Source organism: Calliopsis andreniformis, unplaced genomic scaffold (genome assembly GCF_051401765.1).
Source record: "Calliopsis andreniformis isolate RMS-2024a unplaced genomic scaffold, iyCalAndr_principal scaffold0007, whole genome shotgun sequence".
In the NCBI taxonomy this organism is placed as follows: domain Eukaryota; kingdom Metazoa; phylum Arthropoda; class Insecta; order Hymenoptera; family Andrenidae; genus Calliopsis; species Calliopsis andreniformis.
Genome location: NW_027480425.1, coordinates 8,843,441 through 8,915,529, shown reverse-complemented (window position 1 = coordinate 8,915,529; position 72,089 = coordinate 8,843,441).

Genomic DNA, 72,089 nt, shown 5'->3' with positions numbered 1-72,089 from the left:
GTCCTTAGAAGTAAACGCCAGAAGCATAAAATACGATATAAATACAACAGCGTTTCCATCGTATAAAACGATTAATTGCAACCAGTGTGAAAATTATGTTCATTTCTACATTCCGAGCAACCTAGGATCCACTCTAGGGCGTAGCTCCACCAGATCGAATAGTTAGGTCCTTAGAAGTAAACGCCAGAGGCATAAAATACGATATAAATACAACAGCGCTTGCATCGTATAAAACGAATAATTGCAACCAGTGTGAAAGTTATGGTCATTTCTACATTCCGAGCAACCTAGGATTCACTCTAGACCATTGCTCCACAAGATCGAATAGTTAGGTCCTTAGAAGTAAACGCCAGAAGCATAAAATACGATATAAATACAACAGCTTTTCCATCGTATAAAAGGAATAATTGCAAACAGTGTGAATGTAATGGTCATTTCTACGTTCCGGGCAAGCTAGGCTTCACCCTAGGCCGTTGTTCCACCAGATCGAATAGTTAGGGCCTAAGAAGTGAACGCCAGAAGCATAAAATGCAATAAAAATACAACAGTTTTTCCAATGTATAGCAGGATTAATAGCAACCAGTTTGAAAGTGATGGTCATTTCTCCTTTCCGGGCAACCTAGGCTTCACTCTAGGGCGTTGCTCCACTAGATCGAATAGCTAGGGCCTTAGAAGTCAACGCCAGAAGCATAAAATACAATATAAATACAAAAGTTTTTCCATCGTATAAAACGAATAATTGCAACCAGCGTGAAACTGATGGTCATTTCTACTTTTCGAGCAACCTAGGCTTCACCCTAGGGCGTTGCTCCAACAGATTGAATAGTTGGGGCCTTAGAAGTCAACGCCCGAAGCATAAAATGCAATAAAAATACAACAGTGTTTCCATCGTATAAAACGAATAATTGAAACCAGTATGAAACTTATGGTCATTTCTACTTTCCGAGCAAGCTAGGCTTCACCCTAGGGCGTTGCTCCAACAGATTGAATAGTTAGGACCTTAGAAGTGATCGCCCAAACCATAAAATGCAATAAAAATACAACAGTATTTCCATCATATAACAGGAATAATTGCAACCAGTTTGAAAGTGTTGACCAATTCTACGTTCCGGGCAACCTAGGCTTCACTCTAGGGCGTTGCTCCACCAGATCGTATAGTTAGTGCCTTAGAAGTCAACGCCAGAAGCATAAAATACAATATAAATACAACAGTTTTACCATCGCATAAAACGAATAATTGCTACCAGTATGAAACTGATGGTCATTTCTACTTTTCGAGCAACCTAGGCTTCATCCTAGGGCGTTGCTCCAACAGATTGAATAGTTGGGGCCTTAGAAGTCAACGCCCGAAGCATAAAATGCAATAAAAATACAACAGTGTTTCCATCGTATAAAACGAATAATTGAAACCAGTATGAAACTTATGGTCATTTCTACTTTCCGAGCAAGCTAGGCTTCACCCTAGGGCGTTGCTCCAACAGATTGAACAGTTAGGACCTTAGAAGTGATCGCCCAAACCATAAAATGCAATAAAAGTACAACAGTGTTTCCATCATATAACAGGAATAATTTCGACCAGTTTGAAAGTGCTGGCCAATTCTACGTTCCGGGCAACCTAGGTTTCACTCCAGGGCGTTGCTCCACCAGACCGAATAGTTACGGCCTAAGAAGTCAACGCCAGAAGCATAAAATACGATATAAATACAACACCTTTTCCATCGTATATCACGAATAATTGCAACCAGTGTGAAAGTAATGGTCATTTCTACGTTTCGAGCACCCTAGGCGTCTCTCTAGGGCGTTGCTCCACCATATCTAATAGCTACGGCCTTAGAAGCCAACGCCAGAGGCATAAAATACAATATAAATACAACAGCTTTTCCATCGTATAAAACGAATAATTCCAACCAGTATGAAACTTATGGTCATTTCTACTTTCCGAGCAACCTAGGCTTCACCCTAGGTTGTTGCTCCAACGGATTGAATAGTTACGGCCTTAGAAGTCAACGCCCGAAGCATAAAATGCAATAAAAATACAACAGTGTTTCCATCATATAACAGGAATAATTGCAACCAGTTTGAAAGTGATGACCAATTCTACGTCCCGCGCAACCTAGGCTTCACTCTAGGGCGTTGCTCCACCAGATCGAATAGTTAGTGCCTTAGAAGTCAACGCCAGTAGCATAAAATACAATATAAATACAACAGTTTTTCCATCGTATACAACGAATAATTGCAACCAGTTTGAAAGTGATGGCCAATTCTACCTTCCGGGCAACCTAGGCTTCACTCTAGGGCGTTGCTCCACCAGATCGAATAGTTAGGTCCTTGGAAGTAAACGCCAGAAGCATAAAATACGACATAAATACAACAGCTTTTCCATCGTATAAAAGGAATAATTGCAAACAGTGTGAAAGTAATGGTCATTTCTACGTTCCGAGCACCCTAGGCGTCACTCTAGTGCGTTGCTCCACCACATCTAATAGCTACGGCCTTAGAAATCAACGCCAGAGGCATAAAGTACAATATAAATACAACAGCGTTTCCATCGTATAAAACGAATAATTGCAACCAGTGTGAAAGTTATGGTCATTTCTACATTCCGAGCAACCTAGGATCCACTCTAGGGCGTTGCTCCACCAGATCGAATGGTTAGGTCCTTAGAAGTAAACGCCAGAAGCATAAAATACGATATAAATACAACAGCGTTTGCATCGTAAAAAACGAATAATAGCAACCAGTGTGAAAGTTATGGCCATTTCTACATTCCGAGCAACCTAGGATTCACACTAGGGCGTTGCTCCACCAGATCGAATAGTTAGGTCCTTGGAAGTAAACGCCAGAAGCATAAAATACGACATAAATACAACAGCTTTTCCATCGTATAAAAGGAATAATTGCAAACAGTGTGAAGGTAATGGTCATTTCTACGTTCCGGGCAAGCTAGGTTTCACCCTAGGCCGTTATTCCACCAGATCGAATAGTTAGGGCCTAAGAAGTGAACGCCAGAAGCATAAAATGCAATAAAAATACAACAGTTTTTCCAATGTATAACAGGATTAATTGCAACCAGTTTGAAAGTGATGGTCATTTCTCCTTTCCGGTCAACCTAGGCTTCACTCTAGGGCATTGCTCCACTGGATCGAATAGCTAGGGCCTTAGAAGTCAACACCAGGAGCATAAAATACGATATAAATAGAACAGTTTTTCCATCGTATAAAACGAATAATTGCAACCAGTATGAAACTGATGGTCATTTCTACTTTCCGAGCAACCTAGGCTTCACCCTAGGGCGTTGCTCCAACAGATTGAATAGTTAGGGCCTTAGAAGTCAACGCCCGAAGCATAAAATGCACTAAAAATACAACAGTGTTTCCATCGTATAAGACGAATAATTGCAACCAGTATGAAACTTATGGTCATTTCTTCTTTCCGAGCAAGCTAGGCTTCACCCTAGGGCGTTATTCCAACAGATTCAATGGTTAGGACCTTAGAAGTGAACGCCCGAAACATAAAATGCAAAAAAAATACAACAGTGTTTCCATCATATAACAGGAATAATTGCAACCAGTTTGAAAGTGATAGCCTATTCTACGTTCCGGGCAACCTAGGCTTCTCTCTAGGGCGTTGCACCACCAGATCGAATAGATAGTGCCTTAGAAGTCAACGCCAGGAGCATAAAATACAATTTAAATACAACAGTTTTTCCATCGTATATGACGAATAATTGCAACCAGTATGTAACTTATGGTCATTTCTACTTTCCAAGCAACCTACGCTTCACCCTAGGGCCTTGCTCCAACAGATTGAATAGTTAGGGCCTTAGAAGTCAACGCCCGAAGCATAAAGTACACAATAAATAGAATAGATTTTCCATTGTATAAAACGAATAATAGCAACCAGTGTGAAAGTTATGGTCATTTCTACGTCCCGGGCAACCTAGGCTTCACTGTAGGGCGTTGCACCACCAGATCGAATAGTTAGGGCCTTAGAAGTCAACGCCAGAAGCATAAACGGCAATATAAATACAACAACTTTTCCATCGTATAACAGGAATAATAGCAACCAGTGTGAAAGATATGATCACTTCTATGTTCCGGGCAACCTAGGGTTCACTCTAGGACGTTGGTCCACCAGCTCCAATAGATAGGGTGTAAGCAGTCAACGCCAGAAGCACCAATTACAAAATAAATATAACGGGTTTTCCATCGTATAAAACGAATAATTGCAACCAGTGTGAAAGTAATGGTCATTTCTACGTTCCGGGCAACCTAGTCTTCACTCTAGGGCGTTGCCCCACCACATCGAATAGCTACAGCCTTAGAAGTCAACGCCAGAAGCATAAAATACAATATAAATGCAACCGTTTTTCCATTGTATAAAACGAATAATTGCAACCAGTGTGAAAGTTATGGTCATTTCTACGTTCCGCGCAACATAGGCTTCACTCTTGGACGATGCCCCACCAGATCGAATAGCTAGGAGCTTAGAAGTCGAAGCCAGAAGCGGAAAATACAATAAAAATGCAACAGTTTTTCCAACGTATAAAACGAATAATTGTAACCAGTGTGAATGTTATGGTCATTAATACGTTCCGGGCAACCTAGGCTTCACTCTAGGGCGTTGATTCACCAGATCCAATAGCTAGGGCCTAACAATTCAACGCCAGAAGCATAAAGTACAATGAAAATACAACAGTTTTTTCATCGTATAAAACGGATAATTGCAACATGCGTGAAGGTAATGGTCAGTTCTACGTTCCGGGCAATCTAGGATTCACTCTAGGGCGTTGCTGCACCAGATCGTATAGTTAGGGCCTAAGAAGTCAACGCCTGAACCATAAAATACAATATAAATACAACAGCTTTTCCATCGTATAAAACGAATAATTGCGACCAGTGTGAAAGTTATGGTCACTTCTACGTTCCGGTCAACCTTGGCTTCACTCTAGGGCGTTGCTCCGCCAGCTCGAATAGTTAGGGCCTTAGAATTCAACGCCAGAAGCATAAGATACAATATAAATACAACAGCATTTCCATCGTATAAAATGAATAATTGCAAACAGTGTGAAAGTAATGGTCATTTCTACGTTCCGGGCAACCTAGGCTTCACTGTAGGGCGTTGCACCACCAGATCGAATAGTTAGGGCCTTAGAAGTCAACGCCAGAAGCATAAAAGACAATATAAATACAACAGTTTTTCCATTGTGTAAAACGAATAATTGCAACCAGTGTGAAAGTTATGGTCATTTCTACGTTCCGGGCAACATAGGCTTCACTCTTGGACGATGCCCCACCAGATCGAATAGCTAGGACCTTAGAAGTCGAAGCCAGAAGCGGAAAATACAATAAAAATGCAACAGTTTTTCCAACGTATAAAACGAATAATTGTAACCAGTGTGAAAGTAATGGTCATTTCTACGTTCCGAGCACCCTAGGCGTCACTCTAGTGCGTTGCTCCACCACATCTAATAGCTACGGCCTTAGAAGTCAACGCCAGAGGCATAAAGTACAATATAAATACAACAGCGTTTCCATCGTATAAAACGAATAATTGCAACCAGTGTGAAAGTTATGGTCATTTCTACATTCCGAGCAACCTAGGATCCACTCTAGGGCGTTGCTCCACCAGATCGGATAGTTAGGTCCTTAGAAGTAAACGCCAGAAGCATAAAATACGATATAAATACAACTGCGTTTGCATCGTAAAAAACGAATAATAGCAACCAGTGTGAAAGTTATGGCCATTTCTACATTCCGAGCAACCTAGGATTCACACTAGGGCGTTGCTCCACCAGATCGAATAGTTAGGTCCTTGGAAGTAAACGCCAGAAGCATAAAATACGATATAAATACAACAGCTTTTCCATCGTATAAAAGGAATAATTGCAAACAGTGTGAAGGTAATGGTCATTTCTACGTTCCCTGCAAGCTAGGCTTCACCCTAGGCCGTTGTTCCACCAGATCGAATAGTTAGGGCCTAAGAAGTGAACGCCAGAAGCATAAAATGCAATAAAAATACAACAGTTTTTCCATCGTATAACAGGATTAATTGCAACCAGTTTAAAAGTGATGGTCATTTCTCCTTTCCGGGCAACCTAGGCTTCACTCTAGGGCGTTGGTCCACTAGACCGAATTGCTAGGGCCTTAGAAGTCAACGCCAGAAGCATAAAATGCAATATATATTCAACAGTTTTTCCATCGTATAAAACGAATAATTGCAACCAGTATGAAACTGACGGTCATTTCTACTTTCCGAGCAACCTAGGCTTCACCCTAGGGCGTTGCTCCAACAGATTGAATAGTTAGGGCCTTAGAAGCCAACGCCCGAAGCATAAAATGCAATAAAAATACAACAGTGTTTCCATCGTATAAAACGAATAATTGCAACCAGTACGAAACTTATGGTCATTTCTACTTTCCGAGCAAGCTAGGCTTCACCCTAGGGCGTTGCTCCAACAGATTGAATAGTTAGGACCTTAGAAGTGAACGCCCGAACCATAAGATGCAAAAAAAATACAACAGTGTTTCCATCATATAACAGGAATAATTGCAACCAGTTTGAAAGTGATGGTCAATTCTACGTTCCGGGCAACCTAGGCTTCTCTCTAGGGCGTTGCTCCACCAGATCGAATAGATAGTGCCTTAGAAGTCAACGGCAGACGCATAAAATACAATATAAATACAACAGCGTTTCCATCGTATAAAACGAATAATTGCAACCAGTGTGAAAGTTATGGTCATTTCCACATTCCGTGTAACCTAGGCTTCACTCTAGGCCGTTGCTCCACCAGATTGAATAGTTAGGACCTTAGAAGTGAACGCCCGAACCATAAAATGCAAGAAAAATACAACAGTGTTTCCATCATATAACAGGAATAATTGCAACCAGTTTGAAAGTGATGGTCAATTCTACGTTCTGGGCAACCTAGGCTTCTCTCTAGGGCGTTGCTCCACCAGATCGAATAGATAGTGCCTTAGAAGTCAACGCCAGACGCATAAAATACAATATAAATACAACAGCGTTTCCATCGTATAAAACGAATAATTGCAACCAGTGTGAAAGTTATGGTCATTTCCACATTCCGTGTAACCTAGGCTTCACTCTAGGGCGTTGCTCCACCAGATCGAATAGTTAGGTCCTTAGAAGTAAACGCCAGAAGCATAAAATACAATATAGATACAACAGCTTTTCCATCGTATAAAAGGATTAATTGCAACCAGTTTGAACGTGATGGTCATTTCTCCCTTCCGTGCAACCTAGGCATCACTCTACGCCGTTGCGCCACCAGATCGAACAGCTAGGGCCTTAGAAGTCAACGCCAGAAGCATAAAATACAATATAAATACAACAGTTTTTCCATCGTATAAAACGAATAATTGCAACCAGTTTGAACGTGATGGTCACTTCTCCCTTCCGGGCAACCTAGGCTTCACTCTAGGGCGTTGCTCCACTAGATCGAACAGCTAGGGCCTTAGAAGTCAACGCCAGAAGCATAAAATACAATATAAATACAACAGTTTTTCCATCGCATAAAACGTATAATTGTAACCAGTGTGAAAGTAATGGTCATTTCTAGGTTCCGTGCAAGCTGGGCTTCACCCTAGGCCGTTGTTCCACCAGATCGAATAGTTAGGGCCTAAGAAGTGAACGCCAGAAGCATAAAATACGATATAAATACAACAGCTATTCCATCGTATAAAACGAATTATTGTAACCAGTGTGAAAGTAATGGTCATTTCTACGTTCCGGGCAACCTAGTCTTCACTCTAGGGCGTTGCTCCACCAGATCGAATAGTTAGTGCCTTAGAAGTCAACGCCAGAAGCATAAAATACGATATAAATACAACAGCTTTTCCATCGTATAAAACGAATAATTGCAACCAGTATGAAACTTATGGTCATTTCTACTTTCCGAGCAACCTAGGCTTCACCCTAGGGCGTTGCTCCAACAGATTGAATAGTTAGGGCCTTAGAAGTCTACGCCCGAACCATAAAATGCAAAAAAAGTACAACAGTGTTTCCATCATATAACAGGAATTATTTCGACCAGTTTGAAAGTGCTGGCCAATTCTACGTTCCGGGCAACCTAGGATTCACTCCAGGGCGTTGCTCCACCAGACCGAATAGTCACGGCCTAAGAAGTCAACGCCAGAAGCATAAAATACGATATAAATACAACAGCTTTTCCATCGTATAAAACGAATAATTGCAACCAGTGTGAAAGTAATGGTCATTTCTACGTTCCGAGCACCCTAGGCGTCACTCTAGTGCGTTGCTCCACCACATCTAATAGCTACGGCCTTAGAAGTCAACGCCAGAGGCATAAAGTACAATATAAATACAACAGCGTTTCCATCGTATAAAACGAATAATTGCAACCAGTGTGAAAGTTATGGTCATTTCTACATTCCGAGCAACCTAGGATCCACTCTAGGGCGTTGCTCCACCAGATCGAATAGTTAGTGCCTTAGAAGTGAACGCGAGAAGCATGAAATACAATATGAATACAACAGTTTTTCCATCGCATAAAACGTATAATTGTAACCAGTGTGAAAGTAATGGTCATTTCTAGGTTCCGTGCAAGCTGGGCTTCACCCTAGGCCGTTGTTCCACCAGACCGAATAGTTAGGGCCTAAGAAGTGAACGCCAGAAGCATAAAATATGATATAAATACAACAGCTATTCCATCGTATAAAACGAATAATTGTAACCAGTGTGAAAGTAATGGTCATTTCTACGTTCCGGGCAAGCTAGGCATCACCCTAGGCCGTTGTTCCACCAGATCGAATAGTTAGGGCCTAAGAAGTGAACGCCAGAAGCATAAAATGCAATAAAAATACAACAGTTTTTCCATCGTATAACAGGATTAATTGCAACCAGTTTGAAAGTGATGGTCATTTCTCCTTTCCGGGCAACCTAGGCTTCACTCTAGGGCGTTGCTCCACTAGACCGAATTGCTAGGGCCTTAGAAGTCAACGCCAGAAGCATAAAATACAATATAGATACAACAGCTTTTCCATCGTATAAAAGGATTAATTGCAACCAGTTTGAACGTGATGGTCATTTCTCCCTTCCGGGCAACCTAGGCTTCACTCTAGGGCGTTGCTCCACTAGATCGAACAGCTAGGGCCTTAGAAGTCAACGCCAGAAGCATAAAATACAATATGAATACAACAGTTTTTCCATCGTATAAAACTAATAATTGCAACCAGTATAAAACTTATGGTCATTTCTACTTTCCGAGCAACCTAAGCCTCACCCTAGGGCGTTGCTCCAACAGATTGAATAGTTAGGGCCTTAGAAGCCAACGCCCGAAGCATAAAATGCAATAAAAATACAACAGTTTTTCCATCGTATAACAGGATTAATTGCAACCAGTATGAAAGTGATGGTCATTTCTCCTTTCCGGGCAACCTAGGCTTCACTCTAGGGCGTTGCTCCACTAGACCGAATTGCTAGGGCCTTAGAAGTCAACGCCAGAAGCATAAAATACAATATAAATTCAACAGTTTTTCCATCGTATAAAACGAATAATTGCAACCAGTATGAAACTGATGGTCATTTCTACTTTCCGAGCATCCTAGGCTTCACCCTAGGGCGTTGCTCCAACAGATTGAATAGTTAGGGCCTTAGAAGCCAACGCCCGAAGCATAAAATGCAATAAAAATACAACAGTGTTTCCATCGTATAAAACGAATAATTGCAACCAGTATGATACTTATGGTCATTTCTACTTTCCGAGCAACCTAGGCTTCACCCTAGGTTGTTGCTCCAACGGATTGAATAGTTACGGCCTTAGAAGTCAACGCCCGAAGCATAAAATGCAATAAAAATACAACAGTGTTTCCATCATATAACAGGAATAATTGTAACCAGTTTGAAAGTGATGACCAATTCTACGTCCCGCGCAACCTAGGCTTCACTCTAGGGCGTTGCTCCACCAGATCGAATAGTTAGTGCCTTAGAAGTCAACGCCAGTAGCATAAAATACAATATAAATACAACAGTTTTTCCATCGTATACAACGAATAATTGCAACCAGTTTGAAAGTGATGGCCAATTCTACCTTCCGGGCAACCTAGGCTTCACTCTAGGGCGTTGCTCCACCAGATCGAATAGTTAGTGCCTTAGAAGTGAACGCCACAAGCATAAAATACAATATGAATACAACAGCTTTTCCATCGTATAAAACGAATAATTGCAACCAGTATGAAACTTATGGTCATTTCTACTTTCCGAGCAACCTAGGCTTCACCCTAGGGCGTTGCTCCAACGGATTGAATGGTTAGGGCCTTAGAAGTCAACGCCCGAAATATAAAATGCAAAAAAAATACAACAGTGTTTCCATCATATAACAGGAATAATTGCAACCAGTTTGAAAGTGATGGCCAATTCTACGTTCCGGGAAACCTAGATTTCACTCCAGGGCGTTGCTCCACCAGACCGAATAATTACGGCCTAAGAAGTCAACGCCAGAAGCATAAAATACGATATAAATGCAACAGCTTTTCCATCGTATAAAGCGAATAATTGCAACCAGTGTGAAAGTAATGGTCATTTCTACGTACCGAGCACCCTAGGCGTCACTCTAGGGCGTTGGTGCACCACATCTAATAGTTAGGTCCTTAGAAGTAAACGCCAGATGCATAAAATACAATATAAATACAACAGTTTTTCCATCGTATAAAACGAATAATTGCAACCAATTTGAAAGTGATGGCCAATTCTACCTTCCGGGCAACCTAGGCTTCACTCTAGGGCGTTGCTCCACCAGATCGAATAGTTAGTGCCTTAGAAGTGAACGCGAGAAGCATGAAATACAATATGAATACAACAGTTTTTCCAACGCATAAAAAGAATAACTTTAACCAGTATGAAAGTAATGGTAATTTCTACATTCCGTGCAAGCTGGGCTTCACCCTAGGCCGTTGTTCCTCCAGATCGAATAGTTAGGTCCTTAGAAGTAAACGCCAGAAGCATAAAATACAATATAGATACAACAGCTTTTCCATCGTATAAAAGGATTAATTGCAACCAGTTTGAACGTGATGGTCATTTCTCCCTTCCGTGCAACCTAGGCATCACTCTAGGGCGTTGCTCCACTAGGTCGAACAGCTAGGGCCTTAGAAGTCAACGCCAGAAGCATAAAATACAATATAAATACAGCAGTTTTTCCATCGTATAAAACGAATAATTGCAACCAGTTTGAACGTGATGGTCATTTCTCCCTTCCGGGCAACCTAGGCTTCACTCTAGGGCGTTGCTCCACTAGATCGAACAGCTAGGGCCTTAGAAGTCAACGCCAGAAGCATAAAATACAATATAAATACAACAGTTTTTCCATCGCATAAAACGAATAATTGTAACCAGTGTGAATGTAATTGTAATTTCTACATTCCGTGCAAGCTGGGCTTCACCCTAGGCCGTTGTTCCACCAGATCGAATAGTTAGGGCCTAAGAAGTGAACGCCAGAAGCATAAAATACGATATAAATACAACAGCTATTCCATCGTATAAAACGAATAATTGTAACCAGTGTGAAAGTAATGGTCATTTCTACGTTCGGGGCAAGCTAGGCTTCACCCTAGGCCGTTGTTCCACCAGATCGAATAGTTAGGGCCTAAGAAGTGAACGCCAGAAGCATAAAATGCAATAAAAATACAACAGTTTTTCCATCGTATAACAGGATTAATTGCAACCAGTTTGAAAGTGATGGTCATTTCTCCTTTCCGGGCAACCTAGGCTTCACTCTAGGGCGTTGCTCCACTAGACCGAATTGCTAGGGCCTTAGAAGTCAACGCCAGAAGCATAAAATACAATATAAATTCAACAGTTTTTCCATCGTATAAAACGAATAATTGCAACCAGTATGAAACTGATGGTCATTCCTACTTTCCGAGCAACCTAGGCTTCACCCTAGGGCGCTGCTCCAACAGATTGAATAGTTAGGGCCTTAGAAGCCAACGCCCGAAGTATAAAATGCAATAAAAATACAACAGTGTTTCCATCGTATAAAACGAATAATTGCAACCAGTATGAAACTTATGGTCGTTTCTACTTTCCGAGCAAGCTAGGCTTCACCCTAGGGCGTGGCTCCAACAGATTGAATAGTTAGGACCTTAGAAGTGAACGCCCGAACCATAAAATGCAAAAAAAATACAACAGTGTTTCCATCATATAACAGGAATAATTGCAACCAGTTTGATAGTGATGGCCAATTCTACGTTCCGGGCAACCTAGGCTTCTCTCTAGGGCGTTGCTCCACCAGATCGAATAGATAGTGCCTTAGAAGTCACCGCCAGACGCATAAAATACAATATAAATACAACAGCGTTTCCATCGTATAAAACGAATAATTGCAACCAGTGTGAAAGTTATGGTCATTTCCACATTCCGTGTAACATAGGCTTCACTCTAGGGCGTTGCTCCACCAGATCGAATAGTTAGGTCCTTAGAAGTAAACGCCAGAAGCATAAAATACAATATAGATACAACAGCTTTTCCATCGTATAAAAGGATTAATTGCAACCAGTTTGAACGTGATGGTCATTTCTCCCTTCCGGGCAACCTAGGCTTCACTCTAGGGCGTTGCTCCACCAGCTCGAATAGTTAGTGCCTTAGAAGTCGACGCCAGAAGCATAAAATACAATATAAATACAACAGTTTTTCCATCGTATAAAACGAATAATTGCAACCAGTAAGAAACTTATGGTCATTTCTACTTTCCGAACAACCTAGGCTTCACCCTAGGGCGGTGCTCCAACGGATTGAACAGTTAGGGCCTTAGAAGTCAACGCCCCAACCATAAAATGCAAAAAAAATACAACAGTGTTTCCATCATATAGCAGCAATAATTGCAACCAGTTTGAAAGTGATGGCCAATTCTACGTTCCGGGCAACCTAGGTTTCACTCCAGGGCGTTGCTCCACCAGACCGAATAGTTACGGCCTAAGAAGTCAACGCCAGAAGCATAAAATACGATATAAATACAACAGCTTTTCCATCGTATATAACGAATAATTACAACCAGTGTGAAAGTGATGGCCAATTCTACCTTCCGGGCAACCTAGGCTTCACTCTAGGGCGTTGCTCCACCAGATCGAATAGTTAGTGCCTTAGAAGTCAACGCCAGAAGCAGAAAATACAATATAAATACAACAGTTTTTCCATCGTATAAAACGAATAATTGCAACCAGTATGAAACTTATGGTCATTTCTACTTTCCGAACAACCTAGGCTTCACCCTAGGGCGTTGCTCCAACGGATTGAATACTTAGGGCCTTAGAAGTCAACGCCCGAAGCATAAAATGCAAAAAAAATACAACAGTGTTTCCATCATATATCAGGAATAACTGCAACCAGTTTGAAAGTGATGACCAATTCTACGTTCCGGGCAACCTAGGCTTCACTCTAGGGCGTTGCTCTACCAGATCGAATAGTTAGTGCCTTAGAAGTCAACGCCAGAAGCATAAAATACAATATAAATACAACAGTTTTTCCATCGTATAAAACGAATAATTGCAACCAGTTTGAAAGTGATGGCCAATTCTACCTTCCGGGCAGCCTAGGCTTCACTCTAGGGCGTTGCTCCACCTGATCGAATAGTTAGTGCCTTAGAAGTCAACGCCAGAAGCATAAAATACAATATAAATACAACAGTTTTTCCATCGTATAGAACGAATAATTGCAACCAGTATGAAACCTATGGTCATTTCTACATTCCGAACAACCTAGGCTTCACCCTAGGGCGTTGCTCCAACGGATTGAATAGTTAGGGCCTTAGAAGCCAACGCCCGAACCATAAAATGCAAAAAAAATACAACAGTGTTTACATCATATAACAGCAATAATTGCAACCAGTTTGAAAGTGATGGCCAATTCTACGTTCCGGGCAACCTAGGTTTCACTCCAGGGCGTTGCTCCACCAAACCGAATAGTTACGGCCTAAGAAGTCAACGCCAGAAGCATAAAATACGATATAAATACAACAGCTTTTCCATCGTATATAACGAATAATTGCAACCAGTGTGAAAGTAATGGTCATTTCTACGTTCCGAGCACCCTAGGCGTCTCTCTAGGGCGTTGCTCCACCACATCTAATAGCTACGGCCTTAGAAGTCAACGCCAGAGGCATAAAATACAATATAAATACAACAGCTTTTCCATCGTATAAAACGAATAATTCCAACCAGTATGAAACTTATGGTCATTTCTACATTCCGAGCAACCTAGGCTTCATCCTATGGCGTTGCTCCAACGGATTGAATAGTTAGGGCCTTAGAAGTCAACGCCCGAACCATAAAATGCAAAAAAAATACAACAGTGTTTCCATCATATAACAGGTATAATTGCAACCAGTTTGAAATTGATGGCCAATTCTACGTTCCGGGCAACCTAGGCGTCACTCTATTGCGTTGCTCCACCAGATCGAATAGTTAGTGCCTTAGAAGTCAACGCCAGAAGCATATAATACAATATAAATACAACAGCTTTTCCATCGTATAAAACGAATAATTGCAACCAGTATGAAACTTATGGTCATTTCTACTTTCCGAGCAACCTAGGCTTCACCCTAGGGCGTTCCTCCCACAGACTGAATAGTTAGGGCCTTAGAAGTCTACGCGAGAACCATAAAATGCAAAAAAAATACAACAGTGTTTCCATCATATAACAGGAATAATTGCGTCCAGTTTGAAAGTGTTGGACAATTCTACGTTCCGGGCAACCTAGGCTTCTCTCTAGGGCGTTGCTCCACCAGATCGAATAGATAGTGCCTTAGAAGTCAACGCCAGAGGCATAAAATACAATATAAATACAACAGCGTTTCCATCGTATAAAACGAATAATTGCAACCAGTGTGAAAGTTATGGTCATTTCCACATTCCGTGTAACCTAGGCTTCACTCTAGGGCGTTGCTCCACCAGATCGAATAGTTAGGTCCTTAGAAGTAAACGCCAGAAGCAAAAAATACAATATAGATACAACAGCTTTTCCATCGTGTAAAAGGATTAATTGCAACCAGTTTGAACGTGATGGTCATTTCTGCCTTCCGGGCAACCTAGGCTTCACTGTAGGGCGTTGCTCCACTAGATCGAACAGCTAGGGCCTTAGAAGTCAATGCCAGAAGCATAAAATACAATATAAATACAACAGTTTTTCCATCGTATAAAACGAATAATTGCAACCAGTATGAAACTTATGGTCATTTCTACTTTCCGAGCAACCTAGGCTTCACCCTAGGGCGTTGCTCCAACAGATTGAATAGTTAGGGCCTTAGAAGACAACGCCAGAGGCATAAAATACAATATAAATACAACAGCGTTTCCATCGTATAAAACGAATAATTGCAACCAGTATGAAACTTATGGTTATTTCTACTTTCCGAGCAACCTAGGCTTCACCCTAGGGCGTTGCTCCAACGGATTGAATAGTTAGGGCCTTAGAAGTCAACGCCCGAACCATAAATTGCAAAAAAAATACAACAGTGTTTCCATCTTATAACAGGAATAATTGCAACCAGCTTGAAAGTGATGGCCAATTCTACGTTCCGGGCAACCTAGGTTTCACTCCAGGTCGTTGCTCCACCAGAACGAATAGATACGGCCTAAGAAGTCAACGCCAGAAGCATAACATACGATATAAATACAACAGCTTTTCCATCGTATAAAACGAATAATTGCAACCTGTGTGAAAGTAATGGTCATTTCTACGTTCCGAGCACCCCAGGCTTCACTCTAGGGCGTTGCTCCCCCAGATCGAATAGTTAGGTCCTTAGAAGTAAACGCCAGAAGCATAAAATACGATATAAATACAACAGCTTTTCCATCGTATAAAAGGAATAATTGCAAACAGTGTGAAGGTAATGGTCATTTCTACGTTCCGCGCGAGCTAGGCTTCACCCTAGGCCGTTGTTCCACCAGATCGAATAGTTAGGGCCTAAGAAGTGAACGCCAGAACCATAAAGTGCAAAAAAAATGCAACAGTGTTTCCATCATATAACAGGAATAATTGCGACCAGTTTGAAAGTGATGGCCAATTCTACGTTCCGGGCGACCTAGGCTTCACTCTAGGGCGTTGCTCCGCCAGATAGGATAGTTAGTGCTGTAGAAGTCAACGCCAGAAGCATAAAATACAATATAAATACAACAGTTTTACATCGTATGAAACAAATAATTGCAACCAGTATGAAACTCATAGTCATTTCTACTTTCCGAGCAACCTAGGCTTCACCCTAGGGCGTTGCTCCAGTAGATCGAATAGCTAGGACCTTAGAAGTCAACGCCAGAAGCATAAAATACAATATAAATACAACAGTTTTTCCATCGTATAAAACGAATAATTGCAACCAGTATGAAACTGATGGTCATTTCTACTTTTCGAGCAACCTAGGCTTCACCCTAGGGCGTTGCTCCAACAGATTGAATAGTTGGGGCCTTAGAAGTCAACGCCCGAAGCATAAAATGCAATAAAAATACAACAGTGTTTCCATCGTATAAAACGAATAATTGAAACGAGTATGAAACTTATGGTCATTTCTACTTTCCGAGCAAGCTAGGCTTCACCCTAGGGCGTTGCTCCAACGGATTGAATAGTTAGGGCCTTAGAAGTCAACGCCCGAACCATAAAGTGCAAAAAAAATACAACAGTGTTTCCATCGTATAACAGGATTAATTGCAACCAGTTTGAAAGTGATGGTCATTTCTCCTTTCCGGGCAACCTAGACTTCACTCTAGGGCGCTGCTTCACTAGACCGAATTGCTAGGGCCTTAGAAGTCAACGCCAGAGGCATAAAATACAATATAAATTCAACAGTTTTTCCATCGTATAAAACGAATAATTGCAACCAGTATGAAACTGACGGTCATGTCTACTTTCCGAGCAACCTAGGCATCACCCTAGGGCGTTGCTCCAACAGATTGAATAGTTAGGACCCTTGAAGTGAACGCCCGAACCATAAAATCCAAAAAAAATACAACAGTGTTTCCATCATATAACAGGAATAATTGCAACCAGTTTGAATATGATGGCCAATTCTACGTTCCGGGCAACCTAGGCTTCTCTCTAGGGCGTTGCTCCACCTGATCGAATAGATAGTGCCTTAGAAGTCAACGCCAGAAGCATAAAATACAATATAGATACAACAGCTTTTCCATCGTATAAAAGGATTAATTGCAACCAGTTTGAACGTGATGGTCATTTCTCCCTTCCGGGCAACCTAGGCTTCACTCTAGGGCGTTGCTCCACCAGATCGAATAGTTAGTGCCTTAGAAGTCAACGCCAGAAGCATAAAATACAATATAAATACAACAGTTTTTCCATCGTATAAAACGAATAATTGCAACCAGTATGAAACTTATGGTCAGTTCTACTTTTCGAGCAACCTAGGCTTCACCCTAGGGCGTTGCTCCAACAGATTGAATAGTTAGGGCCTTAGAAGACAACGCCAGAGGCATAAAATACAATATAAATACAACAGCTTTTCCATCGTATAAAACGAATAATTGCAACCAGTGTGAAAGTGATGGCCAATTCTACGTTCCGGGCAACCTAGGCTTCACTCTCGGGCGTTGCTCCACCAGATCGAATAGTTAGTGCCTTAGAAGTCAACGCCAGAAGCATAAAATACGATATAAATACAACAGCTTTTCCATCGTTTAAAAGGATTAATTGCAACCAGTTTAAACGTGATAGCCAATTCTACGTCCCGGGCAACCTAGGCTTCACTCTAGGGCGTTGCTCCACCAGATCGTATTGTTATTGCCTTAGAAGTCAACGCCAGAAGCATAAAATACAATATAAATACAACAGTTTTTCCATCGTATGAAACAAATAATTGCAACCAGTATGAAACGTATGGTCATCATCTACTTTCGGAGCAACCTAGGCTTCACCCTAGGGCGTTGCTCCAACAGATTGAATAGTTAGGGCCTTAGATGTCTACGCCCGAACCATAAAATGCAAAAAAAAATACAACAGTGTTTCCATCATATAACAGGAATAATTGCAACCAGTTTGAAAGTGATGGCCAATTCTACGTTCCGGGCAACCTAGGTTTCACTCCAGGGCGTTGCTCCACCAGACCGAATAGTTACGGCCTAAGAAGTCAGCGCCAGGAGCATAAAATACGATATAAATACAACAGCTTTTCCATCGTTTAAAAGGATTAATTGCAACCAGTTTAAACGTGATAGCCAATTCTACGTCCCGGGCAACCTAGGCTTCACTCTAGGGCGTTGCTCCACCAGATCGTATTGTTATTGCCTTAGAAGTCAACGCCAGAAGCATAAAATACAATATAAATACAACAGCTTTTCCATCGTATAAAACGAATAATTGCAACCAGTGTGAAAGTAATGGTCATTTCTACGTTCCGAGCACCCTAGGCGTCACTCTAGGGCGTTGCTCCACCACATCTATTAGCTATGGCCTTAGAAGTCAACGCCAGAGGCATAAAGTACAATATAAATACAACAGCGTTTCCATCGTATAAAACGAATAATTGCAACCAGTGTGTAAGTTATGGTCATTTCTACGTTCCGAGCAACCTAGGATCCTCTCTAGGGCGTTGCTCCACCAGATCGAATAGTTAGGTCCTTAGAAGTAAACGCCAGAAGCATAAAATACGATATAAATACAACAGCGTTTGCATCGTATAAAACGAATAATTGCATCCAGTTTGAAAGTGATGCCCAATTCTACGTTCCGGGCAACCTAGGCTTCACTCTAGGGCGTTGCTCCACCAGATCGAATAGTTAGTGCCTTAGAAGTCAACGCCAGCAGCATAAAACACAAAATAAATACAACAGTTTTTCCATCGTATAAAACAAATAATTGCAAACAGTGTGAAAGTAATGGTCATTTCTACGTTCCGGGCAACCTAGGCTTCACTCTACGGCGTTGTTCCACCAGATCGTTTAGTTAGGGCCTAAGAAGTGAACGCCAGAAGCATAAAACACTATATAAATATAACAGTTTTTCCATCCTATAACAGGAATAATTGCAACCCGTGTGAAAGTGATGGTCATTTCTACTTTCCGAGGAACCTAGGCTTCACCCTAGGGCGTTGCTCCAACAGGTTGAATAGTTAGGGCCTTAGAAGTCAACGCCCGAAGCATAAAATACAATAAAAATACAACAGTGTTTCCATCGTATAAAACGAATAATTGCAACCAGTATGATACTTATGGTCATTTCTACTTTCCGAGCAAGCTAGGCTTCACCCTAGGGCGTTGCTCCAGCAGATTCAATAGTTAGGACCTTAGAAGTGAACGCCCGAACCATAAAATGCAAAAAAAATACAACAGTGTTTCCATCATATAACAGGAATAATTGCAAGCAGTCTGAAAGTGATGGCCAATTCTACGTTCCGGGCAACCTAGGCTTCCCTCTAGGGCGTTGCTCCACCAGATCGAATAGTTAGAGCCTTAGAAGTCAACGCCAGAAGCATAAAATACGATATAAATACAACAGCTTTTCCATCGTATAAAACGAATAATTGCAACCAGTGTGAAAGTTATGGTCATTTCTACATTCCGAGCAACCTAGGCTTCAGTGTAGGGCGTTACTCCACCAGGTCGAATAGTTAGGTCCTTAGAAGTAAACGCAAGAAGCATAAAATACGATATAAATACAACAGCTTTTCCATCGTATAAAAGGAATAATTGCAAACAGTGTGAAAGTAATGGTCATTTCTACGTTCCGAGCAACCTAGGCTTCACTCTACGGCGTTGTTCCACCAGATCGAATAGTTAGGGCCTAAGAAGTGAACGCCAGAAGCATAAAACACTATATAAATATAACAGTCTTTCCATCCTATAACAGGAATAATTGCAACCCGTGTGAAAGTGATGGTCATTTCTACGTTCCAGGCAACCTATGCTTCACTCTAGGGCGTTGTTCCACCAGATTGAATAGTTAGGGCCTAAGAAGTCAACGCCAGAAGCATAAAATACAATATAAGTACAACAGTTTTTCCATCGTATAAAACGAATAATTGCAACCAGTATGAAACTTATGGTTATTTCTACTTTCCGAGCAACCTAGGCTTCACCCTAGGGCGTTGCTCCAACGGATTGAATAGTTAGGGCCTTAGAAGTCAAAGCCCGAACCATAAAATGCAAAAAAAATACAACAGTGTTTCCATGTTATAACAGGAATAATTGCAACCAGCTTGAAAGTGATGGCCAATTCTACGTTCCGGGCAACCTAGGTTTCACTCCAGGGCGTTGCTCCACCAGAACGAATAGTTACGGCCTAAGAAGTCAACGCCAGAAGCATAACATACGATATAAATACAACAGCTTTTCCATCGTATAAAACGAATAATTGCAACCAGTGTGAAAGTAATGGTCATTTCTACGTTCCGAGCACCCCAGGCTTCACTCTAGGGCGTTGCTCCCCCAGATCGAATAGTTAGGTCCTTAGAAGTAAACGCCAGAAGCATAAAATACGATATAAATACAACAGCTTTTCCATCGTATAAAAGGAATAATTGCAACCAGTGTGAAAGTTATGGTCATTTCTACATTCCGAGCAACCTGGGATTCACTCCAGGGCGTTGCTCCACCAGATCGAATAGTTAGGTCCTTAGAAGTAAACGCCAGAAGCATAAAATACGATATAAATACAACAGCTTTTCCATCGTATAAGAGGAATAATTGCAAACAGTGTGAAGGTAATGGTCATTTCTGCGTTCCGGGCAAGCTAGGCTTCACCCTAGGCCGTTGTTCCACCAGATCGAATAGTTAGGGCCTAAGAAGTGAACGCCAGAACCATAAAGTGCAAAAAAAATGCAACAGTGTTTCCATCATATAACAGGAATAATTGCGACCAGTTAGAAAGTGATGGCCAATTCTACGTTCCGGGCGACCTAGGCTTCACTCTAGGGCGTTGCTCCGCCAGATCGGATAGTTAGTGCTGTAGAAGTCAACGCCAGAAGCATAAAATACAATATAAATACAACAGTTTTACATCGTATGAAACAAATAATTGCAACCAGTATGAAACTTTTGGTCATTTCTACATTCCGAGCAACCTAGGATTCACTCTAGGGCGTTGCTCCACCAGATCGAATAGTTAGGTCCTTAGAAGTAAACGCCAGAAGCATAAAATACGATATAAATACAACAGCCTTTCCACCGTATAAAACGAATAATTGCAACCAGTGTGAAAGTAATGGTCATTTCTACGTTCCGAGCACCCTAGGCGTCACTCTAGGGCGTTGCTCCACCACATCTATTAGCTACGGCCTTAGAAGTCAACGCCAGAGGCATAAAGTACAATATAAATACAACAGCGTTTCCATCGTATAAAACGAATAATTGCAACCAGTGTGAAAGTTATGGTCATTTCTACGTTCCGAGCAACCTAGGATCCTCTCTAGGGCGTTGCTCCACCAGATCGAATAGTTAGGTCCTTAGAAGTAAACGCCAGAAGCATAAAACACGATATAAATACAACAGCGTTTGCATCGTATAAAACGAATAATTGCAACCAGTGTGAAAGTTATGGGCATTTCTACATTCCGAGCAACCTGGGATTCACTCCAGGGCGTTGCTCCACCAGATCGAATAGTTAGGTCCTTAGAAGTAAACGCCAGAAGCATAAAGTACGATATAAATACAACAGCTTTTCCATCGTATAAGAGGAATAATTGCAAACAGTGTGAAGGTAATGGTCATTTCTACGTTCCGGGCAAGCTAGGCTTCACCCTAGGCCGTTGTTCCACCAGATCGAATAGTTAGGGCCTAAGAAGTGAACGCCAGAACCATAAAGTGCAAAAAAAATGCAACAGTGTTTCCATCATACAACAGGAATAATTGCGACCAGTTTGAAAGTGATGGCCAATTCTACGCTCCGGGCGACCTAGGCTTCACTCTAGGGCGTTGCTCCGCCAGATAGGATAGTTAGTGCTGTAGAAGTCAACGCCAGAAGCATAAAATACAATATAAATACAACAGTTTTACATCGTATGAAACAAATAATTGCAACCAGTATGAAACTTATGGTCATTTCTACTTTCCGAGCAACCTAGGCTTCACCCTAGGGCGTTGCTCCAACGGATTGAATAGTTAGGGCCTTAGAAGTCAACGCCCGAACCATAAAATGCAAAAAAAATACAACAGTGTTTCCATCATATAACAGGAATAATTGCGACCAGTTTGAAAGTGATGGCCAATTCTACGTTCCGGGCAACCTAGGTTTCACTCCAGGGCGTTGCTCCACCAGACCGAATAGTTACTGCCCAAGAAGTCAACGCCAGAAGCATAAAATACGATATAAATACAACAGCTTTTCCGTCGTATAAAACGAATAATTGCAACCAGTGTGAAAGTAATGGTCATTTCTACGTTCCGTGCACCCTAGGCGTCACTCTAGGGCGTTGCTCCACCAACATCTAATAGCTACGGCCTTAGAAGTCAACGCCAGATGCATAAAGTACAATATAAATACAACAGCTTTTCCATCGTATAAAACGAATAATTGCAACCAGTGTGAAAATTATGGTCATTTCTACATTCCGAGCAACATAGGATCCACTCTAGGGCGTTGCTCCACCAGATCGAATAGTTAGGGCCTTAGAAGTCAACGTCAGAAGCATAAAATACAATAAAACTACAACAGTTATTCCATCGTATAACAGGAATAACTGCAACCAGTGTGAAAGTAATGGTCATTTCTACGTTCCGAGCATCCTAGGCTTCACTCCAGGGCGTTCTCCAACCAGATCGAATAGTTAGGGCCGAAGGAATCAAGGCCAGAAGCATAATATAGAATATAAATATAACAGTTTTTCCATCGTATAGAACGAATAATAGCAACCAGTGTGAAAGTTATGGTCATTTCTACGTTCCGGGCAACGTAGGCTTTACTCTACGGCGTCGTTCCACCAGATCGAATAGTTAGGGCCTAAGAAGTCAACGCCAGACGCATTAAATATAATATAAATATAACAGTTTTTGCATCGTATAAAAGGAATAATAGCAACCAGTGTGAAAGTTATGGTCATTTCTACGTCCCGGGCAACCTAGGCCTCGCTCTAGGGCGTTGCTCCACCAGATTGAACAGTTAGGGCCTTAGAAGTCAACGCCAGAAGCATAAAATACAATAAAAATACAACAGTTTTTCCATCGTATAACAGGAATAATTGCAACCAGTGTGAATGATGTGGTCATTTCTACGTTCCGGGCAACCTTGGCTTCACTGTAGGGCGTTGCACCACCACATTGAATAGCTACAGCCTTAGAAGCCAACGCCAGAAGCATAAAATACAATATAAATACAACCGTTTTTCCAATGTATAAAACGAATAATCGCAACCAGTGTGAAAGTTATGGTCATTTCTACGTCCCGGGCAACCTAGGCCTCACTCTAGGGCGTTGCTCCACCAGATTGAATAGTTAGGGCCTTAGAAGTCAACGCTAAAAGCATAAAATACAATAAAGATGCAACAGTTTTTCCATCGTATAACAGGAGTAATTGCAACCAGTATGAAGGTAACGGTCTGTCATACGTTCCGGGCAACCTAGGCTTCACTCCAGGGCGTTGCTAAACCAGATCGAATAGATAGGACCTTAGAAGTCAACGCCCGAAGCATAAAGTACACAATAAATAGAACAGATTTTCCATTGTATAAAACGAATAATAGCGACCAGTGTGAAAGTTATGGTCATTTCTACGTTCCGTGCAACCTAGGCGTTACTCTAGGGCGTTGCTCCACAACATCGAAAAGCTACGGCCTTAGAAGTCAACGCCAGAAGCATAAAATACAATATAATTGCAACAGCATTTCCATCGTATAAAATGAATAATTGCAAACAGTGTGAAAGTAATGGTCATTTCTACGTTCCGGGCAACCTACGCTTCACTCTAGGGCGTTGCTCCACCAGATCGAATAGTTAGGGACTAAGTAGTGAACGCCCGTAGCATGAAATGCGCTAAATATACAAGAGTTTTTCCATCGTATAACAGGAATAATTGCAACCAGTGTGAAAGTGATGGTCATTTCTACGTTCCGGGCGACCTAGTCTTCAGTCTGGGGCGTCGTTCCACCAGATCGAATAGTTAGGGCCTAAGAAGACAACGCCAGAAGCATACAATACAATAAAAATACAACAGCTTTTCCATCGTATAAAACGAATAATTGCAACCAGTGTGAAGGTTATGGACATTTCCACCATCCGAGCAACCTAGGCTTCACTCTAGGGCGTTGCTCCACCACATCGAATAGCTACGGCCTTAGAAGTCGACGCCAGAAGCATAAAATACAATATAAATACAACAGCATTTCCATCGTATATAATGAATAATTGCAAACAGTGTGAAATTAATGGTCATTTCTACGTTCCGGGCAACATAGGCTTCACTGTAGGGCGTTGCACCACCAGATCGAATAGTTAGGGCCTTAGAAGTCAACGCCAGAAGCATAAAAGACAATATAAATACAACAACTTATCCATCGTATAACAGGAATAATAGCAACCAGTGTGAAAGTTAAGGTCATTTCTACGTTCCAGGCAACCTAGGCTTCACTCTAGGGCGTTGCTCCACCAGATCGAATAGTTAGGGCCTTAGAAGTCAACGCCCGAAGCATAAAATGCAATAAAACTACAACAGTTTTTCCATCGCATAACAGGAATAATTCCAACCAGTTTGAAAGTGATGGTCATTTCTACGTTCCGGGCAACCTAGGCTTCACTCTAGGGCGTTGTTACACCAGATCGAATAGTTAGGGCCTTAGAAGTCAACGCCCGAAGCATAAAATGCAATAAAACTACAACAGTTTTTCCATCGCATAACAGGAACAATTCCAACCAGTTTGAAAGTGATGGTCATTTCTACGTTCCGGGCAACCAAGGCTTCACTCTAGGGCGTTGTTACACCAGATCGAATAGTTAGGGCCTAAGAAGTCAACGCCAGAAGGATAAATTACAATATAAGTACAACAGTTTTTTCATCGTATAAAATGAATAATTGCAAACTTTGTGAAGGTACTGGTCATTTCTACGTTCCGGGCAACCTAGGCTTCACTCTAGGGCGGTGCTCCACCAGATCCAATAGTTAGGGCCTAAGAAGTCAACGACAGAAGCATAAAATGCAATATAAATACAACAGCTTTTCCATCGGATATAATGTATATTTGCAGTGTGAATGTAATTGTCATTTCTACGTCCCGGGCAACCTAGGCCTCACTCTAGGGCGTTGCTCCAACAGATTGAATAGTTGAGGCCTTAGAAGTCAACGCCCGAATCATAAAATGCAATAAAAATACAACAGCTTTTCCATTGTATAAAACGAATAATTGCAACCTGTGTGAAGGTTATGGACATTTCTACCATCCGAGCAACCTAGGCTTTACTCTAGGGCGTTGCTCCACCAGATCGAAAAGCTAGGGACTTAGAACTCAACGCCAGAAACATTAAATACAATAAAAATACAACAGTTTTTCCATCGTATAACAGGAATGATTGCAACCAGTGTGAATGTAATGGTCATTTCTACGTTCCGGGCAACCTACGTTTCACTCTATGGCGTTGCTCCACCAGATCGAATAGTTAGGGCCTAAGAATTCAACGCCAGGAGCATAAAATACGATATGAATACAACAGCTTTTCCATCGTATAAAACGAGTAATTGCAACCAGTGTGAAAGTTGTGGTTATTTCTGCGTTTCGGGCAACCTAGGCTTCACTCGAGGGCGTCGTTCCACCAGATCGAATAGTTAGGGCCTAAGAAGTCAACGCCAGACGCATAAAATATAATATAAATATAACAGTTTTTGCATCGTATAAAACGAATAATAGCAACCAGTGTGAAAGTTATGGTCATTTCTACCTCCCGGGCAACCTAGGCCTCACTCTAGGGCGTTGCTCCACCAGATTGAATAGTTAGGGCCTAAGAAGCGAACGCCAGAAGCATAAAATACAATATATATACAGCAGTTTTTCCATCGTATAAAACGAATAATTGCAACCAGTGTGAAAGTTATGGTCATTTCTACGTTCCGGGCAACCTAGGCTTCACTCTAGGGCGTTGCTCCACCAGATCGAATAGCTAGGGCCTTAGAAGTCGACGCCAGAAGCATAAAATACAATATAAATACCACAGTATTTCCATCGTATAAAATGAATAATTGCAAACAGTGTGAAAGTAATGGTCATTTCTACGTTCCGGGCAACCTAGGCTTCACTGTAGGGCGTTGCACCACCAGATCGAATAGTTAGGGCCTTAGAAGTCAACGCCAGAAGCATAAAAGACAATATAAATACAACAACTTTTCCATCGTATAACAGGAATAATAGCAACCAGTGTGAAAGTGATGGTCATTTCTACGTTCCGGGCAACCTAGGCTTCACTCTAGGGCGTTGTTACACCAGATCGAATAGTTAGGGCCTTAGAAGTCAACGCCCGAAGCATAAAATGCAATAAAACTACAACAGTTTTTCCATCGCATAACAGGAATAATTCCAACCAGTTTGAAAGTGATGGTCATTTCTACGTTCCGGGCTACCAAGGCTTCACTCTAGGGCGTTGTCACACCAGATCGAATAGCTACGACCTTAGAAGTCAAAGCCAGAAGCAGAAAATACAATAAAAATGCAACAGTTTTTCCACCGTATAGCATGGCTAATTGCAACCAGTGCGAAAGTAATGATCATTTCGACGTTTCGGGCAACCTAGGCTTCACTCTAGGGCGCTGCTCCACCAGATCGAATAGCTAGGGACTTAGAATTCAACGCTAAAAGCATAAAGTACAATAAAGATGCAACAGCTTTTCCATGGTATAACAGGAATAATTGCAACCAGTGTGAAGGTAACGGTCTGTCCTACGTTCCGGGCAACCTAGGCTTCACTCCAGGGCGTTGCTAAACCAGATCGAATAGATAGGACCTTAGAAGTCAACGCCCGAAGCATAAAGTACACAATAACTAGAACAGATTTTCCATTATATAAAACGAATAATAGCGACCAGTGTGAAAGTTATGGTCATTTCTACGTTCCGGGCAACCTACGCTTCACTCTAGGGCGTTGCTCCACCAGATCGAATAGTTAGGGACTAAGAAGTGAACGCCCGTAGCATGAAATGCGCTAAATATACAAGAGTTTTTCCATCGTATAACAGGAATAATTGCAACCAGTGTGAAAGTGATGGTCATTTCTATGTTCCGTGCAACCTAGGCGTTACTCTAGGGCGTTGCTCCACAACATCGAAAAGCTACGGCCTTAGAAGTCAACGCCAGAAGCATAAAATACAATATAATTGCAACAGCATTTCCATCGTATAAAATGAATAATTGCAAACAGTGTGAAAGTAATGATCATTTCTACCTTCCGGGAAACCTGGCCTTCACCCTAGGGCGTGCTTCCACCAGGTCGAATAGTTACGGCCTTAGAACTCAACGCCAGAAGCATAAAATACAATATAAATATAACAACTCTTCCGTCGTATAGAACGAATAATAGCAACCAGTGTGAAAGTTATGGTCATTTCTACGTTCCGGGCAACCTACGCTTCACTCTAGGGCGTTGCTCCACCAGATCGAATAGTTAGGGACTAAGAAGTGAACGCCCGTAGCATGAAATGCGCTAAATATACAAGAGTTTTTCCATCGTATAACAGGAATAATTGCAACCAGTGTGAAAGTGATGGTCATTTCTACGTTCCGGGCGACCTAGTCTTCAGTCTGGGGCGTTGTTCCACCAGATCGAATAGTTACGGCCTAAGAAGACAACGCCAGAAGCATACAATACAATATAAATATAACAGTTTTTCCATCGTATAAAACGAATAATAGCAACCAGTGTGAAAGTGATGGTCATTTCTACGTTCCGGGCGACCTAGTCTTCAGTCTGGGGCGTTGTTCCACCAGATCGAATAGTTACGGCCTAAGAAGACAACGCCAGAAGCATACAATACAATATAAATATAACAGTTTTTCCATCGTATAAAACGAATAATAGCAACCAGTGAGACAGTTATGGTCATTTCTACGTTCCGGGCAACCTAGGTGTCACTCTAGGGCGTTGCTCCACCACATCGAATAGCTACGGCCTTAGAAGTCGACGCCAGAAGCATAAAATACAATATAAATACAACAGCATTTCCATCGTATAAAATGAATAATTGCAAGCAGTGTGAAAGTTATGGTCATTTCTACGTTCTGGGCAACCTAGGCTTCACCATAGGGCGTTGCTCTACCAGATCGAATAGTCAGGGCCTTAGAAGTTAACGCCCGAAGCATAAAGTACAAAATTAATAGAACAGTTTTTCCATTGTATATAACGAATAATTGCTACCAGTGTGAAAGTTATGGTCATTTTTACTTTCCTGGCAGCCTAGATTTCACCCTAGGGTGTTGCTCCAACAGATTGAATAGTTAAGGCCTTAGAAGTCAACGCCCGAATCATAAAATGCAATAAAAATACAACAGCTTTTCCATCGTATAAAACGAATAATTGCAACCAGTGTGAAGGTTATGGACATTTCTACCATCCGAGCAACCTAGGCTTCACCCTAGGGCGTTGCTACACCAGATCGAAGAGCTAGGGACTTAGAACTCAACGCCAGAAACATTAAATACAATAAAAATACAACAGTTTTTCCATCGTATAACAGGAATGATTGAAACCAGTGTGAATGTAATGGTCATTTCTACGTTCCGGGCAACCTACGTTTCACTCTATGGCGTTGCTCCACCAGATCGAATAGTTAGGGCCTAAGAATTCAACGCCAGGAGCATAAAATACGATATGAATACAACAGCTTTTCCATCGTATAAAACGAGTAATTGCAACCAGGGTGAAAGTTATGGTTATTTCTGCGTTTCGGGCAACCGAGGCTTCACTCGAGGGCGTTGCTCCATCAGATCGAATAGTTAGGGCCTTAGAAGTCAACGCCAGAAGCATAAAATACAATAAAGATGAAACAGTTATACCATCGTATAACAGGAATAACTACAACCAGTGTGAAAGTAATGGTCATTTCTACGTTCCGAGCATCCTAGGCTTCACTCCAGGGCGTTCTTCAACCAGATCGAATAGTTAGGGCCGAAGGAATCAAGGCCAGAAGCATAATATAGAATATAAATATAACAGTTTTTCCATCGTATAGAACGAATAATAGCAACCAGTGTGAAAGTTATGGTCATTTCTACGTTCCGGGCAACGTAGGCTTTACTCTACGGCGTCGTTCCACCAGATCGAATAGTTAGGGCCTAAGAAGTCAACGCCAGACGCATAAAATACAATATAAATACAACAGCATTTCCATCGTATAAAATGAATAATTGCAAACAGTGTGAAAGTAATGGTCATTTCTACGTTCCGGGCAACATAGGCTTCACCCTAGGGCGTGCTTCCACCAGGTCGAATAGTTACGGCCTTAGAACTCAACGCCAGAAGCATAAAATACAACATAAATATAACAACTCTTCCATCGTATAGAACGAATAATAGCAACCAGTGTGAAAGTTATGGTCATTTCTACATTCCGGGCAACCTAGGCTTAACTCTAGGGCGTTGCTCCACCAGATCGAATAGTTAGGGCCTTAGAAGTCAACGCCCGAAGCATAAAATGCAATAAAACTACAACAGTTTTTCCATCGCATAACAGGAATAATTCCAACCAGTTTGAAAGTGATGGTCATTTCTACGTTCCGGGCAACCTAGGCTTCACTCTAGGGCGTTGTTACACCAGATCGAATAGTTAGGGCCTTAGAAGTCAACGCCCGAAGCATAAAATGCAATAAAACTACAACAGTTTTTCCATCGCATAACAGGAACAATTCCAACCAGTTTGAAAGTGATGGTCATTTCTACGTTCCGGGCAACCAAGGCTTCACTCTAGGGCGTTGTTACACCAGATCGAATAGTTAGGGCCTAAGAAGTCAACGCCAGAAGGATAAATTACAATATAAGTACAACAGTTTTTTCATCGTATAAAATGAATAATTGCAAACTTTGTGAAGGTACTGGTCATTTCTACCTACCGGGAAACCTGGCCTTCACCCTAGGGCGTGCTTCCACCAGGTCGAATAGTTACGGCCTTAGAACTCAACGCCAGAAGCATAAAATACAACATAAATATAACAACTCTTCCATCGTATAGAACGAATAATAGCAACCAGTGTGAAAGTTATGGTCATTTCTACATTCCGGGCAACCTAGGCTTAACTCTAGGGCGTTGCTCCACCAGATCGAATAGTTAGGGCCTTAGAAGTCAACGCCCGAAGCCTAAAATGCAATAAAACTACAACAGTTTTTCCATCGCATAACAGGAATAATTCCAACCAGTTTGAAAGTGATGGTCATTTCTACGTTCCGGGCAACCTAGGCATCACTCTAGAGCGTTGTTACACCAGATCGAATAGTTAGGGCCTTAGAAGTCAACGCCCGAAGCATAAAATGCAATAAAGATGCAACAGCTTTTCCATCGTATAACAGGAATAATTGCAACCAGTGTGAAAGTGATGGTCATTTCTACGTTCCGGGCGACCTAGTCTTCAGTCTGGGGCGTTGTTCCACCAGATCGAATAGTTAGGGCCTAAGAAGACAACGCCAGAAGCATAAAATACAATATAAATGTAACAGTTTTTCCATCGTATAAAACGAATAATAGCAACCAGTGAGACAGTTATGGTCATTTCTATGATCCGGGCAACCTAGGCGTCACTCTAGGGCGTTGCTCCACCACATCGAATAGCTACGGCCTTAGAAGTCGACGCCAGAAGCATAAAATACAATATAAATACAACAGCATTTCCATCGTATAAAATGAATAATTGCAAACAGTGTGAAAGTAATGGTCATTTCTACGTTCCGGGCAACATAGGCTTCACTGTAGGGCGCTGCACCACCAGATCGAATAGTTAGGGCCTTAGAAGTCAACGCCAGAAGCATAAAAGACAATATAAATACAACAACTTTTCCATCGTATAACAGGAATAATAGCAACCAGTGTGAAAGTTATGGTCATTTCTACGTTCCAGGCAACCTAGGCTTCACTCTAGGGCGTTGCTCCACCAGATCGAATAGTTAGGGCCTTAGAAGTCAACGCCCGAAGCATAAAATGCAATAAAACTACAACAGTTTTTCCATCGCATAACAGGAATAATTCCAACCAGTTTGAAAGTGATGGTCATTTCTACGTTCCGGGCAACCTAGGCTTCACTCTAGGGCGTTGTTACACCAGATCGAATAGTTAGGGCCTTAGAAGTCAACGCCCGAAGCATAAAATGCAATAAAACTACAACAGTTTTTCCATCGCATAACAGGAACAATTCCAACCAGTTTGAAAGTGATGGTCATTTCTACGTTCCGGGCAACCAAGGCTTCACTCTAGGGCGTTGTTACACCAGATCGAATAGTTAGGGCCTAAGAAGTCAACGCCAGAAGGATAAATTACAATATAAGTACAACAGTTTTTTCATCGTATAAAATGAATAATTGCAAACTTTGTGAAGGTACTGGTCATATCTACGTTCCGGGCAACCTAGGCTTCACTCTAGGGCGTTGTTACACCAGATCCAATAGTTAGGGCCTAAGAAGTCAACGACAGAAGCATAAAATGCAATATAAATACAACAGCTTTTCCATCGGATATAATGTATATTTGCAGTGTGAATGTAATTGTCATTTCTACGTCCCGGGCAACCTAGGCCTCACTCTAGGGCGTTGCTCCACCAGATTGAATAGTTGAGGCCTTAGAAGTCAACGCCCGAATCATAAAATGCAATAAAAATACAACAGCTTTTCCATCGTATAAAACGAATAATTGCAACCAGTGTGAAGGTTATGGACATTTCTACCATCCGAGCAACCTAGGCTTTACTCTAGGGCGTTGCTCCACCAGATCGAAAAGCTAGGGACTTAGAACTCAACGCCAGAAACATTAAATACAATAAAAATACAACAGTTTTTCCATCGTATAACAGGAATGATTGCAACCAGTGTGAATGTAATGGTCATTTCTACGTTCCGGGCAACCTACGTTTCACTCTATGGCGTTGCTCCACCAGATCGAATAGTTAGGGCCTAAGAATTCAACGCCAGGAGCATAAAATACGATATGAATACAACAGCTTTTCCATCGTATAAAACGAGTAATTGCAACCAGTGTGAAAGTTATGGTTATTTCTGCGTTTCGGGCAACCTAGGCTTCACTCGAGGGCGTTGCTCCATCAGATCGAATAGTTAGGGCCTTAGAAGTCAACGCCAGAAGCATAAAATACAATAAAGATGAAACAGTTATTCCATCGTATAACAGGAATAACTGCAACCAGTGTGAAAGTAATGGTCATTTCTACGTTCCGAGCACCCTAGGCTTCACTCCAGGGCGTTCTTCAACCAGATCGAATAGTTAGGGCCGAAGGAATCAAGGCCAGAAGCATAATATAGAATATAAATATAACAGTTTTTCCATCGTATAGAACGAATAATAGCAACCAGTGTGAAAGTTAAGGTCATTTCTACGTTCCGGGCAACGTAGGCTCTACTCTACGGCGTCGTTCCACCAGATCGAATAGTTAGGGCCTAAGAAGTCAACGCCAGACGCATAAAATATAATATAAATATAACAGTTTTTGCATCGTATAAAACGAATGATAGCAACCAGTGTGAAAGTTATGGTCATTTCTACGTCCCGGGCAACCTAGGCCTCACTCTAGGGCGTTGCTCCACCAGGTTGAATAGTTAGGGCCTAAGAAGCGAACGCCAGAAGCATAAAATACAATATATATACAGCAGTTTTTCCATCGTATAAAACGAATAATTGCAACCAGTGTGAAAGTTATGGTCATTTCTACGTTCGGGGCAACCTAGGCTTCACCATAGGGCGTTGCTCTACCAGATCGAATAGTCAGGGCCTTAGAAGTCAACGCCCGAAGCATAAAGTACAAAATAAATAGAACAGTTTTTCCATTGTATATAACGAATAATTGCTACCAGTGTGAAAGTTATGGTCATTTTTACTTTCCTGGCAGCCTAGATTTCACCCTAGGGTGTTGCTCCAACAGATTGAATAGTTAAGGCCTTAGAAGTCAACGCCCGAATCATAAAATGCAATAAAAATACAACAGCTTTTCCATCGTATAAAACGAATAATTGCAACCAGTGTGAAGGTTATGGACATTTCTACCATCCGAGCAACCTAGGCTTCACTCTAGGGCGTTGCTCCACCAGATCGAAAAGCTAGGGACTTAGAACTCAACGCCAGAAACATTAAATACAATAAAAATACAACAGTTTTTCCATCGTATAACAGGAATGATTGAAACCAGTGTGAATGTAATGGTCATTTCTACGTTCCGGGCAACCTACGTTTCACTCTATGTCGTTGCTGCACCAGATCGAATAGTTAGGGCCTAAGAATTCAACGCCAGGAGCATAAAATACGATATGAATACAACAGCTTTTCCATCGTATAAAACGAGTAATTGCAACCAGGGTGAAAGTTATGGTTATTTCTGCGTTTCGGGCAACCTAGGCTTCACTCGAGGGCGTTGCTCCATCAGATCGAATAGTTAGGGCCTTAGAAGTCAACGCCAGAAGCATAAAATACAATAAAGATGAAACAGTTATACCATCGTATAACAGGAATAACTACAACCAGTGTGAAAGTAATGGTCATTTCTACGTTCCGAGCATCCTAGGCTTCACTCCAGGGCGTTCTTCAACCAGATCGAATAGTTAGGGCCGAAGGAATCAAGGCCAGAAGGATAAAATACAATATATGTACAACAGTTTTTTCATCGTATAAAATGAATACTTGCAAACATTGTGAATGTTATGGTCATTTCTACGTTCCAGGCAACCTAGGCTTCACCCTAGGGCGTTGTTCCACCAGATCGAATAGGTAGGGCCTAAGAAGTCAACGCCACAAGAATAAAATACAATATAATTATAACAGTTTTTCCATCGTATAAAACGAATAATAGCAACCAGTGTGAAAGTTATGGTCATTTCTACGTTCCGGGCGACCTAGTCTTCAGTCTGGGGCGTTGTTCCACCAGATCGAATAGTTAGGGCCTAAGAAGTCAACGCCAGAAGCATAAAATACAATATAAATATAACAGTTTTTCCATCGTATAAAACGAATAATAGCAACCAGTGTGAAAGTTATGGTCATTTCAACGTTCCGGGCTTCCTAGGCTTCACTCTATGGCGTTGCTCCACCACATCGAATAGCTACGGCCTTAGAAGTCAACGCCTGAAGCATAAAATGCAATAAAAATACAACAGTTTTTTCACCGTATAACAGGAATAATTGCAACAAGCGTGAAGGTAATGGTCATTTCTGCGTTCCGGGCAACCTAGGCTTCGCCCTAGGGCGTTGTTCCACCAAATCGAATAGTTAGGGCCTAAGAAGTGAACACCAGAATCATAAAATACAATATAAATACAACAGTTTTTCCATCATATAAAACGAATAATTGCAACCAGGATGAAAGTTATGGTCATTTCTACTTTCCGGGCAACCTAGGCTTCGCCCTAGGGCGCTGCTCCAACAGATTGATTAGTTAGGGCCTTAGAAGTCAATGCCCGAAGCATAAAATGCAATAAAAGTACAACAGCTCTTCCATCATATAACAGGAATAATTGCAACCAGTTTGAAAGTGATGGTCATTTCTACGTTCCGGGCAACCTAGGCTTCACTCTAGGGCGTTGCTCCACCAGATAGAATAGATAGGGCCTTAGCAGTCAACGCCCGAAGCATAAAATACAAAATAAATAGTACAGTTTTTCCATCGTATTAAACGAGTAATTTCTACCAGTGTGGAAGTTATGGACATTTCTACTTTCCGGTCAACCTGGGCTTCACCCTAGGGCGTTGTTACACCAGATGGAATAGTTAGGGCCTAAGAAGTCAACGCCAGAACCATAAAATACGATATAAATACAGCAGCTTTTCCATCGTATAAAACGAAGAATTGCAACCAGCGTGATAGTTATGCTCGTTTCTACGTACCGGGCAACCTTGGTGTCACCCTAGGGCGTTGCTCCAACAGATAGAACATGTAGGGCCTTAAAAGTCAATGCCCGAAGCATAAAATGCAATACAAATACAACAGTTTTTCCATCGTATAACAGGAATAATTGCAACCAGTGTGAATGTAATGGTCGTTTCTACCTTCCGGGCAACCTAGGATTCACTCTAGGGCGTTGTTCCACCACATCGAACAGTTAGGCCCTAAGAAGTCAACGCCAGAAGCATAAAATACAATATAAATATAACAGTTTTTCCATCGTATAAAACGAATGATAGCAACCAGTGTGAAAGTTATGGTCATGTCTACGTTCCGGGCAACCTAGGCTTCACTCTAGGGGTTGCTCCACCAGATCGAATAGTTATTGCCTTAGAAGTCAACGCCCGAAGCATAAAATACAAAATAAATAAAACAGTTTTTCCATCGTATAAAACGAATAATTGCAACCAGTATGAAACTTATGGTCATTTCTACTTTCCGAGCAAGCTAGGCTTCACCCTAGGGCGTTGCTCCAACAGATTGAATAGTTAGGACCTTAGAAGTGAACGCCCGAACCATAAAATGCAATAAAAATGCAACAGTGTTTCCATCATATAACAGGAATAATTGCAACCAGCTTGAAAGTGATGACCAATTCTACGTTCCGGGCAACCTAGGCTTCACTCTAGGGCGTTGCTCCACCAGATCGAATAGTTAGTGCCTTAGAAGTCAACGCCAGAAGCATAAAATACAATATAAATGCAACAGCTTTTCCATCGTATAAAACGAATAATTCCAACCAGTATGAAACTTATGGTCATTTCTACTTTCCGAGCAACCTAGGCTTCACCCTAGGGCGTTGCTCCAACGGATTGAATAGTTAGGGCCTTAGAAGTCAGCGCTAGAAGCATAAAATACAATATAAATACAACAGTTTTTCCATTGTATAAAACGAATAATTGCAACCAGTATGTAACTTATGGTCATTTCTACTTTCCAAGCAACCTAGGCTTCACCCTAGGGCGTTGCTCCAACAGATTGAATAGTTAGGACCTTTGAAGTGAACGCCCGAACCATAAAATCCAAAAAAAATACAACAGTGTTTCCATCATATAACAGGAATAATTGCAACCAGTTTGAAAGTGATGGCCAATTCTACGTTCCGGGCAACCTAGGCTTCTCTCTAGGGCGTTGCTCCACCAGATCGAATAGATAGTGCCTTAGAAGTCAACGCCAGAGGCATAAAATACAATATAAATACAACAGCGTTTCCATCGTATAAAACGAATAATTGCAACCAGTGTGAAAGTTATGGCCATTTCCACATTCCGTGTAACCTAGGCTTCACTCTAGGGCGTTGCTCCACCAGATCGCATAGTTAGGTCCTTAGCAGTAAACGCCAGAAGCATAAAATACAATATAGATACAACAGTTTTTCCATCGTATAAAAGGATTAATTGCAACCAGTTTGAACGTGATGGTCATTTCTCCCTTCCGGGCAACCTAGGTTTCACTCCAGGGCGTTGCTCTACCAGACCGAATAGTTACGGCCTAAGAAGTCAACGACAGAAGCATAAAATACGATATAAATACAACAGCTTTTCCATCGTATAAAACGAATAATTGCAACCAGTATGATACTTATGGTCATTTCTACTTTCCGAGCAAGCTAGGCTTCACCCTAGGGCGTTGCTCCAACAGATTGAATAGTTAGGGCCTTAGAAGTCAACGCCCGAAGCATAAAATGCAATAAAAATACAACAGTGTTTCCATCATATAACAGTAATAATTGCAACCAGTCTGAAAGTGATGACCAATTCTACGTTCCGGGCAACCTACGTTTCACTCCAGGGCGTTGCTCCACCAGACCGAATAGTTACGGCCTAAGAAGTCAACGCCAGAAGCATAAAATACGATATAAATACAACAGCTTTTCTATCGTATATAACGAAGAATTGCAACCAGTGTGAAAGTAATGGTCATTTCTACGTTCCGAGCACCCTAGGCGTCTCTCTAGGGCGTTGCTCCACCACATCTAATAGCTACGGCCTTAGAAGTCAACGCCAGAGGCATAAAATACAATATAAATACAACAGCTTTTCCATCGTATAAAACCAATAATTCCAACCAGTATGAAACTCATGGTCATTTCTACTTTCCGAGCAAGCTAGGCTTCACCCTAGGGCATTGCTCCAACGGATTGAATAGTTAGGGCCTTAGAAGTCAACGCCCGAACCATAAAATGCAAAAAAAATACAACAGTGTTTCCATCGTATAACAGGATTAATTGCAACCAGTTTGAAAGTGATGGTCATTTCTCCTTTCCGGGCAACCTAGGCTTCACTCTAGGGCGTTGCTTCAATAGACCGAATTGCTAGGGCCTTAGAAGTCAACGCCAGACGCATAAAATACAATATAAATTCAACAGTTTTTCCATCGTATAAAACGAATAATAGCAACCAGTATGAAACTTAAGTTCATTTCTACTTTCCGAGCAACCTAGGCTTCACCCTAGGGCGTTGCTCCAACGGATTGAATAGTTAGGGCCTTAGAAGACAACGCCCGAACCATAAAATGCAAAAAAAATACAACAGTGTTTCCATCATATAACAGCAATAATTGCAACCAGTTTGAAAGTGATGGCCAATTCTACGTTCCGGGCAACCTAAGTTTCACTCCAGGGCGTTGCTCCACCAGACCGAATAGTTACGGCCTAAGAAGTCAACGCCAGAGGCATAAAATACGATATAAATACAACAGCTTCTCCATCGTATAAAACGAATAATTGCAACCAGTGTGAAAGTAATGGTCATTTCTACGTTCCAAGCACCCTAGGCGTCTCTCTAGGGCGTTGCTCCACCACATCTAATAGCTACGGCCTTAGAAGTCAACGCCAGAGGCATAAGATACAATATAAATGCAACAGCTTTTCCATCGTATAAAACGAATAATTGCAACCAGTATGAAACTGATGGTCATTTCTGCTTTCCGAGGAACCTAGGCTTCACCCTAGGGCGTTGCTCCAACAGATTGAATAGTTAGGGCCTTAGAGGTCAACGCCCGAAGCATAAAATGCAATAAAAATACAACAGTGTTTCCATCGTATAAAACGAATAATTGCAACCAGTATGATACTTATGGTCATTTCTACTTTCCGAGCAAGCTAGGCTTCACCCTACGGCGTTGCTCCAACAGATTCAATAGTTAGGACCTTAGAAGTGAACGCCCGAACCATAAAATGCAAAAAAAATACAACAGTGTTTCCATCATATAACAGGAATAATTGCAAGCAGTCTGAAAGTGATGGCCAATTCTACGTTCCGAGCAACCTAGGCTTCATTCTAGGGCGTTGCTCCACCAGGTCGAATAGTTAGGTCCTTAGAAGTAAACGCAGGAAGCAGAAAATACGATATAAATACAACAGCTTTTGAATCGTATAAAAGGAATAATTGCAAACAGTGTGAAAGTAATGGTCATTTCTACGTTCCGGACAACCTAGGCTTCACTCTACGGCGTTGTTCCACCAGATCGAATAGTTAGGGCCTAAGAAGTGAACGCCAGAAGCATAAAATACAATATAAATATAACAGTCTTTCCATCCTATAACAGGAATAATTGCAACCCGTGTGAAAGTGATGGTCATTTCTACGTTCCAGGCAACCTATGCTTCACTCTAGGGCGTTGTTCCACCAGATTGAATAGTTAGGGCCTAAGAAGTCAACGCCAGAAGCATAAAATACAATATAAGTACAACAGTTTTTCCATCGTATAAAACGAATTATTGCAACCAGTATGAAACTTATGGTCATTTCTACTTTCCGAGCAACCTAGGATTCACTCTAGGGCGTTGCTCCACCAGGCCGAATAGTTACGGCCTAAGAAGTCAACGCCAGAAGCATAAAATACGATATAAATACAACAGCTTTTCCATCGTATAAAACGAACAATTGCAACCAGTGTGAAAGTACTGGTCATTTCTACGTTCCGTGCACCCTAGGCGTCACCCTAGGGCGTTGCCCCACCAACATCTAATAGCTACGGCCTTAGAAGTCAACGCCAGAAGCATAAAGTACAATATAAATACAACAGCGTTTCCATCGTATAAAACGAATAATTGCAACCGGTGTGAAAATTATGGTCATTTCTACATTCCGAGCAACCTAGGATCCACTCTAGGGCGTTGCTCCACCAGATCGAATAGTTAGGTCCTTAGAAGTAAACGCCAGAAGCATAAAATACGATATAAATACAACAGTGTTTGCATCGTATAAAACGAATAATTGCAACCAGTGTGAAAGTTATGGTCATTTCTACATTCAGAGCAACCTGGGATTCACTCCAGGGCGTTGCTCCACCAGATCGAATAGTTAGGTCCTTAGAAGTAAACGCCAGAAGCATAAAATACGATATAAATACAACAGCTTTTCCATCGTATAAAAGGAATAATTGCAAACAGTGTGAAGGTAATGGTCATTTCTACGTTCCGGGCAAGCTAGGCTTCACCCTAGGCCGTTGCTCCAACAGATTGAATGGCTAGGGCCTTAGAAGTCAACGCCCGAAGCATAAAAAGCAATTAAAATACAACAGTGCTTCCATCATATAACAGGAATAATTGCAACCAGTTTGAAAGTGATGGCCAATTCTACGTTCCGGGCAACCTAGGCTTCACTCTAGGGCGTTGCTCCACCACATCGAATAGTTAGTGCCTTAGAAGTCAACGCCAGATGCATAAAATACGATATAAATCCAACAGCTTTTCCATCGTATAAAAGGATTAATTGCAACCAGTTTAAACGTGATAGCCAATTCTACGTCCCGGGCAACCTAGGCTTCACTCTAAGGCGTTGCTCCACCAGATCGAATAGTTAGTGCCTTAGAAGTCAACGCCAGAAGCATAATATACAATATAAATACAACAGTTTTTCCATCATATAAAACGAATAATTGCAACCAGGATGAAAGTTATGGTCATTTCTACTTTCCGGGCAACCTAGGCTTCACCCTAGGGCGCTGCTCCAACAGATTGATTACTTAGGGCCTTAGAAGTCAATGCCCGAAGCATAAAATGCAATAAAAGTACAACAGTTCTTCCATCATATAACAGGAAGAATTGCAACCAGCGTGAAAGTAATGGTCATTTCCATGTTCCGGGCAACCTACGCTTCACTCTAGGGCGTTGTTCCACCAGATCGAATAGTTAGGGCCTAAGAAGTCAACGCCGGAAGAATAAAACCAATATAAATACAACAGCTTTTCCATAGTATATAATGTATATTTGCAACCAGTGTGAAAGTAATGGTCATTTCTACGTTCCGGGCAACCTAGTCTTCACTCTAGGGCGTTGCTCCACCAGATGGAATAGTTAGGGCCTTAGAAGTCAACGCCAGATGCATAAAATACAATAAAGATGCAACAGTTTTTCCATCGTATAACAGGAATAATTGCAACCAGTTTGAAAGTGATGGTCATTTCTACGTTCCGGGCAACCTAGGCTTCACTCTAGGGCGTTGCTCCACCAGATAGAATAGATAGGGCCTTAGCAATCAACGCCCGAAGCATAAAATACAAAATAAATAGTACAGTTTTTCCATCGTATTAAACGAATAATTTCTACCAGTGTGGAAGTTATGGACATTTCTACTTTCCGGACAACCTGGGCTTCACCCTAGGGCGTTGTTACACCAGATGGAATAGTTAGGGCCTAAGAAGTCAACGCCAGAACCATAAAATACGATATAAATACAGCAGCTTTTCCATCGTATAAAACGAATAATTGCAACCAGCGTGATAGTTATGCTCATTTCTACGTACCGGGCAACCTAGGCATCACCCTAGGGCGTTGCTCCACCAGATCGAATAGCTAGGGACTTAGAATTCATCTCTAAAAGCATAAAATACAATTAAAATACAACAGTTTTTCCATCGTATAACAGGAATAATTGCAACCAGTGTGAAAGTAATGGTCATTTCTACGTTCCGGGCAACGTAGGTTTCACTCTAGGGCGTTGATCCGCCAGAGGGAATAGTTAGGGCCTAAGGAGACAACTCCAGAAGCATGAAATACAATATAAATACAACAGTTTTTCAATCGTATAAAACGCATAATTGCAACTAGTGTGAAAGTTATGGTCATTCCTACGTTCCGGGCAACCTAGGTTTCACTCTAGGGCGTTGCTCCACCAGATCGAATAGTCAGTACCTTAGAAGTCAACGCCAGAAGCATAAAATACAATATAAATACAACAGTTTTTCCATCGTATGAAACAAACAATTGCAACCAGTATCAAACATATGGTCATTTCTACTTTCCGAGCAACCTAGGCTTCACCCTAGGGCGTTGCTCCAACGGATTGAATAGTCAGGGCCTTAGAAGTCAACGCCCGAACCATAAAACGCAAAAAAAATACAACAGTGTTTCCATCATATAACAGGAATAATTGCAACCAGTTTGAAAGTGATGGCCAATTCTACTTTCCGGGCAACCTAGGTTTCACTCCAGGGCGTTGCTCCACCAGGCCGAATAGCTACGGCCTAAGAAGTCAACGCCAGAAGCATAAAATACGATATAAATACAACAGCTTTTCCATCGTATAAAACGAACAATTGCAACCAGTGTGAAAGTACTGGTCATTTCTACGTTCCGTGCACCCTAGGCGTCACCCTAGGGCGTTGCTCCACCAACATCTAATAGCTACGGCCTTAGAAGTCAACGCCAGAAGCATAAAGTACAATATAAATACAACAGCGTTTCCATCGTATAAAACGAATAATTGCAACCGGTGTGAAAATTATGGTCATTTCTACATTCCGAGCAACCTAGGATCCACTCTAGGGCGTTGCTCCACCAGATCGAATAGTTAGGTCCTTAGAAGTAAACGCCAGAAGCATAAAATACGATATAAATACAACAGTGTTTGCATCGTATAAAACGAATAATTGCACCAGTGTGAAAGTTATGGTCATTTCTACATTCAGAGCAACCTGGGATTCACTCCAGGGCGTTGCTCCACCAGATCGAATAGTTAGGTCCTTAGAAGTAAACGCCAGAAGCATAAAATACGATATAAATACAACAGCTTTTCCATCGTATAAAAGGAATAATTGCAAACAGTGTGAAGGTAATGGTCATTTCTACGTTCCGGGCAAGCTAGGCTTCACCCTAGGCCGTTGCTCCACCAGATCGAATAGTTAGGGCCTAAGAAGTGAACGCCAGAACCATAAAGTGCAAAAAAAATGCAACAGTGTTTCCATCATATAACAGGAATAATTGCAACCAGTTTGAAAGTGATGGCCAATTCTACGTTCCGGGCAACCTAGGTTTCACTCCAGGGCGTTGCTCCACCAGACCGAATAGTTACGGCCCAAGAAGTCAACGCCAGAAGCATAAAATACGATATAAATACAACAGATTTTCCATCGTATAAAACGAATAATTGCAACCAGTATGAAACTTATGTTCATTTCTACATTCCGAGCAAGCTAGGCTTCACCCTAGGGCGTTGCTCCAACAGATTGAATGGTTAGGGCCTTAGAAGTCAACGCCCGAAGCATAAAAAGCAATTAAAATACAACAGTGTTTCCATCATATAACAGGAATAATTGCAACCAGTTTGAAAGTGATGGCCAATTCTACGTTCCGGGCAACCTAGGTTTCACTCCAGGGCGTTGCTCCACCAGAACGAATAGTTACGGCCTAAGAAGTGAACGCCCGAAGCATAAAATACAATATAGATCCAACAGTTTTTCCAACGTAGAAAACTAATAATTGCAACCAGTATGAAACTTATGGTCATTTCTACGTTCCGGGCAACCTAGGCTTCACTCTATGGCGTTCTTCCACCACATCGAATAGCTACGGCCTCAGAATTCAACGCCTGAAGTATAAGATACAATAAAAATACAACAGTCTTTCCATCCTATAACAGGAATAATTGCAACCCGTGTGAAAGTGATGGTCATTTCTACGTTCCAGGCAACGTAGGCTTCACTCTACGGCGTTGTCCCACCAGATCGAATAGTTAGGGCCTAAGAAGTGAACGCCAGAAGCATAAAATACAATATAAATATAACAGTCTTTCCATCTTACAACAGGAATAATTGCAACCAGTGTGAAAGTTATGGTCATTTCTACATTCCGAGCAACCTAGGCTTCACTCTAGGGAGTTGCTCCACCAGATCGAATAGTTAAGTCCTTAGAAGTAAACGCCAGAAGCATAAAATACGATATAAATACAACAGCGTTTCCATCGTATAAAACGAATAATTGCAACCAGTGTGAAAGTTATGGTCATTTCTACATTCCGTGCAACCTAGGATGCACTCTAGGGCGTTGCTCCACCAGATCGAATAGTTAGGTCCTTAGAAGTAAACGCCAGAAGCATAAAATACGATTTAATACAACAGCTTTTCCATCGTATAAAAGGAATAATTGCAAATAGTGTGAAAGTAATGGTCATTTCTACATTCCGAGCAACCTAGGCTTCATTCTAGGGCGTTGCTCCACCAGATCGAATAGTTAGGTCCTTAGAAGTAAACGCAAGAAGCAGAAAATACGATATAAATACAACAGCTTTTGAATCGTATAAAAGGAGTAATTGCAAACAGTGTGAAAGTAATGGTCATTTCTACGTTCCGGACAACCTAGGCTTCACTCTACGGCGTTGTTCCACCAGATCGAATAGTTAGGGCCTAAGAAGTGAACGCCAGAAGCATAAAATACAATATAAATATAACAGTCTTTCCATCCTATAACAGGAATAATTGCAACCCGTGTGAAAGTGATGGTCATTTCTACGTTCCAGGCAACCTATGCTTCACTCTAGGGCGTTGTTCCACCAGATTGAATAGTTAGGGCCTAAGAAGTCAACGCCAGAAGCATAAAATACAATATAAGTACAACAGTTTTTCCATCGTATAAAACGAATTATTGCAACCAGTATGAAACTTATGGTCATTTCTACTTTCCGAGCAACCTAGGATTCACTCTAGGGCGTTGCTCCACCAGATCGAATAGTTAGGTCCTTAGAAGTAAACGCGAGAAGCATAAAATACGATATAAATACCACAGCTTTTCCATCGTATAAGACGAATAATTGCAACCAGTGTGAAGGTAAGGGTCATTTCTACGTTCCGAGCAACCTAGGATTCACTCAAGGGCGTTGCTCCATCAGATCGAATAGTTAGGTCCTTAGAAGTAAACGCCAGAAGCATGAAGTACGATATAAATACCACAGCTTTTCCATCGTATAAGACGAATAATTGCAACCAGTGTGAAGGTAGGGTCATTTCTACGTTCCGAGCAACCTAGGATTCACTCAAGGGCGTTGCTCCATCAGATCGAATAGTTAGGTCCTTAGAAGTAAACGCCAGAAGCATGAAGTACGATATAAATACCACAGCTTTTCCATCGTATAAAACGAATAGTTGCAACCAGTGTGAAAGTAAGGGTCATTTCTACGTTCCGAGCACCCTAGTCTTCACTCCAGGGCGTTGCTCCACCACATCTAATAGCTACGGCCTTAGAAGTCAACGCCAGAGGCATAAAGTACAATATAAATACAACAGCGTTTCATTGGTATAAAACGAATAATTGCAACCAGTGTGAAAGTTATGGTCATTTCTACATTCCGAGCAACCTAGGATTCACTCTAGGGCGTTGCTCCACAAGATCGACAAGTTAGGTCCTTAGAAGTCAAAGCCCGAAGCATAAAATGCAATAAAAATAAAACAGTGTTTCCATAATATAACAGGAATAATTTCGACCAGTTTGAAGGTGATGGCCAATTCTACGTTCCGGGCAACCTAGGCTTCACTCTAGGGCGTTGCTCCACCAGATCGAATAGTCAGTACCTTAGAAGTCAACGCCAGAAGCATAAAATACAATATAAATAAAACAGTTTTTCCATCGTATGAAACAAACAATTGCAACCAGTATCAAACATATGGTCATTTCTACTTTCCGAGCAACCTAGGCTTCACCCTAGGGCGTTGCTCCAACGGATTGAATAGTCAGGGCCTTAGAAGTCAACGCCCGAACCATAAAACGCAAAAAAAATACAACAGTGTTTCCATCATATAACAGGAATAATTGCAACCAGTTTGAAAGTGATGGCCAATTCTACTTTCCGGGCAACCTAGGTTTCACTCCAGGGCGTTGCTCCACCAGGCCGAATAGTTACGGCCTAAGAAGTCAACGCCAGAAGCATAAAATACGATATAAATACAACAGCTTTTCCATCGTATAAAACGAACAATTGCAACCAGTGTGAAAGTACTGGTCATTTCTACGTTCCGTGCACCCTAGGCGTCACCCTAGGGCGTTGCTCCACCAACATCTAATAGCTACGGCCTTAGAAGTCAACGCCAGAAGCATAAAGTACAATATAAATACAACAGCGTTTCCATCGTATAAAACGAATAATTGCAACCGGTGTGAAAATTATGGTCATTTCTACATTCCGAGCAACCTAGGATCCACTCTAGGGCGTTGCTCCACCAGATCGAATAGTTAGGTCCTTAGAAGTAAACGCCAGAAGCATAAAATACGATATAAATACAACAGTGTTTGCATCGTATAAAACGAATAATTGCAACCAGTGTGAAAGTTATGGTCATTTCTACATTCAGAGCAACCTGGGATTCACTCCAGGGCGTTGCTCCACCAGATCGAATAGTTAGGTCCTTAGAAGTAAACGCCAGAAGCATAAAATACGATATAAATACAACAGCTTTTCCATCGTATAAAAGGAATAATTGCAAACAGTGTGAAGGTAATGGTCATTTCTACGTTCCGGGCAAGCTAGGCTTCACCCTAGGCCGTTGCTCCACCAGATCGAATAGTTAGGGCCTAAGAAGTGAACGCCAGAACCATAAAGTGCAAAAAAAATGCAACAGTGTTTCCATCATATAACAGGAATAATTGCAACCAGTTTGAAAGTGATGGCCAATTCTACGTTCCGGGCAACCTAGGTTTCACTCCAGGGCGTTGCTCCACCAGACCGAATAGTTACGGCCCAAGAAGTCAACGCCAGAAGCATAAAATACGATATAAATACAACAGATTTTCCATCGTATAAAACGAATAATTGCAACCAGTATGAAACTTATGTTCATTTCTACATTCCGGGGAAGCTAGGCTTCACCCTAGGGCGTTGCTCCAACAGATTGAATGGTTAGGGCCTTAGAAGTCAACGCCCGAAGCATAAAAAGCAATTAAAATACAACAGTGTTTCCATCATATAACAGGAATAATTGCAACCAGTTTGAAAGTGATGGCCAATTCTACGTTCCGGGCAACCTAGGTTTCACTCCAGGGCGTTGCTCCACCAGAACGAATAGTTACGGCCTAGGAAGTGAACGCCCGAAGCATAAAATACAATATAGATCCAACAGTTTTTCCAACGTAGAAAACTAATAATTGCAACCAGTATGAAACTTATGGTCATTTCTACGTTCCGGGCAACCTAGGCTTCACTCTATGGCGTTCTTCCACCACATCGAATAGCTACGGCCTCAGAATTCAACGCCTGAAGTATAAGATACAATAAAAATACAACAGTCTTTCCATTCTATAACAGGAATAATTGCAACCCGTGTGAAAGTGATGGTCATTTCTACGTTCCAGGCAACGTAGGCTTCACTCTACGGCGTTGTCCCACCAGATCGAATAGTTAGGGCCTAAGAAGTGAACGCCAGAAGCATAAAATACAATATAAATATAACAGTCTTTCCATCTTACAACAGGAATAATTGCAACCAGTGTGAAAGTTATGGTCATTTCTACATTCCGAGCAACCTAGGCTTCACTCTAGGGAGTTGCTCCACCAGATCGAATAGTTAAGTCCTTAGAAGTAAACGCCAGAAGCATAAAATACGATATAAATACAACAGCGTTTCCATCGTATAAAACGAATAATTGCAACCAGTGTGAAAGTTATGGTCATTTCTACATTCCGTGCAACCTAGGATGCACTCTAGGGCGTTGCTCCACCAGATCGAATAGTTAGGTCCTTAGAAGTAAACGCCAGAAGCATAAAATACGATTTAATACAACAGCTTTTCCATCGTATAAAAGGAATAATTGCAAATAGTGTGAAAGTAATGGTCATTTCTACATTCCGAGCAACCTAGGCTTCATTCTAGGGCGTTGCTCCACCAGATCGAATAGTTAGGTCCTTAGAAGTAAACGCAAGAAGCAGAAAATACGATATAAATACAACAGCTTTTGAATCGTATAAAAGGAATAATTGCAAACAGTGTGAAAGTAATGGTCATTTCTACGTTCCGGACAACCTAGGCTTCACTCTACGGCGTTGTTCCACCAGATCGAATAGTTAGGGCCTAAGAAGTGAACGCCAGAAGCATAAAATACAATATAAATATAACAGTCTTTCCATCCTATAACAGGAATAATTGCAACCAGTTTGAAAGTGATGGCCAATTCTACGTTCCGGGCAACCTAGGTTTCACTCCAGGGCGTTGCTCCACCAGAACGAATAGTTTCGGCCTAAGAAGTGAACGCCCGAAGCATAAAATACAATATAGATCCAACAGTTTTTCCAACGTAGAAAACTAATAATTGCAACCAGTATGAAACTTATGGTCATTTCTACGTTCCGGGCAACCTAGGCTTCACTCTATGGCGTTCTTCCACCACATCGAATAGCTACGGCCTCAGAATTCAACGCCTGAAGTATAAGATACAATAAAAATACAACAGTCTTTCCATTCTATAACAGGAATAATTGCAACCCGTGTGAAAGTGATGGTCATTTCTACGTTCCAGGCAACGTAGGCTTCACTCTACGGCGTTGTCCCACCAGATCGAATAGTTAGGGCCTAAGAAGTGAACGCCAGAAGCATAAAATACAATATAAATATAACAGTCTTTCCATCTTACAACAGGAATAATTGCAACCAGTGTGAAAGTTATGGTCATTTCTACATTCCGAGCAACCTAGGCTTCACTCTAGGGAGTTGCTCCACCAGATCGAATAGTTAAGTCCTTAGAAGTAAACGCCAGAAGCATAAAATACGATATAAATACAACAGCGTTTCCATCGTATAAAACGAATAATTGCAACCAGTGTGAAAGTTATGGTCATTTCTACATTCCGTGCAACCTAGGATGCACTCTAGGGCGTTGCTCCACCAGATCGAATAGTTAGGTCCTTAGAAGTAAACGCCAGAAGCATAAAATACGATTTAATACAACAGCTTTTCCATCGTATAAAAGGAATAATTGCAAATAGTGTGAAAGTAATGGTCATTTCTACATTCCGAGCAACCTAGGCTTCATTCTAGGGCGTTGCTCCACCAGATCGAATAGTTAGGTCCTTAGAAGTAAACGCAAGAAGCAGAAAATACGATATAAATACAACAGCTTTTGAATCGTATAAAAGGAATAATTGCAAACAGTGTGAAAGTAATGGTCATTTCTACGTTCCGGACAACCTAGGCTTCACTCTACGGCGTTGTTCCACCAGATCGAATAGTTAGGGCCTAAGAAGTGAACGCCAGAAGCATAAAATACAATATAAATATAACAGTCTTTCCATCCTATAACAGGAATAATTGCAACCCGTGTGAAAGTGATGGTCATTTCTACGTTCCAGGCAACCTATGCTTCACTCTAGGGCGTTGTTCCACCAGATTGAATAGTTAGGGCCTAAGAAGTCAACGCCAGAAGCATAAAATACAATATAAGTACAACAGTTTTTCCATCGTATAAAACGAATTATTGCAACCAGTATGAAACTTATGGTCATTTCTACTTTCCGAGCAACCTAGGATTCACTCTAGGGCGTTGCTCCACCAGATCGAATAGTTAGGTCCTTAGAAGTAAACGCGAGAAGCATAAAATACGATATAAATACCACAGCTTTTCCATCGTATAAGACGAATAATTGCAACCAGTGTGAAGGTAAGGGTCATTTCTACGTTCCGAGCAACCTAGGATTCACTCAAGGGCGTTGCTCCATCAGATCGAATAGTTAGGTCCTTAGAAGTAAACGCCAGAAGCATGAAGTACGATATAAATACCACAGCTTTTCCATCGTATAAAACGAATAGTTGCAACCAGTGTGAAAGTAAGGGTCATTTCTACGTTCCGAGCACCCTAGTCTTCACTCCAGGGCGTTGCTCCACCACATCTAATAGCTACGGCCTAAGAAGTCAACGCCAGAAGCATAAAATACGATATAAATACAACAGCTTTTCCATCGTATAAAACGAACAATTGCAACCAGTGTGAAAGTACTGGTCATTTCTACGTTCCGTGCACCCTAGGCGTCACCCTAGGGCGTTGCTCCACCAACATCTAATAGCTACGGCCTTAGAAGCCAACGCCAGAAGCATAAAGTACAATATAAATACAACAGCGTTTCCATCGTATAAAACGAATAATTGCAACCGGTGTGAAAATTATGGTCATTTCTACATTCCGAGCAACCTAGGATCCACTCTAGGGCGTTGCTCCACCAGATCGAATAGTTAGGTCCTTAGAAGTAAACGCCAGAAGCATAAAATACGATATAAATACAACAGTGTTTGCATCGTATAAAACGAATAATTGCAACCAGTGTGAAAGTTATGGTCATTTCTACATTCAGAGCAACCTGGGATTCACTCCAGGGCGTTGCTCCACCAGATCGAATAGTTAGGTCCTTAGAAGTAAACGCCAGAAGCATAAAATACGATATAAATACAACAGCTTTTCCATCGTATAAAAGGAATAATTGCAAACAGTGTGAAGGTAATGGTCATTTCTACGTTCCGGGCAAGCTAGGCTTCACCCTAGGCCGTTGCTCCACCAGATCGAATAGTTAGGGCCTAAGAAGTGAACGCCAGAACCATAAAGTGCAAAAAAAATGCAACAGTGTTTCCATCATATAACAGGAATAATTGCAACCAGTTTGAAAGTGATGGCCAATTCTACGTTCCGGGCAACCTAGGTTTCACTCCAGGGCGTTGCTCCACCAGACCGAATAGTTACGGCCCAAGAAGTCAACGCCAGAAGCATAAAATACGATATAAATACAACAGATTTTCCATCGTATAAAACGAATAATTGCAACCAGTATGAAACTTATGTTCATTTCTACATTCCGAGCAAGCTAGGCTTCACCCTAGGGCGTTGCTCCAACAGATTGAATGGTTAGGGCCTTAGAAGTCAACGCCCGAAGCATAAAAAGCAATTAAAATACAACAGTGTTTCCATCATATAACAGGAATAATTGCAACCAGTTTGAAAGTGATGGCCAATTCTACGTTCCGGGCAACCTAGGCTTCACTCTAGGGCGTTGCTCCACCACATCGAATAGTTAGTGCCTTAGAAGTCAACGCCAGATACATAAAATACGATATAAATACAACAGCTTTTCCATCGTATAAAAGGATTAATTGCAACCAGTTTAAACGTGATAGCCAATTCTACGTCCCGGGCAACCTAGGCTTCACTCTAGGGCGTTGCTCCACCAGATCGAATAGTTAGTGCCTTAGAAGTCAACGCCAGAAGCATAAAATACAATATAAATACAACAGTTTTTCTATCGTATGAAACAAACAATTGCAACCAGTATCAAACATATGGTCATTTCTACTTTCCGAGCAACCTAGGCTTCACCCTAGGGCGTTGCTCCAACGGATTGAATAGTTAGGGCCTTAGAAGTCAACGCCCGAACCATAAAACGCAAAAAAAATACAACAGTGTTTCCATCATATAACAGGAATAATTGCAACCAGTTTGAAAGTGATGGCCAATTCTACTTTCCGGGCAACCTAGGTTTCACTCCAGGGCGTTGCTCCACCAGACCGAATAGTTACGGCCTAAGAAGTCAACGCCAGAAGCATAAAATACGATATAAATACAACAGCTTTTCCATCGTATAAAACGAATAATTGCAACCAGTATGAAACTTATGTTCATTTCTACTTTCCGAGCAAGCTAGGCTTCACCCTAGGGCGTTGCTCCAACAGATTGAATGGCTAGGGCCTTAGAAGTCAACGCCCGAAGCATAAAAAGCAATTAAAATACAACAGTGCTTCCATCATATAACAGGAATAATTGCAACCAGTTTGAAAGTGATGGCCAATTCTACGTTCCGGGCAACCTAGGCTTCACTCTAGGGCGTTGCTCCACCACATCGAATAGTTAGTGCCTTAGAAGTCAACGCCAGATGCATAAAATACGATATAAATCCAACAGCTTTTCCATCGTATAAAAGGATTAATTGCAACCAGTTTAAACGTGATAGCCAATTCTACGTCCCGGGCAACCTAGGCTTCACTCTAAGGCGTTGCTCCACCAGATCGAATAGTTAGTGCCTTAGAAGTCAACGCCAGAAGCATAAAATACAATATAAATACAACAGTTTTTCCATCATATAAAACGAATAATTGCAACCAGGATGAAAGTTATGGTCATTTCTACTTTCCGGGCAACCTAGGCTTCACCCTAGGGCGCTGCTCCAACAGATTGATTACTTAGGGCCTTAGAAGTCAATGCCCGAAGCATAAAATGCAATAAAAGTACAACAGTTCTTCCATCATATAACAGGAAGAATTGCAACCAGCGTGAAAGTAATGGTCATTTCCATGTTCCGGGCAACCTACGCTTCACTCTAGGGCGTTGTTCCACCAGATCGAATAGTTAGTGCCTAAGAAGTCAACGCCGGAAGAATAAAACCAATATAAATACAACAGCTTTTCCATAGTATATAATGTATATTTGCAACCAGTGTGAAAGTAATGGTCATTTCTACGTTCCGGGCAACCTAGTCTTCACTCTAGGGCGTTGCTCCACCAGATGGAATAGTTAGGGCCTTAGAAGTCAACGCCAGATGCATAAAATACAATAAAGATGCAACAGTTTTTCCATCGTATAACAGGAATAATTGCAACCAGTTTGAAAGTGATGGTCATTTCTACGTTCCGGGCAACCTAGGCTTCACTCTAGGGCGTTGCTCCACCAGATAGAATAGATAGGGCCTTAGCAATCAACGCCCGAAGCATAAAATACAAAATAAATAGTACAGTTTTTCCATCGTATTAAACGAATAATTTCTACCAGTGTGGAAGTTATGGACATTTCTACTTTCCGGACAACCTGGGCTTCACCCTAGGGCGTTGTTACACCAGATGGAATAGTTAGGGCCTAAGAAGTCAACGCCAGAACCATAAAATACGATATTAATACAGCAGCTTTTCCATCGTATAAAACGAATAATTGCAACCAGCGTGATAGTTATGCTCATTTCTACGTACCGGGCAACCTAGGCATCACCCTAGGGCGTTGCTCCACCAGATCGAATAGCTAGGGACTTAGAATTCATCTCTAAAAGAATAAAATACAATTGAAATACAACAGTTTTTCCATCGTATAACAGGAATAATTGCAACCAGTGTGAAAGTAATGGTCATTTCTACGTTCCGGGCAACGTAGGTTTCACTCTAGGGCGTTGATCCGCCAGAGGGAATAGTTAGGGCCTAAGGAGACAACTCCAGAAGCATGAAATACAATATAAATACAACAGTTTTTCAATCGTATAAAACGCATAATTGCAACTAGTGTGAAAGTTATGGTCATTTCTACGTTCCGGGCAACCTAGGTTTCACTCTAGGGCGTTGCTCCACCAGATCGAATAGTCAGTACCTTAGAAGTCAACGCCAGAAGCATAAAATACAATATAAATACAACAGTTTTTCCATCGTATGAAACAAACAATTGCAACCAGTATCAAACATATGGTCATTTCTACTTTCCGAGCAACCTAGGCTTCACCCTAGGGCGTTGCTCCAACGGATTGAATAGTCAGGGCCTTAGAAGTCAACGCCCGAACCATAAAACGCAAAAAAAATACAACAGTGTTTCCATCATATAACAGGAATAATTGCAACCAGTTTGAAAGTGATGGCCAATTCTACTTTCCGGGCAACCTAGGTTTCACTCCAGGGCGTTGCTCCACCAGGCCGAATAGTTACGGCCTAAGAAGTCAACGCCAGAAGCATAAAATACGATATAAATACAACAGCGTTTCCATCGTATAAAACGAATAATTGCAACCGGTGTGAAAATTATGGTCATTTCTACATTCCGAGCAACCTAGGATCCACTCTAGGGCGTTGCTCCACCAGATCGAATAGTTAGGTCCTTAGAAGTAAACGCCAGAAGCATAAAATACGATATAAGTACAACAGCGTTTGCATCGTATAAAACGAATAATTGCAACCAGTGTGAAAGTTATGGTCATTTTTACATTCAGAGCAACCTGGGATTCACTCCAGGGCGTTGCTCCACCAGATCGAATAGTTAGGTCCTTAGAAGTAAACGCCAGAAGCATAAAATACGATATAAATACAACAGCTTTTCCATCGTATAAAAGGAATAATTGCAAACAGTGTGAAGGTAATGGTCATTTCTACGTTCCGGGCAAGCTAGGCTTCACCCTAGGCCGTTGTTCCACCAGATCGAATAGTTAGGGCCTAAGAAGTGAACGCCAGAACCATAAAGTGCAAAAAAAATGCAACAGTGTTTCCATCATATAACAGGAATAATTGCAACCAGTTTGAAAGTGATGGCCAATTCTACGTTCCGGGCAACCTAGGTTTCACTCCAGGGCGTTGCTCCACCAGACCGAATAGTTACGGCCCAAGAAGTCAACGCCAGAAGCATAAAATACGATATAAATACAACAGATTTTCCATCGTATAAAACGAATAATTGCAACCAGTATGAAACTTATGTTCATTTCTACTTTCCGAGCAAGCTAGGCTTCACCCTAGGGCGTTGCTCCAACGGATTGTATGGTTAGGGCCTTAGAAGTCAACGCCCGAAGCATAAAAAGCAATTAAAATACAACAGTGTTTCCATCATATAACAGGAATAATTGCAACCAGTTTGAAAGTGATGGCCAATTCTACGTTCCGGGCAACCTAGGCTCCACTCTAGGGCGTTGCTCCACCAGATCGAATAGTTAGTGCCTTAGAAGTCAACGCCAGAAGCATAAAATACAATATAAATACAACAGCTTTTCCATCGTATAAAACGAATAATTGCAACCAGTATGAAACTTATGGTCATTTCTACTTTCCGAGCAACCTAGGCTTCACCCTAGGGCGTTGCTCCCACAGATTGAATAGTTAGGGCCTTAGAAGTCTACGCCAGAACCATAAAATGCAAAAAAAATACAACAGTGTTTCCATCATATAACAGGAATAATTGCGACCAGTTTGAAAGTGATAGACAATTCTACATTCCGGGCAGCCTAGTCTTCACTCTAGGGCGTTGCTCCACCAGATCGAATAGTTAGTGCCTAAGAAGTCAACGCCAGAAGCATAAAATACGATATAAATACAACAACTTTTCCATCGTATAAAGCGAATAATTGCAACCAGTGTGAAAGTAATGGTCATTTCTACGTTCCGAGCACCCTAGGCGTCACTCTAGGGCGTTGCTCCACCACATCTAATAGCTACGGCCTTAGAAGTCAACGCCAGAGGCATAAAGTACAATATAAATACAACAGCGTTTCCATCGTACAAAACGAATAATTGCAACCAGTGTGAAAGTTATGGTCATTTCTACATTCCGAGCAACCTAGGATCCACTCTAGGGCGTTGCTCCACCAGATCGAATAGTTAGGTCCTTAGAAGTAAACGCCAGAAGCATAAAATACGATATAAATACAACAGCGTTTGCATCGTATAAAACGAATAATTGCAACCAGTGTGAAAGTTATGGTCATTTCTACATTCAGAGCAACCTGGGATTCACTCCAGGGCGTTGCTCCACCAGATCGAATAGTTAGGTCCTTAGAAGTAAACGCCAGAAGCATAAAATACGATATAAATACAACAGCTTTTCCATCGTATAAAAGGAATAATTGCAAACAGTGTGAAGGTAATGGTCATTTCTACGTTCCGGGCAAGCTAGGCTCCACTCTAGGGCGTTGCTCCACCAGATCGAATAGTTAGTGCCTTAGAAGTCAACGCCAGAAGCATAAAATACAATATAAATACAACAGCTTTTCCATCGTATAAAACGAATAATTGCAACCAGTATGAAACTTATGGTCATTTCTACTTTCCGAGCAACCTAGGCTTCACCCTAGGGCGTTGCTCCCACAGATTGAATAGTTAGGGCCTTAGAAGTCTACGCCAGAACCATAAAATGCAAAAAAAATACAACAGTGTTTCCATCATATAACAGGAATAATTGCGACCAGTTTGAAAGTGATGGACAATTCTACATTCCGGGCAGCCTAGTCTTCACTCTAGGGCGTTGCTCCACCAGATCGAATAGTTAGTGCCTAAGAAGTCAACGCCAGAAGCATAAAATACGATATAAATACAACAGCGTTTCCATCGTATAAAACGAATAATTGCAACCGGTGTGAAAATTATGGTCATTTCTACATTCCGAGCAACCTAGGATCCACTCTAGGGCGTTGCTCCACCAGATCGAATAGTTAGGTCCTTAGAAGTAAACGCCAGAAGCATAAAATACGATATAAGTACAACAGCGTTTGCATCGTATAAAACGAATAATTGCAACCAGTGTGAAAGTTATGGTCATTTTTACATTCAGAGCAACCTGGGATTCACTCCAGGGCGTTGCTCCACCAGATCGAATAGTTAGGTCCTTAGAAGTAAACGCCAGAAGCATAAAATACGATATAAATACAACAGCTTTTCCATCGTATAAAAGGAATAATTGCAAACAGTGTGGAGGTAATGGTCATTTCTACGTTCCGGGCAAGCTAGGCTTCACCCTAGGCCGTTGTTCCACCAGATCGAATAGTTAGGGCCTAAGAAGTGAACGCCAGAACCATAAAGTGCAAAAAAAATGCAACAGTGTTTCCATCATATAACAGGAATAATTGCAACCAGTTTGAAAGTGATGGCCAATTCTACGTTCCGGGCAACCTAGGTTTCACTCCAGGGCGTTGCTCCACCAGACCGAATAGTTACGGCCCAAGAAGTCAACGCCAGAAGCATAAAATACGATATAAATACAACAGATTTTCCATCGTATAAAACGAATAATTGCAACCAGTATGAAACTTATGTTCATTTCTACTTTCCGAGCAAGCTAGGCTTCACCCTAGGGCGTTGCTCCAACGGATTGTATGGTTAGGGCCTTAGAAGTCAATGCCCGAAGCATAAAAAGCAATTAAAATACAACAGTGTTTCCATCATATAACAGGAATAATTGCAACCAGTTTGAAAGTGATGGCCAATTCTACGTTCCGGGCAACCTAGGCTCCACTCTAGGGCGTTGCTCCACCAGATCGAATAGTTAGTGCCTTAGAAGTCAACGCCAGAAGCATAAAATACAATATAAATACAACAGCTTTTCCATCGTATAAAACGAATAATTGCAACCAGTATGAAACTTATGGTCATTTCTACTTTCCGAGCAACCTAGGCTTCACCCTAGGGCGTTGCTCCCACAGATTGAATAGTTAGGGCCTTAGAAGTCTACGCCAGAACCATAAAATGCAAAAAAAATACAACAGTGTTTCCATCATATAACAGGAATAATTGCGACCAGTTTGAAAGTGATAGACAATTCTACATTCCGGGCAGCCTAGTCTTCACTCTAGGGCGTTGCTCCACCAGATCGAATAGTTAGTGCCTAAGAAGTCAACGCCAGAAGCATAAAATACGATATAAATACAACAACTTTTCCATCGTATAAAGCGAATAATTGCAACCAGTGTGAAAGTAATGGTCATTTCTACGTTCCGAGCACCCTAGGCGTCACTCTAGGGCGTTGCTCCACCACATTTAATAGCTACGGCCTTAGAAGTCAACGCCAGAGGCATAAAGTACAATATAAATACAACAGCGTTTCCATCGTACAAAACGAATAATTGCAACCAGTGTGAAAGTTATGGTCATTTCTACATTCCGAGCAACCTAGGATCCACTCTAGGGCGTTGCTCCACCAGATCGAATAGTTAGGTCCTTAGAAGTCAACGCCAGAAGCATAAAATACAATATAAATACAACAGCTTTTCCATCGTATAAAACGAATAATTGCAACCAGTATGAAACTTATGGTCATTTCTACTTTCCGAGCAACCTAGGCTTCACCCTAGGGCGTTGCTCCCACAGATTGAATAGTTAGGGCCTTAGAAGTCTACGCCAGAACCATAAAATGCAAAAAAAATACAACAGTGTTTCCATCATATAACAGGAATAATTGCGACCAGTTTGAAAGTGATGGACAATTCTACATTCCGGGCAGCCTAGTCTTCACTCTAGGGCGTTGCTCCACCAGATCGAATAGTTAGTGCCTAAGAAGTCAACGCCAGAAGCATAAAATACGATATAAATACAACAGCGTTTCCATCGTATAAAACGAATAATTGCAACCGGTGTGAAAATTATGGTCATTTCTACATTCCGAGCAACCTAGGATCCACTCTAGGGCGTTGCTCCACCAGATCGAATAGTTAGGTCCTTAGAAGTAAACGCCAGAAGCATAAAATACGATATAAGTACAACAGCGTTTGCATCGTATAAAACGAATAATTGCAACCAGTGTGAAAGTTATGGTCATTTTTACATTCAGAGCAACCTGGGATTCACTCCAGGTCGTTGCTCCACCAGATCGAATAGTTAGGTCCTTAGAAGTAAACGCCAGAAGCATAAAATACGATATAAATACAACAGCTTTTCCATCGTATAAAAGGAATAATTGCAAACAGTGTGAAGGTAATGGTCATTTCTACGTTCCGGGCAAGCTAGGCTTCACCCTAGGCCGTTGTTCCACCAAATCGAATAGTTAGGGCCTAAGAAGTGAACGCCAGAACCATAAAGTGCAAAAAAAATGCAACAGTGCTTCCATCATATAACAGGAATAATTGCAACCAGTTTGAAAGTGATGGCCAATTCTACGTTCCGGGCAACCTAGGTTTCACTCCAGGGCGTTGCTCCACCAGACCGAATAGTTACGGCCCAAGAAGTCAACGCCAGAAGCATAAAATACGATATAAATACAACAGATTTTCCATCGTATAAAACGAATAATTGCAACCAGTATGAAACTTATGTTCATTTCTACTTTCCGAGCAAGCTAGGCTTCACCCTAGGGCGTTGCTCCAACAGATTGTATGGTTAGGGCCTTAGAAGTCAACGCCCGAAGCATAAAAAGCAATTAAAATACAACAGTGTTTCCATCATATAACAGGAATAATTGCAACCAGTTTGAAAGTGATGGCCAATTCTACGTTCCGGGCAACCTAGGCTCCACTCTAGGGCGTTGCTCCACCAGATCGAATAGTCAGTACCTTAGAAGTCAACGCCAGAAGCATAAAATACAATATAAATACAACAGTTTTTCCATCGTATGAAACAAACAATTGCAACCAGTATCAAACATATGGTCACTTCTACTTCCCGAGCAACCTAGGCTTCACCCTAGGGCGTTGCTCCAACGGATTGAATAGTCAGGGCCTTAGAAGTCAACGCCCGAACCATAAAACGCAAAAAAAATACAACAGTGTTTCCATCATATAACAGGAATAATTGCAACCAGTTTGAAAGTGATGGCCAATTCTACTTTCCGGGCAACCTAGGTTTCACTCCAGGGCGCTGCTCCACCAGGCCGAATAGTTACGGCCTAAGAAGTCAACGCCAGAAGCATAAAATACGATATAAATACAACAGCTTTTCCATCGTATAAAACGAACAATTGCAACCAGTGTGAAAGTACTGGTCATTTCTACGTTCCGTGCACCCTAGGCGTCACCCTAGGGCGTTGCTCCACCAACATCTAATAGCTACGGCCTTAGAAGTCAACGCCAGAAGCATAAAGTACAATACAAATACAACAGCGTTTCCATCGTATAAAACGAATAATTGCAACCGGTGTGAAAATTATGGTCATTTCTACATTCCGAGCAACCTAGGATCCACTCTAGGGCGTTGCTCCACCAGATCGAATAGTTAGGTCCTTAGAAGTAAACGCCAGAAGCATAAAATACGATATAAATACAACAGCGTTTGCATCGTATAAAACGAATAATTGCAACCAGTGTGAAAGTTATGGTCATTTCTACATTCAGAGCAACCTGGGATTCACTCCAGGGCGTTGCTCCACCAGATCGAATAGTTAGGTCCTTAGAAGTAAACGCCAGAAGCATAAAATACGATATAAATACAACAGCTTTTCCATCGTATAAAAGGAATAATTGCAAACAGTGTGAAGGTAATGGTCATTTCTACGTTCCGGGCAAGCTAGGCTTCACTCTAGGCCGTTGCTCCACCAGATCGAATAGTTAGGGCCTAAGAAGTGAACGCCAGAACCATAAAGTGCAAAAAAAATGCAACAGTGTTTCCATCATATAACAGGAATAATTGCAACCAGTTTGAAAGTGATGGCCAATTCTACGTTCCGGGCAACCTGGGTTTCACTCCAGGGCGTTGCTCCACCAGACCGAATAGTTACGGCCCAAGAAGTCAACGCCAGAAGCATAAAATACGATATAAATACAACAGATTTTCCATCGTATAAAACGAATAATTGCAACCAGTATGAAACTTATGTTCATTTCTACATTCCGAGCAAGCTAGGCTTCACCCTAGGGCGTTGCTCCAACAGATTGAATGGTTAGGGCCTTAGAAGTCAACGCCCGAAGCATAAAAAGCAATTAAAATACAACAGTGTTTCCATCATATAACAGGAATAATTGCAACCAGTTTGAAAGTGATGGCCAATTCTACGTTCCGGGCAACCTAGGCTTCACTCTAGGGCGTTGCTCCACCACATCGAATAGTTAGTGCCTTAGAAGTCAACGCCAGATACATAAAATACGATGTAAATACAACAGCTTTTCCATCGTATAAAAGGATTAATTGCAACCAGTTTAAACGTGATAGCCAATTCTACGTCCCGGGCAACCTAGGCTTCACTCTAGGGCGTTGCTCCACCAGATCGAATAGTTAGTGCCTTAGAAGTCAACACCAGAAGCATAAAATACAATATAAATACAACAGTTTTTCTATCGTATGAAACAAACAATTGCAACCAGTATCAAACATATGGTCATTTCTACTTTCCGAGCAACCTAGGCTTCACCCTAGGGCGTTGCTCCAACGGATTGAATAGTTAGGGCCTTAGAAGTCAACGCCCGAACCATAAAACGCAAAAAAAATACAACAGTGTTTCCATCATATAACAGGAATAATTGCAACCAGTTTGAAAGTGATGGCCAATTCTACTTTCCGGGCAACCTAGGTTTCACTCCAGGGCGTTGCTCCACCAGACCGAATAGTTACGGCCTAAGAAGTCAACGCCAGAAGCATAAAATACGATATAAATACAACAGCTTTTCCATCGTATAAAACGAATAATTGCAACCAGTATGAAACTTATGTTCATTTCTACTTTCCGAGCAAGCTAGGCTTCACCCTAGGGTGTTGCTCCAACAGATTGAATGGTTAGGGCCTTAGAAGTCAACGCCCGAAGCATAAAAAGCAATTAAAATACAACAGTGCTTCCATCATATAACAGGAATAATTGCAACCAGTTTGAAAGTGATGGCCAATTCTACGTTCCGGGCAACCTAGGCTTCACTCTAGGGCGTTGCTCCACCACATCGAATAGTTAGTGCCTTAGAAGTCAACGCCAGATGCATAAAATACGATATAAATCCAACAGCTTTTCCATCGTATAAAAGGATTAATTGCAACCAGTTTAAACGTGATAGCCAATTCTACGTCCCGGGCAACCTAGGCTTCACTCTAGGGCGTTGCTCCACCAGATGGAATAGTTAGGGCCTTAGAAGTCAACGCCAGATGCATAAAATACAATAAAGATGCAACAGTTTTTCCATCGTATAACAGGAATAATTGCAACCAGTTTGAAAGTGATGGTCATTTCTACGTTCCGGGCAACCTAGGCTTCACTCTAGGGCGTTGCTCCACCAGATAGAATAGATAGGGCCTTAGCAGTCAACGCCCGAAGCATAAAATACAAAATAAATAGTACAGTTTTTCCATCGTATTAAACGAATAATTTCTACCAGTGTGGAAGTTATGGACATTTCTACTTTCCGGACAACCTGGGCTTCACCCTAGGGCGTTGTTAGACCAGATGGAATAGTTAGGGCCTAAGAAGTCAACGCCAGAACCATAAAATACGATATAAATACAGCAGCTTTTCCATCGTATAAAACGAATAATTGCAACCAGCGTGATAGTTATGCTCATTTCTACGTACCGGGCAACCTAGGCATCACCCTAGGGCGTTGCTCCACCAGATCGAATAGCTAGGGACTTAGAATTCATCTCTAAAAGCATAAAATACAATTAAAATACAACAGTTTTTCCATCGTATAACAGGAATAATTGCAACCAGTGTGAAAGTAATGGTCATTTCTACGTTCCGGGCAACGTAGGTTTCACTCTAGGGCGGTGATCCGCCAGAGGGAATAGTTAGGGCCTAAGGAGACAACTCCAGAAGCATGAAATACAATATAAATACAACAGTTTTTCAATCGTATAAATCGAATAATTGCAACCAGTGTGAAAGTTATGGTCATTTCTACGTTTCGGGCAACCTAGGTTTCACTCTAGGGCGTTGCTCCACCAGATCGAATAGTCAGTACCTTAGAAGTCAACGCCAGAAGCATAAAATACAATATAAATACAACAGTTTTTCCATCGTATGAAACAAACAATTGCAACCAGTATCAAACATATGGTCATTTCTACTTTCCGAGCAACCTAGGCTTCACCCTAGGGCGTTGCTCCAACGGATTGAATAGTCAGGGCCTTAGAAGTCAACGCCCGAACCATAAAACGCAAAAAAAATACAACAGTGTTTCCATCATATAACAGGAATAATTGCAACCAGTTTGAAAGTGATGGCCAATTCTACTTTCCGGGCAACCTAGGTTTCACTCCAGGGCGTTGCTCCACCAGGCCGAATAGTTACGGCCTAAGAAGTCAACGCCAGAAGCATAAAATACGATATAAATACAACAGCTTTTCCATCGTATAAAACGAATAATTGCAACCAGTATGAAACTTATGTTCATTTCTACTTTCCGAGCAAGCTAGGCTTCACCCTAGGGCGTTGCTCCAACAGATTGTATGGTTAGGGCCTTAGAAGTCAACGCCCGAAGCATAAAAAGCAATTAAAATACAACAGTGTTTCCATCATATAACAGGAATAATTGCAACCAGTTTGAAAGTGATGGCCAATTCTACGTTCCGGGCAACCTAGGCTTCACTCTAGGGCGTTGCTCCACCAGATGGAATAGTTAGGGCCTTAGAAGTCAACGCCAGCTGCATAAAATACAATAAAGATGCGACAGTTTTTCCATCGTATAACAGGAATAATTGCAACCAGTTTGAAAGTGATGGTCATTTCTACGTTCCGGGCAACCTAGGCTTCACTCTAGGGCGTTGCTCCACCAGATAGAATAGATAGGGCCTTAGCAGTCAACTCCCGAAGCATAAAATACAAAATAAATAGTACAGTTTTTCCATCGTATTAAACGAATAATTTCTACCAGTGTGGAAGTTATGGACAATTCTACTTTCCGGACAACCTGGGCTTCACCCTAGGGCGTTGTTACACCAGATGGAATAGTTAGGGCCTAAGAAGTCAACGCCAGAACCATAAAATACGATATAAATACAGCAGCTTTTCCATCGTATAAAACGAATAATTGCAACCAGCGTGATAGTTATGCTCATTTCTACGTACCGGGCAACCTAGGCATCACCCTAGGGCGTTGCTCCACCAGATCGAATAGCTAGGGACTTAGAATTCATCTCTAAAAGAATAAAATACAATTGAAATACAACAGTTTTTCCATCGTATAACAGGAATAATTGCAACCAGTGTGAAAGTAATGGTCATTTCTACGTTCCGGGCAACGTAGGTTTCACTCTAGAGAGTTGGTCCGCCAGAGGGAATAGTTAGAGCCTAAGGAGTCAACTCCAGAAGCATGAAATACAATATAAATACAACAGTTTTTCAATCGTATAAAACGAATAATTGCAACCAGTGTGAAAGTTATGGTCATTTCTACGTTCCGGGCAACCTAGGCTTCACTCTAGGGCGTTGCTCCACCAGATCGAATGGTTAGGGCCTTAGAAGTCAACGCCCGAAGCATAAAAAGCAATTAAAATACAACAGTGCTTTCATCATATAACAGGAATAATTGCAACCAGTTTGAAAGTGATGGCCAATTCTACGTTCCGGGCAACCTAGGCTTCACGCTGGGGCGTTGCTCCACCACCTCAAATAGTTAGTGCCTTAGAAGTCAACGCCAGATGCATAAAATACGATATAAATCCAACAGCTTTTCCATCGTATAAAAGGATTAATTGCAACCAGTTTAAACGTGATAGCCAATTCTACGTCCCGGCAACCTAGGCTTCACACTAGGGCGTTGCTCCACCAGATCGAATAGTTAGTGCCTTAGAAGTCAACGCCAGAAGCATAAAATACAATATAAATACAACAGTTTTTCCATCATATAAAACGAATAATTGCAACCAGGGTGAAAGTTATGGTCATTTCTACTTTCCGGGCAACCTAGGCTTCACCCTAGGGCGCTGCTCCAACAGATTGATTACTTAGGGCCTTAGAAGTCAATGCCCGAAGCATAAAATGCAATAAAAGTACAACAGTTCTTCCATCATATAACAGGAATAATTGCAACCAGTGTGAAAGTAATGGTCATTTCCATGTTCCGGGCAACCTAGGTTTCACTCTAGGGCGTTGCTCCACCAGATCGAATAGTCAGTACCTTAGAAGTCAACGCCAGAAGCATAAAATACAATATAAATATAACAGTTTTTCCATCGTATGAAACAAACAATTGCAACCAGTATCAAACATATGGTCATTTCTACTTTCGGAGCAACCTAGGCTTCACCCTAGGGCGTTGCTCCAACGGATTGAATGGTCAGGGCCTTAGAAGTCAACGCCCGAACCATAAAACGCAAAAAAAATACAACAGTGTTTCCATCATATAACAGGAATAATTGCAACCAGTTTGAAAGTGATGGCCAATTCTACGTTCCGGGCAACCTAGGTTTCACTCCAGGGCGTTGCTCCACCAGACCGAATAGTTACGGCCCAAGAAGTCAACGCCAGAAGCATAAAATACGATATAAATACAACAGATTTTCCATCGTATAAAACGAATAATTGCAACCAGTATGAAACTTATGTTCATTTCTACTTTCCGAGCAAGCTAGGCTTCACCCTAGGGCGTTGCTCCAACAGATTGTATGGTTAGGGCCTTAGAAGTCAACGCCCGAAGCATAAAAAGCAATTAAAATACAACAGTGTTTCCATCATATAACAGGAATAATTGCAACCAGTTTGAAAGTGATGGCCAATTCTACGTTCCGGGCAACCTAGGCTTCACTCTAGGGCGTTGCTCCACCAGATGGAATAGTTAGGGCCTTAGAAGTCAACGCCAGATGCATAAAATACAATAAAGATGCGACAGTTTTTCCATCGTATAACAGGAATAATTGCAACCAGTTTGAAAGTGATGGTCATTTCTACGTTCCGGGCAACCTAGGCTTCACTCTAGGGCGTTGCTCCACCAGATAGAATAGATAGGGCCTTAGCAGTCAACTCCCGAAGCATAAAATACAAAATAAATAGTACAGTTTTTCCATCGTATTAAACGAATAATTTCTACCAGTGTGGAAGTTATGGACAATTATACTTTCCGGACAACCTGGGCTTCACCCTAGGGCGTTGTTACACCAGATGGAATAGTTAGGGCCTAAGAAGTCAACGCCAGAACCATAAAATACGATATAAATACAGCAGCTTTTCCATCGTATAAAACGAATAATTGCAACCAGCGTGATAGTTATGCTCATTTCTACGTACCGGGCAACCTAGGCATCACCCTAGGGCGTTGCTCCACCAGATCGAATAGCTAGGGACTTAGAATTCATCTCTAAAAGAATAAAATACAATTGAAATACAACAGTTTTTCCATCGTATAACAGGAATAATTGCAACCAGTGTGAAAGTAATGGTCATTTCTACATTCCGGGCAACGTAGGTTTCACTCTAGAGAGTTGATCCGCCAGAGGGAATAGTTAGGGCCTAAGGAGTCAACTCCAGAAGCATGAAATACAATATAAATACAACAGTTTTTCAATCGTATAAAACGAATAATTGCAACTAGTGTGAAAGTTATGGTCATTTCTACGTTTCGGGCAACCTAGGCTTCACTCTAGGGCGTTGCTCCACCAGATCGAATGGTTAGGGCCTTAGAAGTCAACGCCCGAAGCATAAAAAGCAATTAAAATACAACAGTGCTTCCATCATATAACAGGAATAATTGCAACCAGTTTGAAAGTGATGGCCAATTCTACGTTCCGGGCAACCTAGGCTTCACTCTAGGGCGTTGCTCCACCACATCGAATAGTTAGTGCCTTAGAAGTCAACGCCAGATGCATAAAATACGATATAAATCCAACAGCTTTTCCATCGTATAAAAGGATTAATTGCAACCAGTTTAAACGTGATAGCCAATTCTACGTCCCGGGCAACCTAGGCTTCACACTAGGGCGTTGCTCCACCAGATCGAATAGTTAGTGCCTTAGAAGTCAACGCCAGAAGCATAAAATACAATATAAATACAACAGTTTTTCCATCATATAAAACGAATAATTGCAACCAGGGTGAAAGTTATGGTCATTTCTACTTTCCGGGCAACCTAGGCTTCACCCTAGGGCGCTGCTCCAACAGATTGATTACTTAGGGCCTTAGAAGTCAATGCCCGAAGCATAAAATGCAATAAAAGTACAACAGTTCTTCCATCATATAACAGGAATAATTGCAACCAGTGTGAAAGTAATGGTCATTTCCATGTTCCGGGCAACCTAGGCTTCACTCTAGGGCGTTGTTCCACCAGATCGAATAGTTAGGGCCTAAGAAGTCAACGCCAGAAGAATAAAACCAATATAAATACAACAGCTTTTCCATCGTATATAATGTATATTTGCAAACAGTGTGAAAGTAATGGTCATTTCTACGTTCCGGGCAACCTAGTCTTCACTCTAGGGCGTTGCTCCACCAGATTCAACAGTTAGGGCCTTAGAAGTCAACGCCCGAAGCATAAAATACCAAAATAAATGGTACAGTTTTTGCATCGTATAAAACGAATAATTGCTACCAGTGTGGAAGTTATGGTCATTTCCACGTTGCGGGCAGCCTAGGCTTCACTCTAGGGCGTTGCTGCACCAGATGGAATAGTTAGGGCCTTAGAAGTCAACGCCAGATGCATAAAATACAATAAAGATGCAACAGTTTTTCCATCGTATAGCAGGAATAATTGCAACCAGTTTGAAAGTGATGGTCATTTCTACGTTCCGGGCAACCTAGGCTTCACTCTAGGGCGTTGCTCCACCAGATAGAATAGATAGGGCCTTAGCAGTCAACGCCCGAAGCATAAAATACAAAATAAATAGTACAGTTTTTCCATCGTATAAAACGAATAATTTCTACCAGTGTGGAAGTTATGGACAATTCTACTTTCCGGACAACCTGGGCTTCACCCTAGGGCGTTGTTACACCAGATGGAATAGTTAGGGCCTAAGAAGTCAACGCCAGAACCATAAAATACGATATAAATACAGCAGGTTTTCCATCGTATAAAACGAATAATTGCAACCAGCGTGATAGTTATGCTCATTTCTACGTACCGGGCAACCTAGGCATCACCCTAGGGCGTTGCTCCACCAGATCGAATAGCTAGGGACTTAGAATTCATCTCTAAAAGCATAAAATACAATTAAAATACAACAGTTTTTCCATCGTATAACAGGAATAATTGCAACCAGTGTGAAAGTAATGGTCATTTCTACGTTCCGGGCAACGTAGGTTTCACTCTAGGGCGTTGATCCGCCAGAGGGAATAGTTAGGGCCTAAGGAGTCAACTCCAGAAGCATGAAATACAATATAAATACAACAGTTCTTCAATCGTATAAAACGAATAATTGCAACCAGTGTGAAAGTTATGGTCATTTCTACGTTCCGGGCAACCTAGGCTTCCCTCTAGGGCGTTGCACCACCATATCGAATAGTTAGTGCCTTAGAAGTCAACGCCAGAAGCATAAAATACAATATAAATACAACAGTTCTTCCATCGTATAAAACGAATAATTGCAACCAGTATGAAACTTAAGTTCATTTCTACTTTCCGAGCAACCTAGGCTTCACCCTAGGGCGTTGTTCCAACGGATTGAATAGTTAGGGCCTTAGAAGTCAACGCCCGAACCATAAAATGCAAAAAAAATACAACAGTGTTTCCATCATATAACAGCAATAATTGCAACCAGTATGAAAGTGATGGCCAATTCTACGTTCCAGGCAACCTAGGTTTCACTCCAGGTCGTTGCTCCTCCAGACCGAATAGTTACGGCCTAAGAAGTCAACGCCAGAAGCATAAAATACGATATAAATACAACAGCTTCTCCATCGTATAAAACGAATAATTGCAACCAGTGTGAAAGTAATGGTCATTTCTACGTTCCGAGCACCCTAGGCGTCTCCCTAGGGCGTTGCTCCACCACATCTAATAGCTACGGCCTTAGAAGTCAACGCCAGAGGCATAAAATACAATATAAATGCAACAGCTTTTCCATGGTATAAAACGAATAATTCCAACCAGTATGAAACTTATGGTCATTTCTACTTTCCGAGCAACCTAGGCTTCACCCTAGGGCGTTGCTCCAACGGATTGAATAGTTAGGGCCTTAGAAGTCAGCGCTAGAAGCATAAAATACAATATAAATACAACAGTTTTTCCATTGTATAAAACGAATAATTGCAACCAGTATGTAACTTATGGTCATTTCTACTTTCCAAGCAACCTAGGTTTCACCCTAGGGCCTTGCTCCAACAGATTGAATAGTTAGGGCCTTAGAAGTCAACGCACGAACCTTAAAATGCAAAAAAAATACAACAGTGTTTCCATCATATATCAGGAATAACTGCAACCAGTTTGAAAGTGATGGCCAATTCTACGTTCCGGGCAACCTAGGTTTCACTCCATAGCGTTGCTCCACCAGACCGAATAGTTACGGCCTAAGAAGTCAACGACAGAAGCATAAAATACGATATAAATACAACAGCTTTTCCATCGTATAAAACGAATAATTGCAACCAGTATGAAACTTATGGTCATTTCTACTTTCCGAGCAAGCTAGGCTTCACCCTAGGGCGTTGCTCCAACAGATTGAATAGTTAGGGCCTTAGAAGTCAACGCCCGAAGCATAAAATGCAATTAAAATACAACAGTGTTTCCATCATATAACAGTAATAATTGCAACCAGTCTGAAAGTGATGACCAATTCTACGTTCCGGGCAACCTAGGCTTCACTCTAGGTCGTTGCTCCATCAGATCGAATAGTTAGTGCCTTAGAAGTCAACGCCAGAAGCATAAAATACAATATAAATACAACAGTTATTCCATCGTATAAAACGAATAATTGCAACCAGTTTGAAAGTGATGGCCAATTCTAAATTCCGGGCAACCTAGGCTTCACTCTAGGGCGTTGCTCCACCAGATCGAATAGTTAGTGCCTTAGAAGTCAACGCCAGAAGCATAAAATACAATATAAATACAACAGTTTTTCCATCGTATAAAACGAATAATTGCAACCAGTATGAAACTTAAGTTCATTTCTACTTTCCGAGCAACCTAGGCTTCACCCTAGGGCATTGCTCCAACGGATTGAATAGTTAGGGCCTTGGAAGTCAACGCCCGAACCATAAAATGCAAAAAAAATACAACAGTGTTTCCATCATATAACAGCAATAATTGCAACCAGTATGAAAGTGGTGGCCAATTCTACGTTCCAGGCAACCTAGGTTTCACTCCAGGGCGTTGCTCCACCAGACCGAATAGTTACGGCCTAAGAAGTCAACGCCAGAAGCATAAAATACGATATAAATACAACAGCTTCTCCATCGTATAAAACGAATAATTGCAACCAGTGTGAAAGTAATGGTCATTTCTACGTTCCGAGCACCCTAGGCGTCTCCCTAGGGCGTTGCTCCACCACATCTAATAGCTACGGCCTTAGAAGTCAACGCCAGAGGCATAAAATACAATATAAATGCAACAGCTTTTCCATCGTATAAAACGAATAATTCCAACCACTATGAAACTTATGGTCATTTCTACTTTCCGAGCAACCTAGGCTTCACCCTAGGGCGTTGCTCCAACGGATTGAATAGTTAGGGCCTTAGAAGTCAGCGCCCGAAACATAAAATGCAAAAAAAATACAACAGTGTAGCCATCATATAACAGGAATAATTGCAACCAATTTGGAAAGTGATGGCCAATTCTACGTTCCGGGCAACCTAGGCTTCACTCTAGGGCGTTGCTCCACCAGATCGAATAGTTAGTGCCTTAGAAGTCAACGCCAGAAGCATAAAACACAATATAAATACAACAGTTTTTCCATCGTATGAAACAAATAATTGCAACCAGTATGAAACATATGGTCATTTCTACTTTCCGAGCAACCTAGGCTTCACCCTAGGCCGTTGCTCCAACGGATTGAATAGTTAGGGCCTTAGAAGTCAACGCCCGAAGCATAAAATGCAAAAAAAATACAACGGTGTTTCCATCATATAACAGGAATAATTGCAACCAGTTTGAAAGTGATGGCCAATTCTACGTTCCGGGCAACGTACGTTTCACTCCAGGGCGTTGCTCCACCAGACCGAATAGTTACGGCCTAAGAAGTCAACGCCAGAAGCATAAAATACGATATAAGTACAACAGCTTCTCCATCGTATAAAACGAATAATTGCAACCAGTATGAAACTTATGGTCATTTCTACTTTCCGTGCAACCTAGGCTTCACCCTAGGGCGTTGCTCCAACAGATTGAATAGTTAGGGCCTTAGAAGTCTACGCCCGAACCATAAAATGCAATAAAAATACAACAGTGTTTCCATAATATAACAGGAATAATTGCAACCAATTTGGAAAGTGATGGCCAATTCTACGTTCCGGGCAACCTAGGCTCCACTCTAGGGCGTTGCTCCACCAGATCGAATAGTTAGTGCCTTAGAAGTCAACGCCAGAAGCATAAAACACAATATAAATACAACAGTTTTTCCATCGTATGAAACAAATAATTGCAACCAGTATGAAACATATGGTCATTTCTACATTCCGAGCAACGTAGGCTTGACCCTACGGCGTTGCTCCAACGGATTGAATAGTTAGGGCCTTAGAAGTCAACGCCCGAACCATAAAATGCAGAAAAAATACAACGGTGTTTCCATCATATAACAGGAATAATTGCAACCAGTTTGAAAGTGATGGCCAATTCTACGTTCCGGGCAACGTACGTTTCACTCCAGGGCGTTGCTCCACCAGACCGAATAGTTACGGCCTAAGAAGTCAACGCCAGAAGCATAAAATACGATATAAATACAACAACTTTTCCATCGTATAAAACGAATAATTGCAACCAGTGTGAAAGTAATGGTCATTTCTACGTTCCGAGCACCCTAGGCGTCACTCTAGGGCGTTGCTCCACCACATCTAATAGCTACGGCCTTAGAAGTCAACGCCAGAGGCATAAAGTACAATATAAATACAACAGCGTTTCCATCGTATAAAACGAATAATTGCAACCAGTGTGAAAGTTATGGTCATTTCTACATTCCGAGCAACCTAGAATCCACTCTAAGGCGCTGCTCCACCATATCGAATAGTTAGGTCCTTAGAACTAAACGCCAGAAGGATAAAATACGATATAAATACAACAGCGTTTGCATCGCATAAAACGAATAATTGCAGCCAGTTTGAAAGTGATGGTCATTTCTCCTTTCCGGGCAACCTAGGCTTCACTCTAGGGCGTTGCTCCAACAGATTCAATAGTTAGGACCTTAGAAGTGAACGCCCGAACCATAAAATGCAAAAAAAATACAACAGTGTTTCCATCGTATAACAGGAATAATTGCAAGCAGTCTGAAAGTGATGGCCAATTCTACGTTCCGGGCAACCTAGGCTTCCCTCTAGGGCGTTGCTCCACCAGATCGAATAGTTAGAGCCTTAGAAGTCAACGCCAGAAGCATAAAATACGATATAAATACAACAGCTTTTCCATCGTATAAAACGAATAATTGCAACCAGTGTGAAAGTTATGGTCATTTCTACGTTGCGGGCAACCTAGGTTTCACTTCAGGGCGTTGCTCCACCAGACCGAATAGTTACGGCCTAAGAAGTCAACGCCAGAAGCATAAAATACGATATAAATACAACAGCTTTTCCATCGTATAAAAGGAATAATTGCAAACAGTGTGAAAGTAATGGTCATTTCTACGTTCCGGGCAACCTAGGCTTCACTCTACGGCGTTGTTCCACCAGATCGAATAGTTAGGGCCTAAGAAGTGAACGCCAGAAGCATAAAACACTATATAAATATAACAGTCTTTCCATCCTATAACAGGAATAATTGCAACCCGTGTGAAAGTGATGGTCATTTCTACGTTCCAGGCAACCTATGCTTCACTCTAGGGCGTTTGTCCACCAGACTGAATAGTTAGGGCCTAAGAAGTCAACGCCAGAAGCATAAAATACAATATAAGTACAACAGTTTTTCCATCGTATAAAACGAATAATTGCAACCAGTATGAAACTTATGGTTATTTCTACTTTCCGAGCAACCTAGGCTTCACCCTAGGGCGTTGCTCCAACGGATTGAGTAGTTAGGGCCTTAGAAGTCAACGCCCGAACCATAAAATGCAAAAAAAATACAACAGTGTTTCCATCTTATAACAGGAATAATTGCAACCAGTTTGAAAGTGATGGCCAATTCTACGTTCCGGGCAACCTAGGTTTCACTCCAAGGCGTTGCTCCACCAGAACGAATAGTTACGGCCTAAGAAGTGAACGCCCGAAGCATAAAATACAATATAGATACAACAGTTTTTCCAACGTATAAAACTAATAATTGCAACCAGTATGAAACTTATGGTCATTTCTACGTTCCGGGCAACCTAGGCTTCACTCTACGGCGTTGTTCCACCAGATCGAATAGTTAGGGCCTAAGAAGTGAACGCCAGAAGCATAAAACACTATATAAATATAACAGTCTTT